General features: G+C 39.2%; 2 protein-coding genes and 2 pseudogenes across 2 annotated transcripts in view; 1 reads left to right on the forward strand and 3 right to left on the reverse strand.

Annotated features, from left to right (window-relative positions):
- Window positions 1-7,318: 7,318 nt before the first annotated feature.
- Window positions 7,319-9,633, reverse strand: LOC112608549 (annotated as a pseudogene).
- Window positions 9,634-28,598: 18,965 nt separating this feature from the next.
- On the reverse strand, window positions 28,599-29,672 carry LOC112608550 (annotated as a pseudogene).
- A 19,122-nt stretch (window positions 29,673-48,794) lies between these two features.
- LOC112608559 (olfactory receptor 1B1) lies at window positions 48,795-49,779 on the forward strand. The gene has a single exon (XM_025360489.1). It carries the CDS (start codon window positions 48,826-48,828, stop codon window positions 49,777-49,779), a length of 954 nt encoding a protein of 317 aa, XP_025216274.1. The 5' UTR covers window positions 48,795-48,825.
- A 21,436-nt stretch (window positions 49,780-71,215) lies between these two features.
- LOC112608560 (olfactory receptor 1Q1) overlaps window positions 71,216-72,089 on the reverse strand; it is a 1,084-nt gene continuing 210 nt past the window's right edge. The window contains exon 1 of the mRNA XM_025360490.1: window positions 71,216-72,089. This exon is cut by the window's right edge and continues 210 nt beyond it. Within this exon, the coding sequence (XP_025216275.1) occupies window positions 71,275-72,089 (815 nt within the window). The 3' untranslated portion in view covers window positions 71,216-71,274.

Below are 72,089 nucleotides of genomic sequence, written 5' to 3' on the forward strand. Positions count from 1 at the left end.
AGCTGGAAACCATCATTCTCAGCAAACTATTGCAAGAACAGAAAACCAAACAGCGCATGTTCTCACTCATAGGTGGGAACTGAACAATGAGATCACTTGGACTCGGGAAGGGGAACATCACACACCGGGGCCTATCATGGGGAGGGGGAAGGGGGGAGGGATTGCATTGGGAGTTATACTTGATGTAAATGACTAGTTGATGGGTGCTGACGAGTTGATGGGTGCAACACACCAACATGGCACAAGTATACATATGTAACAAACCTGCACGTTGTGCACATGTACCCTAGAACTTAAAGTATAATAATAATAATAAAATAAAGAAAGAAAGAAAACACTGATTACATAAACAAGCAAAAAGAAAAGTAATAAAGTCACTACATTTTAACTTTAAAAAAAAAAGAAATGCCTTTTCTGAAGGACAATTTTATAGTATCTAGCAACTTCTACTTTTATGTATGTATATAAGGCATAGAACACATTTGAACGATATATATGTAGAAGATGTTCACAGTAGCTTTGTAACAGAGAAAGAGAAACTATTGATATGTCCAATAACAAAGGAATGTTTAAATAAATTATAGTAGCTTCATATTATAAAATATTGTTAAAATCCTAAGGGCCAGTTAAAAACAATACTGTAGATTGTAGATACTAGTGACTTGGAACCATCTCCAAGACATCTCATTAGGTGAAAATTCAAGATGCAAAATAATATATTTATACTGTGTGATTTCAAGGCTGTTAATATTTATATTTGCATACATAAAGATATGTTTTTATATACAATGGGTTTGTGGGTGGGAATCAAGAAATACTTTTAAGTAATACTTTATAACTTCTGTTTGAATTATTTCACAACTAGACTGTATTCATGTGTTATCTGTGGACTTAGGGGAATAAAGGAAAATAGAAATGTTTAAGACCAGAAAAATTGAATTAAATTATTTTTAACAGAGTGCTTTCTTTATGTCCTTTCTCAGTATCAAGTAGTGATCCATAAAATCTACGAAAAAGCAAAAAGAAAACCCCCAAAACTTATGATAGATAAAAATAGACTCAGGAGATAAGGGAAGGAGGTCATTCATTTGCTTAACCCTAAACTCACAGCATTGGCTCTATCAAATTACACAAGCCAACAGGGACCCTCTAAAGAAACACCAACCTTGGCTGCACCTTGGAATCACCTGAGACCTTTGAAAATATTGATACCTGGGTTGCATCCTTAGAGATTCTGATTCAATTGGTCTAGGGTGTGGCTTGGGCATCGGAATCTTCTGTGAAGCTTCCTGGGTGGCTAAATGGGCAGAGGAGGCTGAAAATCCCTGCCTTAGATAAAGTAGACATCATTACCAGGGTTTTAAATTAGGAGATCAAAAGGAATAGGGGAATCAATTTGTATCCCTAAAAAATGATGTTATTCAAAGAAGACATGAAAAAATGGCTCTGACTAAAACTGGTTTAAATATGCTATCTCTCTCAAACTGGTTACTCAGTAGCTCTCTCCAATGCTGCCCTGGAGGACTGGCCTCAGATGGGAGCGGGCAAAGCCTCTGAGTTACGGCATCATCTTTCCCCTTTCTAAAACCAAAGTAGAATATGGCCCCTTGAGAGCAGCCCAAGGGAAAAGTCGGGAGGCCTCACTCATGATGCTGTGTCAGAAAAGTTTCTGAGACACTGTCATTGCAGAAGGTGCCTCTGAGGGACAGGTCCAATCTCAGCTTTCCTAACGAGGCTCTGGGGAGGACTTGCTATTGAAACTTTAGGCTCTTTTTCTTTGATGTTAATTAACCACTTGGGTTGGCTACTGATAGCCTAATTAAATGGAATCCAGAGGTAAACATTTGGCTTCTCCTTGGTGAATGGGTGCTTGGGAATTAAGCTTGGTATCTCTTAGCATATTAAGTCAGTCTGAAAGTAACCGTGGCCTCAGCTGATCCCAACACAGTTCCCTGGTACAGAGAAACCAAAATTACCCAGGCATACCCATCCCACTGTCTAGTCAGAGAAACATGTTCTCTCTTGAGAGCAAAGGTATTTATCTCCTGATTAGAACATTGGCATATCTGGTTTGGAACTCTACTGAAACAGAAGCAAAATGGGACTCTGGGGGAGGTCATGGCTGTCCTTGGTGACCTTAGCTTCACACAGGTTAAGGTTTGGCCACAAATATCTCTGCTTTTTCTCCAGGGTGTTTGTGTAGGCACCTGGGATTGAGAAATAGACATAGCAGTTATATTTCCTTTACCATGATGACCTAGTGAACATTGGTTGACATCTTTAAATTTGTTAAAATTATGTGATTAAAAAATATGTCCTAGTTCAGTAGGTGGTGAAAATTATTAGATGGTATTATGGCAAAGGAACTCAAGAAACTTTGAATTCCACTCTAAAATACAGGTACTTCTTCCCATGAAATTGCTAAGAGAAATGCTGCCCAAGGAATAATGGCAAACCAAATCAAAGTAACATTTTATTGTTATCTGGACTTTGGGCTCTCCAGAGAATTCAGTGAAGCTACAAGGTTTCTAAACTAGTTATATTTATTTTTAATTTTTATCTTCTTAACTTTTATATCTTTAGGGGATACAAGTGAAGATTTCTTACATGCACACTATTAATTTTTATCTTCTCAACTTTTATATCTTTAGGGGATACAAGTGAAGATTTCTTACATGTACACTATTACATAGCGGTGAAGCCCAGGCTTTTAGTGTACCTATCATCTGAATAGTGAACATTGTACCCAAAAGGTATTTTTTCAACCTGCACCCCACAGCATCCCCCCTTTTGAAGTTCCCAGTATCTATTGTTTCTATCTTTATATACACATGTACCCATTGTTTAGCTCCTACTTATAAGTGAGAACATGTGGTATTTGACTTTCTGAGTTATTTCACTTAGGATAATGATCTCTAGTTCTATCCATGTTGCTGCAGAAGACATGATTTTGTTCTTTTATTATGGTTGAGTAGGACTCCACAGTGTGTGTGTGTGTGTATACACATTATCTATCTATCTATCTATCTATCTATCTATCTATCTATCTATCTATCCATCCATCTCATATTTTCTTTATTCAATCCTCCACTGATGGACACTTAGGTGGGTTCTATATCCTTGCTATTGTGAATAGTTCTTCAATAAACATATGGATGCAGGTATCTTTTTGATACAATGGGCCCAGTTTCATTTGTCTGCATATGGCTATCCAATTTTTGCAGCACCATTTATTGAATAGGGTGTCCTTTCCTCAGTGTATATTTTTGTCAACTTTGCCAAAGATCTGTTGGTTGACTGTACGTGGCTTTATTTCTGGGTTTTCTATTCTGCTCCATTGATCTTTGTGGCTATTTTTATACCAGTACCATGCTGTTTTGGTCACTATAGTCTTGTAATATAATTTGAAGTCAGAAAATGTGATACCTTCAACTTTGTTCTTTTTATTTAGGATTCCTTCGGTTATTCAGGCTCTTTTTTGGCTCCATATACATTTTAGGATTTTTTTCCCTAATTAAAAAAATTACATTGGTAATTTGATAGAGATTGCATTGAGTCTGTAAATTGCTTTGGGAAATGTGGTCATTTTCACAATATTGATTGTTCCAATCCATGAGCATAGAATGTTTCTCCATTTGTTTGTGTCATCTACGATTTCTTTCATCAGTGTTTTGTAGTTCTACTTATAGAGATCTTTTACTTTCTTGGTTAAATATATTCCTAGGTATTTTACTTATTTTTTGTAGCTATTGTAAATGGGATTGCCTTCTTTATTTGTTCCTCAGCTAGATCATAATTGGTATATAGAAATGCTACTGATTTCTGAACATTAATTTTATATCCTGAAACTTTATTGAATTCATTAATAAAATCTAAGAGGTTTTTTGGTGGAGTCTTTAGGGTTTTCTAGATATTAAATCATATCATCAGCAAAAAGGGAAAATCTGACTACCTCTCTTCCAATATAAATGCCTTTTATTTTTCTCTCTTGCCTGATTGCTTTTGCTGAGACCTACAGTACTAATATTGAATAAGAGTGGTGAAAGTGGGAATCCTTGTCTTGTTCCAGTTCTTAAGGGGAATTATTTCAACTTTTTCCCCATTGATGTTGGCTGTGGGTTTTTTTTTGTATATTGCCTTTATTATGTTGAGGTATGTTACTTTGATGTCTAATTTGTTGAGGATTTTTATCATGAATGTTGCTAAATTTTACTGAATACTTTTTCTGCATATATTGAGACTATCATATGGCTTCGGTCTTTATTTCTATTTATGATGATGTATCACATTTATTGATTTGAGTATGTTGAACTACTGTTATATCCCTGGGATAAATCTCACCTGATCATGGTGTATTATCTTTTTAATGTGCTGTTGGATTTGAGCTGCTAGTATTTTGTTGAGAAATTTTGTATATATGTTCATCAGGTATATTCCTCTGTAGTTTTATTTTTCTCTTGTGTCCTTGTCTGGTTTTCGTATCAGTGTGATACTGGTCTTGTAGAATTAGGGAGCATTCCAGGCTCAGTTTTTTGAAATAGTTTCAGGAGGACTGGTATTAGTTCTTCTTTGTATGTTTGGTACGATTTGGCTATGAATTCACCTGGTCCTGGGCTTTTTGTTATTGTTGTTGTTAGGAAGTGTTTTGTTACTGATCCAATCTCACAGCTCATTATTGGACTGTTTAGGAGTTTTGTTTCTTCCTTGTTCATCTCAGGAGGTTGTATCTTTCCAGGAATTCATCCATTTCCTCTATGTTTCCTATGTTATAAGTGTATAGTTTTTCATAATAGTCTCTGATGATCTTTTGCATTTCTATGATGTCAATTGTAATGTTTCTTTTTTGTTTCTGATAGTGTTTGTTTGGACCTTCTTTTCTTGCTATTGGTCTATCAATTTTCTTTTATCTTTTTGAATAGTTTTTAGTTTTGTTGATCTTTTTTTTGGTTTTAGTTTCATTTAGTTCTGCTTTGCTCTTTATTATTTCTTTTTTTCTGCTAACTTTGGGTTTGGTTTGTTCTTGTTTTACTAGTTCCTTGAGGTGCAATGTTAGGTTGTTAATTTGTGATCTTTCTACTTTTTTGTTGTAGTCATTTAATGCTATGTAATTCCCTCTTAGCACCACTTTTACTGTACCCAACACGTTTTGGTATGTTGTTTTGATTTTCATTTGTTTCAAAAATATTTTAAAATTCTATCTGAATTTCTTTATTAGCCCAGTAATTGTTCAGGAGCATGCTGTTTAATTTTCATGTATTTGTGTAGTTTCCAAAGTTCCACTTGGTGTTGATTTCTAGCTTTTATCCACTGTAGTCTGAGAAAATACTTGATATGATTTCACATTTTAAAAATGTGCTGAGACTTGTTTTTTGGACCAATACGTGGTCTATCTTGGAGAATGTTCCATGTGGTAATCAAAAGAATGTATATTCTGTAGTTGTTGGGTAGAATGTTCATTAAATGTCAAGTAAATTTGGTCTAGAGTCCAATTTAAATCCAGTGTTTCTTTGTTAATTTTTTGTCTTGATGATCTGTCTAGTGCTGTGAGTGGGGTGCTGAAGTCTCCCATTATTATTTTATTGCTATGTATCTCTTTCTTTAGGTCTCATAATATTTGTTTTGTGAATTTGAGTGCTTCAACATTGGGTACATTTGTATTTAGGATTGTTATACCCTCTTGCTGAATGAATCCCTTTATCATCACATAATGTCCTTCTTTGTCCTTTATTGCTTTTTTTTTTTTTTTTTTTTTTTTTACATTTTAGCTGTCATTGTTTATTATTGTTTTGGCTATATTCTGTAAAATTTCAGCAGCAGTTTAAAGAGACAATGTGTCTATGTACAATGAAAAAACAAAATGGCTTGCAACATCAGAAATACAGTTTAACTGTACAACATTAAAGAGAATCCATGGTAAGTATAACCTCCTTTTTCTGCAACATGAACAACTTACATTAAGTATCAGCATTATTAATGTGACAATAAAGATAAAGTCCTTCCAGGAGTGAAATACAGCATCCTGAAAAATATTGGTTTCTACCCTACAAGGCAGTTAGAAAATGTTCACATTTTAACAAATTTGAAGAAACCACAAGAAACTTATTTATGGGATCATCTTGCTGATAAGAACTTTCTAGAAATGTAGAATAACCATGAACAATGTATAAATCTAGTATCTATGTGCTCCACAGCCCTAGAACCCACTAACTGATTTAAAGAACTCAATATGTCCAACATGGATCATTTTTACCTGTCGTGATTGTTAATGAATGTCTGCTAATGACAGACAACCTGCACCTTCTAGGGGGTCATTTACTTTTTTAGCAAAGAAGTGACATCATTTAGCAGTAATAAGAGCACCTTCAAGAAGACTTAAAAAATACAATACCCAATTAGAAAAGCCATATTTTAAACATTTGTACAAGAATAAGCTGCTGAAACTTAGTAATTGAAATCTGTACAGCAATTTACAATAGAGCTAGAAGGGATTTTATCATTATCCTGCATAGAACTGGTCTGCATTTGGTTACATACTGTCACCTGTTTTGATGAACAACGCCTGGTAACAAAAGAAATGTACCTGTTATCAATTCTAATGTGTTGAAAACACTGGCAATATTACAATTTAGTGAATTCAACTGATTTCAAAACAAGTAGCTCATTTTGTCAAAGGCGTAAAGAATTTAGAAATAATAGCTCTCCCTTTAATATAACAAGTGAAAGAAAATGGACATGTGATTTCGAGGTACAACTTGGTAAAAGTCAGAATAGGCAAATGACAAAGCCTAACTTTGTCCAAAGAGAACTCTTACATTCGATTACTATAAAACCCAACTGTCACTCTCATTCAGTTCTTACTTTGACTTCAGCAGATTAACTGCCAAATGCTGAAGAATGTATCCAGGCACTGTAGTTCATGTGTTAGAAATGAAAAACTAATATGAAAAACTACCTTTCATATTAGAACTCTGGTAACAACCAAATGTATTTAAGTATTATAAACATTATTTACGGTGTTCCTTCAAATAAAAGAACAAAAATGTTTTTCTTCTGTCTTAACATGGTATTCCTGTTTCTTTATAACACGCGGTCATCCTTCACTGCTCAAAGTTATAGTCAGAAGTGTGCATTTATTCATTGTCCATGATCCACTCTCAAAGAAATGACACTATGAGGAACTTCAGTTCACAAACAGTTCTTAACCATGTCCTGTGTAAAAAAAAAAGAAAACAAACACACAAAAAACACTCAAATGTTCTCAAACTTAAGTGTGCATCTGGAAGCAATCCAAAGACATCATGCCGGTCTTGGAGGAAAGTCAGTAAGTAATTATGCTTGAAGAAAGCAGTGTAGGAGATGCTGTCAGCCCAGCCATGTTGTAGGTTTCCTGAAGAATTTGATGTACTTTTGTGGGGGGAGGTATGGGTCATTTGCCAGCTGGTGCACATCAAATCAATCTTCTTTTCCATATGCTAAGCAGCGTCTTATAAAGGCCTAGGGTTCACTGCTTGCAATTGGTTTTACATGGAACTGGACTTCTGTGGCTTTTAATATTGTATTTTCTTGAAGAATGTCTTGTTGAGATTGATTGTGACCAAATGGCTTTCTACCACAAAGATGCTGAAAGAAGATGACTCTAATTGACCACACATTAACCTTGTTGGAAATCTTTGGTGCCACTTTTCCAACTATGTAACACTCAGGAGGTAGATTAGTTCCATCTATACCATAGCTATCATCATCTGTAATCTTGGACAGACAAAAATCAGTGATTTTGATTTCACCACATGCTGTTCTATCTACCAAAAGGATGTTTCCTGGCTTAAGGTCATAATGTGTAATGGGGGATTGATCTTATTGGGATATCTTAGTGCATTTACAATCTGCATTACAATAGACTCAGCTTCTTTCTCTGACATTGGCTTGTGTTGCTTCAGATAGAAATCCAAGTCATTGCCTTCACAGTATTCTAACACCGTACAAAGTGTATCTGTATCCAAGGAGAAATAATCATAGAGTTTAACTATTCTGGGGTGATTCAGTTCTTTGTGTATTCTATACTGCAGGCATACTTGTAGTAGTTTTCTTTTTTCTCATCTCTCCAGCCTTTATTAAGCTGATGTAGCTTCACAGCAGTATATCTTTGTTCATAAAGGTCAAAAGCCTTATACACTTTGCTAAAGCCACCTCTACCAAGCAGATGAAGTAATAAATATCTTTCGTTTAACATTGGGTGATCTTTGAATTGTGAATTATCTTCATTGTTTATTCTGCTCAGCTCATGTCATGTCAACATTCAAGTTCTGCTTGGATTTCTGTCTCTTCCTTTCTGAGATGTCCTAGTCTAAGTTTGAAAATGTCTTCCTGTTCATGATATTCTGCCAAAGTCAACAGTTGTAGTAAATTTGGTCTAACAAAGGGATCATTTTCTGCTGCACTGACTGCTTTGTTTTTCCTTTGTTTTGGTTCAGTATTGGTAGAGGGTGTCTGAGAATTATTAGCTGTGGGAGGTTTGCGTTTGGCTAAAATTTTCCTTTGCCTTTCAATATCTTCCCTTTGCTAATTCACCCATTCTTGTTGCTTCACAAGATTCTGAAATGCAAAACCGTCTGTCCATTATTCAGTAAATGAAACGCCATGTCTAACTGTTGTAAAGTGCCTGAGATGTAATCAATCTTGCAAACTCTTCTCTCTGTTTGACAGTTTTTCTTGTGTACTCTTTTCAAAAGAAGTTTCTTGCTCATTTATATACACTTATTTAATCATTCTTTGTATTTTTCAAGTAATTTTTGTTGTTCATCTATTTGCCATCTGAGATCACGGTTAGCCCTGAGCAAATAATCTATATATCCTTCCTTCTTTTCCAGCTCCTGGATTTTATTACTTTCTAATGCTGCTAATTTCAGGATCGTTAGAACAGTCTGAATAATTTTAAAGGGTAACTGCTTTGATTGTACAATAGGGTGGTCCCCAAATGCTAATGCAGTAGGAGAAGGGCCATTTGGTCAAAGAGATGAGGAAGGAGTGGAATGTGAATGTGAATTTTGAGGAGAACTGATTGCAGGAGGTATGCCTCTTACTGGACTTGAGCCATTTTCACCCTGGTATTCAAAATAGTCACTAATTTTGTGGCCACATCCCCCCAGTACTTTTTCCCTGACAATTTTCATTCTGGGTTTCTGCTTTTCTATATTTTCCCCTAGATGATTCTGATTGTTTCTTCTCTGGTTTCTCAAGGGAACCCACTGCAGATAAAGTCCGGTCACTTGCACAGTCCTTTCAGCTGCCTGCCAGTCATTTCTCTGATTCTTTGTCACTTAAAGATCCTAAGCTTCTAAAACTGTGATAAGAGCTTTCATTATTTGTTGAGGCTTTAGCTCCAACACTGCAATTGCTGGTACTCCCTGTGTTCCCACTTACAACCCAGTAAATCTAGCTTCCAATAACTCTTGCCTTCTTGGATTCAGACTATGAAGCTCATCCATTGCATCTTCCCTGGGCCTCCTGGATGGTGGTGTGTGATTTATCAGGGACCTGGCCGCTGCTTGCCACTGAGCCTGGGGTTGGAGATGTGGAGCACTGGTACCAAGATGGTGGCTCCTGCAAACTTCCACTGCTACTTTGGACACCCATCATGCTACTTTCTGGGAACATGACTCCCACTCTGCGATGGCAGCAGTGACAATGGCACTGGCACCTGCCTCCATCATGGGGGGTCCAGGCTGAGGGTGAGTGAGAGAGTAAGGGCAGGGAGGGGAGAGTCAAGGGGATGGGAGAGGAAACCAAGAAGAGGGGAAGTGGGGAGGAAAGAGGTGAGGGAAGGAGAGCAGATGGGGAAGAGGGAAAGGGGGAGAAGTGAGGGAGTGGGTGGGTGCACCAGAGAAGAGGCTGAGGGAAGGAGCCCAGTGGTGGAGGTGTGGTGGGGGCGCCTGCCAGGGCTGGGGTCTGAGTGTGGGCCTATTGCTGTTTTTGATTTAAAGTCTTTTTTATCTAGTAGAAATTTAGCTACACCTACTTGCTTTTGGTTTCCAATTGCATGGACTATCTTTTCCCACTCTTTTACTTTCAGTCTATGTGTATCTTTATGGGTAAAGTGAGTTTCTTGTTAGCAGCATATAGTTGGATCTTGATTTTATTTTATTAATTATGCCAATCTTTATCTTTTAAGTGGAACATTTAATTTGTTTACATTCAAGGTTATTATTGATATGTGAGGCTTTGTTTCTGTCATATTATTAATTTTTACAAATTGTTTTATTAATTTTTTCTTTTTTTTCTCTTTTTGTCTTTATGGTTTGAACAAATTATGTCATGTTGCCATTTGATTCCTTTCTCCTCCTCCTTTGTGTGATTGTTTTTATAAGAATTGTTAGTTTTATTTTTCCATGTGTTTTCATCATAATGAATACTGACCTTTCATTTCCATGTTTAAGACTCCTCTGAACATTTCCTGCATAGCCAGTCTAGAGGTGACAAATTTACTCAGCATTTGCTTGTCTGAGAATGACTTCATTTCTCCTTCATTTATGAAGCTTTTTCTGGTAGAATATAAAATTCTTGGCTGACAGTTTTTTTTTTCTTTCTAGTGTTTTGCAAATGCCATCCCATTCTCTTCTGACCTATAAGGTTTCTGCTGAAAAGTCTGCTGTTAATCTGATGAGATTTCCTTTATAGGTGACTAGCTGCTTTTCTCTTGCTAATTTTAAAATTCTTTCATTCACTTTGACTCTAGACATTCTGAATAATACATGTCATGTTGGTCTTTTTGCAATGTTCTTTCCTGGGGATAGCTGGACCTCCTATAACTGGATGTGTGACTCTCTTGCTAGGCTTGGGAAATTTTCATCAGTTATTTCCTCAAATAGATTTTCTAAACTTTTTGATCTCTCTTCCCCCTTGGAATACCAATAATTCAAAGGTTTGGTCATCTTATGTAGTCCCAGGTGTCTAGAAGTCTTTGCTCATTCTTTCTTTTTTTTTTTTTTTTTTTTTTTTTGAGATGGAGTCTAGCTCTGTGGCCCGGGCTGGAGTGCAGTGGCGCGATCTCGGCTCACTGCAAGCTCCGCCTCCCGGATTCACACCATTCTCTTGCCTTAGCCTCTCGAGTAGCTGGGACTACAGGTGCCCGCCACCGTACCTGGCTAATTTTTTGTATTTTTTAGTAGAGATGGGGTTTTACTGTCTTAGCCAGGATGGTCTCAATCTCCTGACCTCATGATCCGCCCACCTCAGCCTCCCAAACTACTGGGATTACAGGCATGAGCCACTGCGCCTGGCTGCTCATTCTTTCTTATTCTTTTTCTTTACTTTTGTCTAACTGTATTACTTCAAAAAGACTGATCTTCTATTTCTGAGATTCTTCTTTCTGCTTTCTAGTCTATTATTGAAGTTTTCAAATGTATGTTTTATTTCCTGCAATTTTTTTTTTGAGACAATATTGCTCTAAATTGCCCAGGCTGTAGTGCAGTGGTGCAATCATAGCTCACTGCAGCCTTGAACTCTTGGGCTCAAGTGATCTCCAGCCTCAGCCTCCCAAGTAACTGGGACTACAGGCATGCACCAGTATGCCTGGATTATTTTTGCATATTTTTTTGTAGGGAGGGGATCTTGTTATGTTGCCCAGGCTGGACTTGACCTCCTGACCTCAAGTGATCCTCCTACCTTCGCCTCCCCAAATGCTAGAATTCTAGGCATGAGCCACTGTACTCAACAGTGAATGAATTTTTCATTCCAGAATTTCTGCTTTTTTTCCCCTAAATATATCTATCTCCTTGGTTTTAGTCATATCCTAAGTTGATTTTTGGACTTCTTTGTATTAGTTTTTAGATTTCTCTTGCATCTCATTGAGCTCCTTTAAAAATCAATATTTTGAATCTTTTACTTGGCATTTTGAGGAATTTTTTGATTGGGATCTGTTGCAGGACAGTTGAGGTCCTTTGGTGGTGTTATATTTCCCCACTTTTTCATGTTTTCTGTGTCCTTCTTTTGATATCTGAGCATCTGGTGAAGCAGTTGCTGGTTCCAACTTTTTTTTTTGAAATTGCTTTGGTAGGCCGGGCGCGGTGGCTCAAGCCTGTAATCCCAGCACTTTGGGAGGCCGAGGCGGGTGGATCACGAGGTCAGGAGATCGAGACCATCCTGGCTAACATGGTGAAACCCCGTCTCTACTAAAAATACAAAAAACTAGCCGGGCGTGGTGGCGGGCGCCTGTAGTCCCAGCTACTCAGAGGCTGAGGCGGGAGAATGGCGTGAACCCGGGAGGTGGAGCTTGCAGTGAGCCGAGATCGTGCCACCGCACTCCAGCCTGGGTGACAGAGCGAGACTCCATCTCAAAAAAAAAAAAAAAAGAAAAAAAGAAATTGCTTTGGTAAGGGAATTTCTTTCTTGAAGATGTGTGTGTGTTGTTGCTTGAGTAGGATACTTTGGCTAGGATTATGGGTGCCTGCAATAGTGTGATCTTTGCATGAGCTCTTTAGTAGTACACAGAGTCAGTGGTATCTGTGATTTCCTCAGTGGCTTAGGGTACAGTTATTAGTTGAGGTTGTGGCAAGATTTTGTTGGGGACTTGGACACTGACTGATCCAGTCTCCAGGTCCCTGTGGTGGCAGCAGTGGGGTTAATGTGCCTGTTTTTAAGCCCAGAGCAACTTACAGTGACTTTGGTGTTAAAGGGTCCTGGAGGGCTGGTTCTTGGGCCTCCAAGTGGCTTGACTAGAAGCTAGTAGTGGGATTGGTAGGCCAGGTGTGTGTGTGGGGGGTTCTCATATCCTGTGGCAGCTGGTGTCATGTGGGTGATGGCAGTATCAGTGGTGGAGCAAACCCCAGGGACCTGGGTGGTCCATATTGGTGTTCTTGATAGCTGTGATGAGTTGGGCAGGCTAGTCCCCAGTCTGAGAGCCACTGTAGCAGGGTGGTGGGTATTACCCTTAGTGTGCTTAGGATAGCTTTGTCTCCCCTGTCTCTCTCCCAGCTGAGTGGCAGCTGCAGCTGTATTGCCTAATGAACTTGGGCCAAATATGGGGCACGGCTCAGTGTTAAACTCTTGAAATGAAGCTAGCTTTCAGTTTGTGACCAGAGAGGGCAGGACCACCTAAGGCAAGCAGTATGGGCAGGAAAATATGGGGAGTGTGGTCTGCTCAAGTCTTAGTCTCACAGCAGCCTGTAGCAGGGCAGTGAGTATTATCCTAGGTATGTGTAGGACAACTTGGTTTCCTTGTCCCTTTTTGACTGGCTGCTGGCTGCAGCCGTGGCAACTCAAACTTGGCCCAAGGGTGAGGCAAATCCCAGGATTAAACTCTTAAAATGGTGTCAGTTGTGGGCTTATTACCAGAGAGTGTGGATCCCCTCTCAGGTGGGCACCATGGGCAGGAAGCTGTGGGGAATGTGGTCTGCTCATATCTCAATCTCAACAGCATTCTACAGCACAGTGGTAGGGATCCTTCTTGGGGTGCATGGGAGCACCCAGTCTCTCCTATCTCTCTTTGAAGCAGCACAGTGGCAGCAGCTAAGTATGTAGATCGCCAGTATCTAGGCTCTCTAAATGGCACCTGGCTGAGGCTGGTCTAGGCTCGGATGCCTGTGAAATTCCGTGTGGGTTCCCTTTCTGGAGTGACATCTCTGTGCAATCTTTAGGCAGCTCTGTATGTCAGGTCCAAGGTCTGGAGGGTTAAAGGTTTCTCCCAAAGTCAAGAGAAACCTGGGGGTTTCTCTCTTACTGTTTCCCCATATCCAGGAGCCTCTTTCAGCTCTTTCAGTCCCTGGCTAGGCAAGGTGTCCTGAACCCTCTCTGTACTTATTTTTGGTGCTTCTTGTACTTTCTCTGGTGAATTCTAGCATTCTCTTCTATACAGTCTGTTTGAAATGTACCTACTTTCTATTCTGTTCCTCTCCATGGAGGAGGAACATACTACCTGCATGTAATCAGCCTTCTTAATCCCTTTCTTGTCTAAATTGTTCTGTTTTCAATTAAATTCATACTCTGGATGAAGCAACTTTAGTTCATCTTCTTAGGATGTTCAAATCCAGGTCTTCCCCCTTATCACATTAGGTATTATGAAAGGAACAGGTAAGAGAGTGACAGCATCAATAACAATATTGACTAAATGCTTACTATGAACCAGGCACTGGTCTAAGCATTTTATACACATAAAACATTTGATCTTCACAGTAATTCTTGTATATTGAAGCCATTTTATGCATAAAAAACAATGTAACATTTCTGTTACATTAGGATTAGAGACAAGTGTATTCTTGGGGCAAACAGGAAATGGGTTAAACAATACTGTATTGCTCACAGAAAATGGTCTGAGAGAATAGATTTTAGGTACTTTTTAGTACACTAGAAAAACTAACTATGTAAGATGATGGATATGTTCATTTGCTTGACTATAATAATAATTTCACCATGTATATGTATATCAAAACATCATGTTGTACACCTTCAATATATACGATACAAAATCTCAAGAAAATTTTTGTGAAACTGATTAACTGTTGTTAAATTTTCTCTAGAAAAGAAATTGTTTAAGAATGATCAAGAAAAAAATTAAAAATAACAGTGATGGAGAACTTGCCCTAAACAATTTTAAAATAGGCTCTTAAGTTGTAGCAATTAAAAAGACATAGGAACAAATGTACATATTGCTATAGTTTGAATGTGTCCCACAAAGTTTATTTGTTAAAAACCTAATCCCCAGTGCAACAGTATTGAGAAGTGGGAACTTTGAGAGGTGATTGAGTCATGAGGGCTCTGTCTTCATGAATGGTTCAATGCTGTTATCTCAGGAGTCAGTTAGTTATTGCAGGAGTGGGTTTCTGATAAAAGGATGAGTACAATCCCTTCCTTGCTCTCTTTCTCATGCTTTTGCCCTTCCACCTCATACCATGAGATGACACAGCAAGAGGACCCTCACCAGATGCAGGCCCCTTGACTTCCAGTCTCCAGAATGGTAATAAATAAATTTCTTTTCTTTATAAACTACCCAGTCATGGGTATACTGTTATAGCAACATAAAGCAGAATAAGACACGTATGGGGGGGTGGAGCAAGATGGCCGAATAGGAACAGCTTCAGTGTCCAACTCCCAGCAGGGGCGGCACAGAAGACCGGTGATTTCGGCATTTTCAACTGAGGTACTGGGCTTATCTCACTAGGGAGTGCTGGTCAATCAGTGCTGGTCAGCTGCTGCAGCCCAACCAGCGAGAGCTGAAGCAGGGTGAGGCATCGCCTCACCTGGGAAGCGCAAGGGGGAAGGGAATCCCTTTTCCTAGCCAGGGGAACTGAGACACACAACACCTGGAAAATCGAGTAACTCCCACCCCAATACTGTGCTTTAAGCAAACGGGCACAACAGGAGAGTATATCCCACACCTGGCCGGGAGGGTCCCACACCCACGGAGCCTCCCTCATTGCTAGCACAGCAGTCTGCCATCTAACCGCAAGGCAGCAGCGAGGCTGGGGGAGGGGCGCCCGCCATTGCTGAGGCTTAAGTAGGTAAACAAAGCTGCTGGGAAGCTGGAACTGGGTGGAGCTCACAGCAGCTCAAGGAAACCTGCCTGTCTCTGTAGACTCCACCTCTGGGGACAGGGCACAGATAAACAACAACAAAAGCAGCAGAAACCTCTGCAGACGCAAATAACTCTGTCTGACAGCTTTGAAGAGAGCAGTGGATCTCCCAACACAGAGGTTGAGATCTGAGAAGGGACAGACTGCCGGCTCAAGTGGGTCCCTGACCCCTGAGTAGCCTAACTGGGAGACATCCCCCACTAGGGGCAGTCTGACACCCCACACTTCACAGGGTGGAGTACACCCCTGAGAGGAAGCTTCCAAAGCAAGAATCAGACAGGTACACTCGCTGTTCAGCAATATTCTATCTTCTGCAGCCTCTGCTGCTGACACCCAGGCAAACAGGGTCTGGAGTGGACCTCAAGCAATCTCCAACAGACCTACAGCTGAGGGTCCTGACTGTTAGAAGGAAAACTATCAAACAGGAAGGACACCTACACCAAAACCCCATCAGTACGTCACCATCATCAAAGACCAGAGGCAGATAAAACCACAAAGATGGGGAAAAAGCAGGGCAGAAAAGCTGGAAATTCAAAAAATAAGAGCGCATCTCCCCCGGCAAAGGAGCGCAGCTCATCACCAGCAACGGATCAAAGCTTGACGGAGAATGACTTTGACAAGATGAGAGAAGAAGGCTTCAGTCCACTGAACTCTAGCCTGGGTGACAGAGCGAGACTCCATCTCAAAAAAAAAGAAAAAAAAAAAAAAATGGAAAAGGAAAAAAAAAAAAGAAAAAGAAAAAAAATTACCATAGTCTAGATGGCTTAAACATTTACTTTTCACAGTTTGGGAGGCTGGGAAGTCCAAGATCAAGTTGCTAGCAGATCCAGTGTCTGTGGAGAGCTTGTTTCTTGATTTTCATAGGGCTGTCTTCTCCTTGTAGTCTTGCATGGCAGAAAGCAGGGGGAGGAAACAAACTCTTCTTATAAGGGCATTAATCACATCAGGAGGCCCTCAACCCTCATGACTTAAATTACCTGTCAAATATCCATCTCAAATATGATCACATTGGGGATTAAGTGACTTCTGGGAGGACATAAACATTTAACCCATAGCAAGATCTATAGAGAACAGATAGAGAAAGAAAGAGATCAGGAGCAAATGGCTGATCGCTTTCTCCTCCTCCTTACTCTGTGGCTGATAATTACAGGAACCACAGATAAAGACTATGAATCAAGTTCAGGCCATCTTCTGATTAAGGATTACGAGTGGCTAAACCACATCTAGGTAACGAGATAGTTATCTCACGTAGCTTGTAGCTGATGAATAACCTTTAAGTCAAGACGTTTCTTTCCACATCATTTACAATGGAAGCAAGAAACTCACTTAAGGAACACTGACTTGAATGTAAACAGTTATTGGGAAAATAAACATGGGGGATGAGAGAGTGAGGGGGACAGAGTAAACTTGTGTGAGAAAATTCTCTCCCAAGCTTTCCTACTCTCTGGCTGATAATCCATATCCTGAGATCAGGGGAATGTATTTCTGGAGTAGACTAGGGTAAAGGAAGATCACACTTTAGAGTATAAATACAGATAATCTACATTTAGGGTAAACATGAATAAGCTCTCTTATTTAATGTCCAGTGACAACTATTTCCCAGAGATCAGGTATTTTCACTTTCTCACCAGGCACTCTCTAGGTTGATTTCTTACCTAGAAAGGATATTAATATCTTGCCTTATGTATTCATTTCTCTCATTTCTGCTCCATGAAATAATTAGTCAGAAAGAAGACAAATCTGTGCCAAGAAACTGCATACAAAAAGGTATCTAATTGTAAAAACTCTCCCAATGCTTCTTGATTCTGAATGCTCCCTTCCCTGGATTCTTACTCTCATTCACAAGTTGTAGATACTTATAGCCCCTGTTTTCCTCGTGGGAGTATCTTCTGAGACTGTGCCATTAGGTCTCTGGTGTTTGGTAGGGAAGACAGTAAGAAAACAACCATTCATTAACTTTGTGCAGAATTGTCTCCAGGGATCCAGAGAAATGGCACGTTTTCTCTGTTCACCCCAGCAAGTGGCCCCACATTCTCCTCTTGGAACCTTCAGAGGTAGTGCAAGATCTGCCTAGCTTGATGTGGGTATCTCAGATGGACAATAATTTTCTTTTCCCAGCTCTTCCAAGCTCTCTGAGGGCTTGCCTGGAAGATATCCCAAGTCGCACTGAGGACAGAGTAGCTGGCATTGATACCTGGGTCCAATTCCCCCCTTGAACCTATAAAATATCAATTTGGCCTCCTCCTTAGTGCCTCCATTTTTTAAAGGACAACTACCCCAAGTGTACCCCAACATCATTGGTGCCTTCTTTCCCAACCCTCCCAGGATTAGATACAGATTCTATTAGGCAGTCTCCAAGTCTGCTGCTTATATATCTGATTCCCTTTCTTTGCTATCCCTACTAGGGAAAGCCACCAGCTTCAGATCTTTTACTCTTCTTGATTCATGTAAGCACACAGAATCCATATTTCAGAGTCCCTAAATGCCCTGCCTTTTACACATTGTCCATTCTTGTCACTTATTGATTTCTGATTACATCTTACATTTCAAGAAACTCACTTTTTTCTTTCTTTTTCTTTTTTCTACTCTCCTAACTGTATTAAGGTATTGTTAACTTGAAAGATTATACATTTGGAAAAGGAGGGAGACTTTAATTTTTATGAGTTTACAGCTTGCAAGGTGGCTATACAGAGGCCGGGAAGCATACCTCCAGCCAAAACCAGAGATAGGCACTTTGAAGGAGAAGGAGCTGAGATAGGAGCTTTATGCTGAATAGGTTAGCTAAACACATATTCAACAGGTTACAGAAAGAGCTATGAATATTCAGGAAGACAGTCCTGACATATGCGTATTGAACCAACATGCATGTAATATATGACTCATGTTCACTTTGGGATGGAGACTTAACATTTAAATGTATTACAATTAGGGCCTATACATCAAAAGATCTTTTCAGGAAAAGAAAGCACATAAGTGCACAGTCTGTGTAAACCGGACAGAACCAGTTCATGATCAGTGATCTTTTTATTAGGAGAAATTTACTAAAGTCAGTCTCTTGTCCAATCAAAGCTGTAGTTATGGCTGGTGGAACAAGGGCTGGGGTTCAATTATTCAGCATCTGGTGGAGCTGAAAATTGTTTTCATATTGCTTATCTTGAGGCCAAGTTTGGGTTAGCTGCTAGAGAAAGAGAAAAGCCTTGTGGCAGTTAGAACACAGTTTATTCTTTAAGTGAAGGAAGGTGTGACTTAACCCTTTCCTGGCATGGCTGTAGGTCCCATTTATAATTTGGTATCCTATTGCCACAAAGAGTCTGTTCTGTTCATCTTACGATGTCTATTTTAACAATAATGCTGATCAGTTGTTGTGTCTACATCATAAAAGAGAGGGTATATAGTGAAGCCTGTCTAACCTACCATCCTGACATGGCCAGGAACTCAGTTTTAAGGTTGTTCTGGAGTCCCGTTGGCTACCTAGGCATTCATTTAGTTGGTGGGATAGGGGATGGTTAGGATTTTATTTTAAGTTTACATTATAATTGGCAAATAAAAATTGTATACACTCAAGGTATACAATTGATGATTTGATATATGCATGCATTGTGAAATGATTACCACAGTCAAATTAATTAACACATCCATCACCACACATAGTGTGTGTGTATTTGGTGAAAACACTTGTGATCTACTGTCTCAGTAAATTTTAAGTAAAGAATATGATAATGATATTATTAATTATATTAGGCATGCTTTACTTCAGATCCCTAGAGTTTATTCATTTTATAACTGAAAGTTCATAACCTTTGACCAATCTCTTCCCCTTTCCTCCATCCTAGTCCCTGGCAATCACCACTGTGCTCTCTGCTTTTATAAATTCAACTTTTTAAGATTTTACAGATAAGTGAGATTATAAGGTATTTGTCTCTTGTATCTGGTTTATTGCACTTAGCATAATGTCTTACAAGTTCATCCACGTTGTTGCAAATGTCAGGATTTCCTTCTTTTCTGTGGTTGAATAATATTACACACACACACACACACACACACACACGGAATATGCCAAATTTCCTTCTCTCTCTCTCTGCTTGCTTTCTTCTCTTCCTTCCTTCCTTCCTTCCTTCCTTCCTTCCTTCCTTCCTTCCTTCCTTCCTTCCTTTCTTTCTTTCTTTTCTTTCTTTTCTTTCTTTCTTTCTTTCATTCGTTTCTTTCTTTCTTTCTCTTTCTTTCTTTCTTTCTTTCTTTCTTTCTTTCTTTCTTTCTTTCTTTCTTTCTTTCTTTCTTTCTCTCTCTCTCTCTTTCTTTCTTTCTTTCTTTCTTTCTTTCTTTCTTTCTTTCTTTCTTTCTTTCTTTCTTTCTTTCTTTCTTCCTTTCCCTTCCCCTCCCTTCCCCTCCCTTCCCCTCCTTTCCCTTCCCCTCCCTTCCCCTCCCCTCCCCTCCCCTCTCTTCCCCTCCCCTCCCCTCCCCTCCCCTNGAGGAAAGGAGTCAGAGACAGGGCAGGTAGATGACTTTTTCTTTCCTCCCCTCCCCTCCCCTCCCCTCCCCTTCCTTTTTTCTCCCCCTGTTGCCCAGCCTGGAGTGCAGTGGTGCAATCATGACTCACTGCAGCCTTGAACTCCTGGGCTCAAGCAATCCTCCCACCTCAACCTCTCAAGTAGCTAGACCTACAGTCATGTGCTACCACATCTAACTAATTAAAAAAAACAAACAAACCTTTTTTTAATAGAGATGGTATCTTGCTATGTGGCCCAGGCTACTTACAAACTCCTGGCCTCAAGTAATCCTCTGGCCTTGGCTTCCTAAAGTTGGGGGATTACCTGTGTGATTCAACGTGCCTAGCCACCACATTTTCATTATCCATTCATCTGTTGATAGGTACTTAGGTTGATTCTATATCTTGGCTACTGTGAATAATATTGCAATGGACATGGGGTGCAGATATCTCTTTGAGAGACTGATTTAAATTCTTCTGGATATAAACCCAGAAATGAGATTGCTGAATTCTATGGTTGTTATATTGCAGGGGCTTCATTGTCTGGGGAAATACCCGATGTTTGTTGTCTCACACTAAGGAGAACAAAGACATGGACGCACAAACACGTGGAGTGGAAAGTTCAATAGGCATAAGAAAGAAGAGAGAGAGAGAAAGAGAGCTTCCTCATGCAGAGGAAGGGGGCGTCCAAGTGGATTTCCAGGTTTGGGGCAAGATGTGGTTGATTTTATAGAGGTGCTTGAGGAGTCAGTATTTGATTTACATAGGGCTCAGGGGATTTATTTGACCAGATGTGCCATTTACATAGCCTGTGAAAAAATAGGCTGTCCCACTTAAATCTTTATTATGCAAATGGAGCCTTTACCTGACCAGCACCATGACACCCATACACGTGGCAACACGGAAAAGGGAAGAAGGAATTGCCATGTTGGATATACCTGGCGTCTGGCATAGCTGCTGGCATTTACCTATGCAAGCTTCCAGCTTGCTTATCTATGCTTGCAACTTGATTTTTCAGGCTGCTTTTTATTAGAAAAGAAATGATTTCGGGGCTGTTTTTTATTAAAGGAAAATTCCCACTGAGAATTCTTTCACCCTCACTAACTGCCTAAATAATTTATTTTTAACCTGTGTATCAATTGTAAGATACAATGAATTTCTCTGAGTTTCTCTTCAAAGATTTAGCCTGCTAACTTCCTTGTCCTTTGTTTTCAAACTCAACTTTCTTGTTCCTCCTTGCCCCTAGTTACTGCCTACCCACATCCCCTCAGCTCTAATCAATAACTCACATCTGTTCCCTTAGTTACCTGAATCCTTTATTCTTTGAAACTGCACATCTCACATGCTTTATCACTGTACCTCACGTTCCCCTTCCCTTCCATATTTAGAAAAATATTTGGAAGTAGCTAGTTGGGTCAGCTCAGATTGTGCGGCCTGACCCCAGCCCATGGGGGAGTGACACAGAGGTAAGTACTACTGTCAGAAATAAAAACTCGCTGCTCTCCTTTGTTCCCTGTGCTGTTGCCATCTTGATTGGCACAAGTGGCACCCTTCTGCAGGAGTGTATTGCCTTGCTGAGACAACTTTTGCCTGAGCGCTGGTTTCGCTTTGCAGCAATGAGCATTTTTTCCTAGAGCATTTTTTTTTTTTTTTTGAGACGGAGTCTTGCTCTGTCGCCCAGGCTGGGGTGCAGTGGCCGGATCTCAGCTCACTGCAAGCTCCGCCTCCCGGGTTTACGCCATTCTCCTGCCTCAGCCTCCCGAGTAGCTGGGACTACAGGCGCCCGCCACCTCGCCGGGCTAGTTTTTTGTATTTTTTAGTAGAACGGGGTTTCACCGTGTTAGCCAGGATGGTCTCGATCTCCTGACCTCGTGATCCGCCCGTCTCGGCCTCCCAAAGTGCTGGGATTACAGGCTTGAGCCACCGCGCCCGGCCTTCCTAGAGCATTTTTATATCCAACACAATAATTTCAGTTTTTTGGCCAGGTGCAGTGGCTCATGCCTGTAATTTCAGCACTTTGGGAGGCCGAGGCGGGTGGATCATGAGGTCAGGAGTTAGAGACCAGCCTGGCCAATATGGTGAAACCCTGCCTCTACTAAAAGTACAAAAATTAGCCGGGTGTGGTGGCGGGTACCTGTAGTCCCAGCTACTTGGGAGGCTGAGGCAGAAGAATTGCTTGAACCGGTGAGGCAGATGATGCAGTGAGCTGAGACTGCACCACTGCACTCCAGCCTGGGTGACAGAGTGAGACTCTGTCTCAAAACAAACAAACAAACAACAATAATAATAATAATTTCAGTTTTTTGAGGAGCCCCCATACTGTTGTCTATAAAGGCCGTGTTAATTTACATTCTCACAAACAGTGTGTAACTGTTCCCTTTTCTTTACATCTTTGCAATAGTTATCTTTACACTTTTTGCTAACAGCCATTCTAACAGGTGTGAGGTAATATCTCATTACGGTTTTAATTTACGTTTCTCTGATAATTAGTAATGTTGGGCATTTTAAAATATATCTGTTGGCCATTTGTATGTCTTCTTTTGAGAAATGTCTATTCACCTTAAAACCAAATTATTTGCCTTCATACTATTGAACTGTTTGAGTTCCTTATATATTTTGGATATTAATATTAACTGCTTATCAGATATATCATTTGCAAACATTTTCTCTCATTCTGTGGGTTGTCTCTTCACTTTGCTGATTGTATCCTTTCCTGTGTGGAAACTTTTTAACTTGATGTGATCCCATTTGTCCACGTTTGCTTTGGTTGCCTGTGCTTGTGGGATATTGCTCAAGAAATTTTTGCTCAGAGCAATGTCCTGGACATTTTCCCCAATATTTTCTTGAGGTCTTAGATTTAACTCTTTAATCCACTTTGATTTGATGTTTGTATATGGTGAGAAATAGGGGTCTAGTATCATTGTTCTGTGTCTTCAATTGGTAATTCTTTTGTTGTTGTTGTTGTTGTAGTATGTTTTGATTCCTTACTTTTTTCATTTTTTGCATTTACTATATGTTTCTATTTTGTGGTTACCATGAAGCTTACTTAAAACATTCTGTACTTATAACAAACTATATTAAGCCGATAACAACTTAAGTTTAATGCCACAAAAAAACTACACTTCGATGCTCCTGTCACTTCTATTTTATATTTCAGATGTCACAATTTACATCTTTTTAAATTGTGTATCCTTTAACAAATTATTGTAGCTGTTATTATTTTTAATAGTTTTGTCTTTAAACATTTATAGTAAAGTTATGACTGGTTTACACAAACATTACAGAATTAGACTATTCTGAATTTGACAATGTACTTACTTTTACCTGTGAGTTTTATATTTTCATGTTTTTATGTTACTATTTAGTATCATTTTTTTCCAGCTTGAAGAGCTCTTCTTAGCATTTCCTTTGGCAGCTCTGGGGATGATTAACTCCATTAGCTTTTACCTTTCTGGGAAAGTATTTATATCTTCTTCATTCTAAAATATAGCTTTGCTGGTCATGATATTCTTAGTTGACAGTTTTTTTTCTCACTTTGAGTATGTCATCCCACTCTCTCTTGGCCTGCACATTTTCTGCTGAGAAGTGTGCTGCTAACCTTATGGGAAATCAGTAAAATGTGATATGCTTCTTTTTCCTTGCTGCTTTTAGGATCCTCTCTTTGTTGGTTTGTTTTATAATTTGATTTCGTGTCTTGTGGTAGTCTTATTTGGATTGAATCTAATTAAAGAACTTGGATTCCCATGCACTTGCATATTTATATCTTTTCCCAGATTTGGAAGTTTTAAGCTATTATTCTTTATATAACCTTTCTATCCCTTTTTCTTTCTCTACACGTTATTTAAATTCTATAATGCTGAGGAAAGTTATCATTATGTTGTCCTATAAATCCCATACACTTCCTTCATTTCTTTTCATTTTTTCCTCCTTTGAGTGTATATTTTCAAATAACCTGTTTTCAATTTTAGAGGTTTTTATTGTTTGATTAATTCTGCCATTGACACTATTTCATTTTTATTCCATTCACTGTATTCTCCATTGTGTTTTTATTTCATTCATGTATTCTTCAGTTCTAGAATATCTTATTGATTTTTTAGGATTTCAATCTGTAGCTTTTTCATTTTTTATTTATTGTTTTCCTGATTTTGTAAAAAAATTTTTTCTTTGTCTTCTTTTGAGCTTTGCTGAGATTCCTTAAAAACAAATATTTTGAATTCTTTGGCCATTCAGAAATTTGTACGTTTGGGGTCAGCTACTGGGAAATTATTATATTCTTTTTGTGATGATATGTTTCCCTTGTTTTTCATGTTTCTTGTGGCCTTCTGTTAATGCTTGAATTTGCTTGCAAACCAGACTATACACTCAAAGTTTTCAAGGCTGTGAAATAATCCCCTCTGTCAGTCTGATTTCTGGGATGGTTTTGGTGGGGAAGGATCTTCTTTTATGGGAACATGCAAGGGTGCTGGCTATGCAGGGTGCAGCAATTCTGACTCTGCTGAGGGTGCAGCAGCATAGTCTCTGTACAGCTATGTCAGCTGCAGTCAGTGTTGGTAAAGTTCACAGGGCAATGATCAATGATGTGAGTGCCTGCAGCAGCAGTGAGGGCTTTTGATATATTTGGTGTTTATGGCTGCTAAAAGTTCTCCTGAGATCTTTTTATTCCACTTGGGAAACCATGACCAAAGGGATGTCTCTTGCCACTGGGTTTGACTCATGGGCCTGCTCACACTGGCAGCAATACCGGTGCCTGATGAGCCACACCTGTAGAGTAGCCAGTGAGCCAAGGCTTAGAGCACTGGCATGTGTGGGAAGACCATGGCTCCGAGGTTCAGGGCAGCAAACGCACTGGTGCCCAGGGTGCAGGTACCCCTGCTGTTGTGTTGGTAATGATGTACAAGGCATGGGTGCTTATGAAGCAGGCAGGGAGCCATGGACCTGTGCAGAGCTATAGTAGCTCCAGGCTCCAGGTCATGCACTAGTTCTCTATGGTGGCTGGGCTGATATCTGGTATGTGAAGACATGCATACAGACCTTAATTCTGGGGTGCAGAGTGTAAACTAACTTGCTATGGTGGTGGCTCTGATATCTGAGGCATGGGTACATGTAGCACAGCCACAGAGCCAAGGTCTGGAATGCAGGCACTCATGGAGAAGCTGTAGTTTAGTGGTCAGGAACATATGTCAGGTTGAGAAGAGTGGTGGCTCTGGTTCTGGAGTGGCACAACGTTGGCTACTTCTTGAGGGTGTGTATGTGTGAAGCCAAGTCTTCCTATCTGGGGTTCCCTGGCAGGAATGGCTTTTGGTTACCTTAGTGTCAAAATGCCAAAGTTTTCTGCAGAGCAGGTCACTGGGACTGCGGTGTCTCCCATGATGTGCCTGATACCAGTGACCTTGGCTTTTCTCTTTGTATCTAGCCATTTCTAGGTGTTTCAGATACACTGGTCTCACAAGTCATCCTGATGTGCGTACATTCCTCTTCTTTTTATTCTTCTTCTTGCAACTGTGTTGCTGCAGATTCTTAAATGAGCCCTTGAGCACTCTCTGGGTTATTTTGGTTTGTGGATTGCTGTCTATATGTGTTTTTTTGGGTGGTGGGGTGGGGAGAAAAAGGCTGGCATCTCCTATTCTGCCATATTAATTATGTCATAGCTGGGAAAGTCTTTTAACCCCTCTGAAACTTGGCTACCTTATCTGTAAAGTGGCCATGATTATAGTGTTACTATCAGATGATAATATTATATCATAGTATTATTCTGGTAATTAAAACATGTCTTAATTCTGGCACATAAAAACTCTCAACAATATAGCTATCATTGAGGGATTTTCTGCCCCTTGAGTTCTAAGTAAATGTGACTCAATGTTCCCATTTCACAACACACAGAAGTTCAACTTATTATGGATAATTTTGCACAGTTTTAGGAAGTTTATGTCATTGTGGTCATCTGTGCCTCTGGGTTTCCGTTTTTAAGAATGAAAATAAAGTTCACCTCACTGACCTAGACTTGTTTTTTTTTTTAAAGAAAATAGTAAGTTGAAGAAATTTGTCTTTATGGACACATAGGTACCTTTAGGGAGGTAGGATAGAGGATAAGAGCCAAAAATATAATTTTCAGAACATGTTTAAGTTCTCAGATTAGATGTTAAGAGTTGTTTGATATTCAACAAGTTATTTGTACTTTCCGATTCTTATTTATCACATCTGCTATATGGACATAATAAATTTGTACTTTCACCAAAAACTTAGTAGAAAGTTAGTATGGTAATGTATGTAAAGTGCTGCATTTGAGTGCCTTTTACAGCTCAATGCTTGGTGGCTTTATTACATAGGGTAAGGATCAGCAGCATCCCTCTGCTGAACGTTCAGGTAAGATTGAATTCAGGAATCTATCAATTGCCTGGTTGGTGGAAGTTTAAGTTCTTTGCCAGTGTTTCTGCAAATCCCAGAGGCTTGTAATCTTTTATGACCAATGCTTGCAAGCTTTTAATTCTGTTATTCTCCACATTGACCCATATGTGCAACTGAGTCCTTCTCCAGTTACTTACATAAGGCAGTCCCTGTGTGGTGTATGGTTTACTAAGGATGTTTGGAGTATGTTTGGCTGTTTATTTTGGGGGGAGTTTATACTTGCATGAAGGGCACATTTGTAACTGTTATACATATCCGCTGACCAACGTGTCTCTGGGAAGTTTCCGTGTTTACTTTAGCACTATGTAATCTCCAATTCACTCTAGCTGATTGACTCTTCTCTCCCATAAGTCCTCATTAGAGGGTACTGGAGAGGGTATTGGAGAGAAGCTTCTTATCTTCTGTGCGATTCTCATGACCGTGGCCTTCTTTTTTGAACTTAATGTGGAAGGGCATCAAAATGACATGTTCATGAATCTTGTGTTTTCCCCTGAATAGCCTTTCAGAGCCTGAATTACCTTCCAACTCTGTGGGGTCCAACCATGCTTTAATTTTTATTCTTCTCTGAGATCTGGCTGTGCAGCTGAGATTTATGTCTTCTTTTTACCTTGTGAATTCTTACAGCAAATCCCTGTGCCAATGTTGAATTTTACCTGAGCCCCGTGCTCCTGGAAAACAGTGGCAGTTCAAGAAATCCCTCCACTCTTTTGTGTTCTGGAAAAGAAAGCACTTTGACCTACCCTCAATCTGAGTTGGCATATAACCCCTCCTTAATGACCCCGCTGGAACGTCAACTAATAAAATACCTTCTTTGACCAACTCTTCAGTCCTGCTACTGTTACTAGCTCATCCCACTTCTGCACATCTGTTTCTTTCTAGCCTCATTCTTGTTCACTTCTCTTTATGAAAGAAAATTCCTTTTCTGTCTGACATTTGACACTTTTGTTGGTCTCACAATTGAGACATTCTCCCTAGTGCAATAGTTCCCTTGCATTATTGCTATAGACCATTTCCCCCCTTTTGCAGTAATATCTCTCCTTACCTAAGACCAGATTGGATTTTTATTTGACACTTGTTACTTAAAAGTATGTGTGTTTCTCTGTACCTTGCAAACCTAAAACAATCTAATTAACAGGAAATTGCCCTCCAAATACTTGTATTGCCTGTGTTATTTTGTTTCCTTAGACCCTGCTGATCTTTGGCCTTCACATTGTTGACTTAAATCATGTAGCACATTATCTTTGTTTTTAAGTCCAGTAGGCTGGTGCATGGTGTATCAGAAGTAAAAATTTGTTGAAAGAGCAAATGAATTCACAAATCTCTGAGTTGCAAGATAATTCACGGACTAGCAGTGACTAATATTTCTCAGAACTCACAAATGAGCAAAAGTGTTTCTTTCCTACACAATTGGTTTTTCTGGTTAGAAGACTGTCTTAAGTCTGTTAAGGAAGAGAACTGACCCAGGAGTTGGAGGCATCTGCTACTAAGGTTACTGGAACTTAACACATACTACCTGGGAAAACAGTGCAGTTGAGTTTGGGTCAAATGAAATTAATGAGAGACTTAAGGTACAGTCAGCTTTGCCAGGTGGGAAGCAGGAAGAATACTGAGATGCCATACTCTTAGGAACCTGACCTGACACTGATTCACTAAGAGTTATCTAATGGGATGATTTTATTTGTTGAGACTATGACAACAATAGAAGCCAGGCTTTAATCTTTGAGGAAATGCAGAAGAAGGAGTCACAGTTCTGACATTTATAATGGGAGAGAGAGACCTCGTTACTGAGGAGCCCCTGGGCTAATATGATGAAGCCACACACACACACACACACACACACACACACACACAGTGGCTCAAAGACATTCAAGCAGCTTTACATTACTATACAAGAAAACCCAGCTGCATGAATAGGGATACTCAGGAGATTACAGTGATCTAACTTAGTTTGTAGGCATTATATTGAGGAGTAGCTTCAACACGTGCAATAAACATTCTTATATAAGGAATGAAAGGTCCTATCCTTTCATCATTGAAGGTCCTATCCTTTCAGAATCTAATAATCATTTCAGAATCACATACCCATTAATAACCTATAGTCCAGGGCAAGAGATCTGTGGTATTTTCCTAAGATTTCAGGTCTTTTATTGACATTTCATCCCGTGCATCAACTTTGCCAAACCCTGCTTCATGTCTTTGTCCCTCAGACAAATGGATAAATGGATAAATGGATTTAGCACTGTAGTCAGTATGGTGTAGATAATTGTTGCTATTAGATCCTTGACAGTATAGTTGGACAGGGGCTGAAAATACACATAGCTAATGCTTCCATAAAACAGGGTCACCACTGTGAGATGAGAGCCACAGGTAGAAAATGCTTTCAGCTTTCCAGCAACTGAAGGAATCTTTAGAACAGTCATGAGGATTCTTAAATAAGAGATGATGATACATGAAAAGGGGGTCATTATGACAGCCAAGCCTTCTGTCATTACAATGATTTCTTTGACAAAATGGGAGGAACAGGACAATTTTAGCACTGGTTGGTCATTGCAGAAAAAGTGCTGGATGACACTGGAGGCACTGAAGATGAGTTGATTAGTCAGAAGAATGCGCAGGAGGGAGTGAAAATGTGGAATGCAGAAGGAGGGAACCAGAAGCAGGACACAGCGTCTGTGACTCACAATGGTGATGTAGTGGCCATGTAGCGGTCAACAGCCATGGCTCTAGCAGGTAACTGTCTGTGTTTCCAAAGGCTATGAAAAAGTACATCTGGGTCAGACACTCACCATAAGATATGATCTTTGTCTCTGACGAGAAGTTCACCGGCATCTTAGGGATAATGACTGTCACATAGCAAACGTCAACAAAAGACAGGACACTTAGAAAGAAATACATGGGTGTCTGGAGACGAGTGTCTGACTGGATGGCCAGGATGATGAGCAAGTTTCCTATCACTGTGACAAGGTAGATGGGGAGAAACACAGCAAAGAGAGGCTTCTGATCCTAGGTCAAGAGGAGAGTCCAAGAAGGATGAATTCAGGGGGTCTTGTTAGTTTATTTCTTCCCATAGTTGTGGGTTCACCTAAAGATAAACTAACACCGTATCAGATTCTTCCAACATCTGATACAATCTGTACAAAATTTTTCCTTTTGTTCTTCTTATCAGCAATTACAAAATTTAAAATGTTATAATTACCTGGATTGTGGTTTCTTTCCATTAATGTAGGGTATTTAGAAATTAATATATATTTTAATCTCCTTTCAGTCGCCTGCTCTAAAGAAAAAAATTACAGGGAAACAGAAATGGGAAAGGGAGAAAAGAAGAGATATAGGGCAAGAGGAAGAAATGAGTGAAAGAGAATTCTCAGAAGGAGAGGAGGGGAATCCTGGAGAAATTATTCTCTTCTTTTTCTATATATATTTATTGTATTCAGGGTTTTCAGTAGTTAATATGTGGTAGGATAAAAAGTTTCATCTCTCACTTAATTTCCAGCTGATGGAATAATGATTTCCCTTAGCGAATATTTCTCTCTGCATCAATTATTCTGGAGGCTGGCAATCATGTAAAAAGACATCGAAATACGAGATTACCCAACAGTTACTCTGTTTCCCTCATTTTTTAGTGAAACCTTATTTGAGTGAAAGGATAGGTACGAAGAGGCAAAAGATAGACAGAAATAACAGGATAGTAAAAACATTTCTTTCTTTCTTTCTTTTTTTTTTTTCTTGAGAAAGGTCTTGCTCTGTTGCCCAGGCTAGAGTGCAGTGGCACAATCTCAGCTCTGCAACCTCTGCCTCCCGGATGCAAGCGATTCTCCCGCCTTAGCCTCCTGAGTAGCTGGGATTACAGGCTTGTGCTACCACGCCTGGCTAATTTTTGTATTTTTAGTAGAGACGGGGTTTCACCATGTTGGCCAGGTTGGTCACAAACTCCTGACCTCAAGTGATCCGCCCACCTCGGCCTCCCAAGGTGCTGGGATTACAGACATGAACCACTGTGCCCAGCCAACATTTCTTTTAATGTAACATAAATCTCTTTTTTTGTTACCCAGCCCCTAAATGCTAAAATTGTCATTGTTAGTGCATGCTTGTCTGTGTTGGTGTAATTCTTTTCCCAATTCTAGTCTCAGTTATATATATGCTTCCCCAAAAAACCACACAGAGAAGGCACCTGATTTTAGACAAACTTTCAGCCATCATGAAGCTGAAGATTTTCCTCTCTGCCTTCTCTGGGCCTCCCACATGCTGAGGAGATTGAAGACACTCATAGACCCCACCTTCTGTCAAGGGAGCATCCTTTGAGATCATCAAGAAGTCCCTGGAGTTCAGGTGGAGAAGACAGCAGAAAACAAGCCAAGAATTATTACAGTTTTGGAGTTTCTTCCCCAAGGAGTCTGGGGAGTGTCAGTGCCTTCTCTTTCTCTCAGAAATCACCCTCCTGACCTAACTTCTTTTGGTGGAAAAGACTCCACCTGTGTGAGGCTGGCTCACATGACAGTGATGCAGAGTGATGGGTTCTCTCAAACTTCCCGAGCCCTGTCCTCACAGCCGTACTGCTTACATTGAAAGACAGCATATGGGGTTGGAGAACGTTTTCTCAGAATTCATTGATCATCAAGCTAAAACAACTAGAACATCTTATGCCACCAGTTGCTTTCCTGTCTCCCTGCGTTAGAAGCAGCCCCTTGCTAGACACTGTTCTTAGAACTTTGAAATATAATAAGTAATAGGGTTAAGACTTTAGATTCCAGGATGTGAATCTTTACTCTTCTGTCTAAAGCATCCTCAAGTCTACTTATGTATGGCCCTTGCTTCTCACCCAGGAAAGCCACCAGGGCACATATATATATATATATATATATATGTATTTTTTGTTAGCTATTAATTTTATTACAGTTGTAACATACAAACATTAAACAAATCAGATTGATATTTTTATTGTTAAAGCAACTTTCAAAAAAAATGGTTGGCCACTCTAGTTTATTGTGTGGATCTCTTTCAAAGTAAGAAAGTAATCCTCACCGGAACCATTCTAGAACTCAGATTGTCATGTATTTGAAATGGCTCTTGCTCTCATTACTTGAAATTTAAGGTGATGTTTGTTTTCCTCCTAGAGACAGATGGCTGTAAGCAGGTGGAAGTGATGGGGGAGGGATTCTGATAGATGACTGAATGGATGAGAAGGATACGGCTTCTACTCTCTTATTTCTTCTCTTTTTTCTTTCATTGTGGTAAGAAAACTTAACATGAGATCTACCCTGTTTACAAACTTTTAGGGCACAGTATCTTTAATAATAGGAGAAATGTTGCATAGCAGATTTCTAGGACTTATTCATCTTGTATAACTGAAAATATATTCTCCTTGAACATCAATTCTCCATTCCTCCCTCCCTCCAGCCATTACGGGCATATATTTTATATTTTATGGCAATCCGTATTTCTGGTCATTTGGGACATCTCACTTTGCGTGTAAGATGTAATTCTCAAATTAGGACTTAAACTTCCCCATATCCCTGTACAACCACCATCCAAGGATATCTGATTCCTTCTCACTCATTGCCCCTCACCCATTTAGACTATTGTGTCTTTGCTTATCCTTTCCTTCATCTATTAAACCTAACCTGCAAGGCTCGAATTCAGCCTCTTCCAGGACACTTTGCTTGATGACTACCAGTTGAAATGGCTTTGTCTCTGTCCCCACTTAACACTTTGAACCTCCATTCCATGCAATATCTCAATCTGTTTGTGTTACTGCCTAAACATTAATTTTTAAAAATCCCAGACAGCAACAATTTAATGAGTGCTTGCTATGTGCTAGGCACTCAGCTAAACAAATCAGATGTAATATCTCATTTATTTATCTCAATACCTTAATGAGGTAGGCGGTCTGATTTTCTTTACTTTAGAGTTGAGGAATCTGAGCTCAGAGAGGCAAAGTGAGCTATGCAATGTAGCCTAGCAAGTAAGCGACAGAATCAGTTTTGAAACATCTCATGAGATTGTTTAACTCCTGTTTGACTCAGTGCTCTTAACCTGCCACTGTATTGCTTTTTTATGATGCTAGCAAAAAGATTTGGATATTATATGCTGAGTAACAATTCCCAAATAAAGCATATTGCCAAAAATATAAACTATTTCTTGTTAATTCAAAAAAACATATTAGTTTAAGCTGTCCCTCCAGACTGCATACTCCTTGAGATCAATAACTATGCCTATTAATATCTGACTGTTCTGATCAGTTTATTAGTTCATAGACACTTATTAAAGGCTTATGATATGCTAGGAATTTTGGTGGGTACTGGAGATACAGTGGAATATTAAATAAAGTCAGTTTCCACTCATGAGTGACTGATCAATGCTTTGTTCAAGGTAGTGGTTACTCAACAGATGAAATATTTTCTCATTTTTCTATTTGTGGAAATTTGAAATAAAAAATGTAGAAAGGTACAAAGAGGAAAATAGTAATCATTCATGTTACCATCACCTAGAAAGGTTAGCAACAATAGCATTCTGCCCATTTTCTCCAGCCTTCAAAAAATTCATTTATTCACAAACCTTTATAAAGTACTTGTTATGGGCCATGAACTCTTCTATGTGCTTTGTAAGTATTGAGTCACTTTTATTGTCCTCATAACCCTATTAGGTAGGCATTATTCTTATATTTTATTTGCAAATGGGAAATCCAAGGCACAAAAAATTGAGTAACCTTCTCAAAGTCATCCAGTTAGTAAGTGGATGAGCCAGGATTCAACCAGGCAACCTCACTTCAGAGCACATGGTCTGACTATGTATGCTATGCTTTATGTCTTCCCTCCAAAATAATACATAATTATAGGTGAATATGTTGCCCTTTAAAATGGAACACTATAAATAGAGATAAGATTGTCCTTTGATTTCTATCCCAGGTCTGGAGGTTTGCTATGTTTTTGTGTTCTGTGAGTGCAAATATCAATCTGCTCTCAAGACTACTATTGCTGGTAAAGCAGAATGGACATTGCAGTAAGTATAGTTTCACTTTCTGTAATCTGTTCTAAAAGCCCTTGATCTACTTCCAGCCAGTCCTTAGCTGGGAAGCATTACAGCATAGGCAGGAACAACATGGACTGAGGTGTCAGATATCTTGTCTTGAATTCTAGGTCTGCTAATAACCAGTTGTAGGATCTTAGGGTGAGTTACCTAACCTTTCTTTGCCTCATTTGACTTTATGTAAAAAATAGATAATAGTAGCTGCCTCATAATTGTGGTAAAGATTTAATTATTTAATATGTATAAAGACACTTTTGGTAAGTTCTATATAACAATTTTCTATTATTTGTATTTTTATTATTCACAGTCTGTGTTGGCCAGAAAGTCTCTGATTTCTCCAAAATGATAAACCTCATACTAAAAGTCTCTTTTGTAGCCGAAAGGCCCAGGAGATTGAGAATGCCCCAGACCCTTGGAATACCCCGAGAAAGATCTTCAAACATATTGGTGGTCAAAATCTACATAAAAATGAAAATAAATTAGACTAGAAATATGTATTGAATCATTTAATGCATTATATTGATAACTTTTAAAGAAAAAAAATCAGTTGGCTCCCTCAGTTGATTTAAACTACTTTCAATGATGCTACTTAATTAAAAAAATGCAATATAATGCCAATGCTTATAGCTTTCACATAATCATCTAACTAAAATACATTATAAATTAAATAAAAGTACCCATTCAATAGAATTTATGTTGTAATTTTTGATTTAGTACTGTTTGGGTTTAGGAATAGAAAGTCATGCCTCAAGTTCTGGTTTTAAATTTAACTTTAGTTTGTAGACTGTGAAATGATACTGTTTTCATCCATTTTCTGCTGCTGTAATGGAATACCACAGATGGGGTAATTTATAAAGAACGAAAGTTTCTTTGGCTCATGATTCTGGAGGCTAGGAAGTCTGAGAGCACAACGCTAGAATTTGGTGAGGATTATTCCATTGTGGAAGGTGTCACATGGTAAGGAAGTGCATATATAAGATACAGAGAGGAAGTTGGGCCAGACTCATCTTTTTTTTTTTTTTTTTTGAGACGGAGTCTCGCTCTGCCGCCCAGGCTGTAATGCAGTGGCCGGATCTCAGCTCACTGCAAGCTCCGCCTCATCTTTTTTTTTATTTTTATTTTTTTTAATCAGGAACCCACTCCCATGACAATTCCTGCAATAACAGCATTAATCTATTCATAAGAAAGCGCCCTCCAAGGGTTCATGAGAAAAGATACCTAATCACCTCTTAAAGGCCTATCTCCCAATACTGTTGTATTGGGTATTAAGCTCCTAACACATGAACTTTGGGGGACATTTTAAAACCATAGCAGATAATAATGAGAAAATTGTCCTTGTCTATGTATAATATCTGAAATCAACAAAACTTCAAGGATTTGTTTCCTATATTTAGATTAATAAATTTTTCAAAGACACATGTTGCCAGAATTGTGCCCTGTGCCAACTTCTCCATCAAATAACAACAACAACAAAATGGATACAACCTATTGAACACAGAGTACCTTTCAGGCATGTAGTAGCTACATAAATTCTTAGAGACAGATCCTATTAGTATGCCCATTTTGGAAATAAGGAAACTGAGTCTTACTCATAGAGGTAAATGATATTTCCCCATGTAATATTATTGGTAAATGTCAGGGCCAGAATTCAATGCATGTTCTTGACCATTACCCTAGGCTACCACTTCAAGGAAGACAGGTAAAATTCTGTCATTCTATATGTAAAAGCAGAAGAAATTTCACAAAATAGGACTTTTTTAAAAAAAATAATTTTAAGTTCTGGAGTACATGTGCAGGATGTGCAGTTTTGTTACATAGGTAAATGTGTGCCATGGTGGTTTGCTGTGCCTATCACTTAGGTATTAAGCCCAGTATGCATTAGCTATTTTTTCTAATGCTCTCCCTCCCCCCACTCCAACCCCCGACTGGCCCCAGTATGTGTCATTCCCCTCCCTGTTTCCATGTGTTCTCATTGTTCAGCTCCCACTTATAAGTGAGAACATGTGGTGTTTGGTTTTCTGTTCCCGTGTTAGTTTGCTGAGGATAATGGCTTCCAGCTCCATCCATGTCCCTGCAAAGGACATGATCTCATTCCTTTTTATGGCTGCATAGCATTCCATGGTGTGTATGTACCACATTTTCTTTATCCAACCTATCACTGATAGGCATTTGGGTTGATTTAGGTATGACTCTGTCATTTTATGTGTAAAAGTAGGAGAAATTTCACAGAATAGGACTTTCAAGGAGCCAGTAATAGGAGGACTTTGGTCAGGAACAGTCTGGACCCCACTAAGTAGAGTGGACTTGAAGCACTAGATCTCTGGGGAAAATTTAACTCCCAAGCTAGTTGAAGTTGGATGCTGCATTTTCCTTTGTTCCTTTCTCTTTGATCCCTTATCACATATTCTTTCTTTTGATATTAAAAAGTTGTTTTAGTGCTTTGAAAATAATGTGCCTGGGGGAGCAGGGTGAATGGTGCAGTGGACGACCTGGAATGATGGAGAATTTTTCTTAAATGTTTATTTTTAGTTGACAAATAATAACTGTGTAATTTATGGAGTACAATGTGATATTTTGATGTATGTTCGTAATACTGGATGATTAAATCAGGCTAATTAACAAATCCATCACCACAAGTAATTTTCAGTTTCTGGTGAAAACATTTAAAGTCTTTTAGTAATTTTGAAATATACAATGCATAATTATTTATTATAGTCACCATTCTGTGCTATATTATTTAGCCTTACAAAGGGGGGAAATCCTGTTATTTGTGACAATATGGATAAATCTAGAGGACATCATGCTGTGTGAGATAAGTCAGGCACAGAAAGACAAATACTGATTGTGAAAACAAAGGACATAAGGAGATAAAAAGGATTTATTTCATAAATATTTACTCGATATATAAACACTGTTGGAGAATGATAGGAAAACAGAGCATTTCATTTCGTTAGGGAATTAGGGTTAATGAAATAAAGGTTGTCACCCACTGGCCATTTATTCAGCCATTCTTTCTTGAGTGCTTGCTTGGGGCACCATGCTAGTCAGTGGATACACATGTGAATTAATCACAGCCTCTTCTCTCCTGTAGCACAGAATCAAATATGGGAATTGGGCTACACACAGTGCATCATAGCAACAGTTGAAAAACCTGGATTGGATTCACTTTGACTGTGTAATATCTATAATTACTATATCAGTAACAGTGGTAGCAAGAAAAATAATTATTTGTTTCATTGATCTTTTGTATGATTTTCTTTTTTTAAAAATTTATTTATTATTATTATTATACTTTAAGTTCTAGGGTTCATGTGCATAACGTGCAGGTTTGTTACATATGTATACTTGTGCCATGTTGCTGTGCTGCACCCATCAACTCGTCAGCACCCATCAACTCATCATTTACATCAGGTATAACTCCCAATGCAATCCCTCCCCCCGACCCCCTCCCCATGATAGGCCCCGGTGTGTGATGTTCCCCTTCCCGAGTCCAAGTGATCTCATTGTTCAGTTCCCACCTATGAGTGAGAACATGCGGTGTTTGGTTTTCTGTTCTTGTGATAGTTTGCTAAGAATGATGGATTGCAGCTGCATCCATGTCCCTACAAAGGACACAAACTCATCCTTTTTTATGGCTGCATAGTATTCCATGGTGTATATGTGCCACATTTTCTTAATCCAGTCTGTCACTGATGGACATTTGGGTTGATTCCAAGTCTTTGATATTGTGAATAGTGCTGCAATAAACATACGTGTGCATGTGTCTTTATGGCAGCATGATTTATAATCCTTTGGGTATATACCCAGTAATGGGATGGCTGGGTCATATGGTACATCTAGTTCTAGAACCTTTAGGAATCACCATACTATTTTCCATAATGGTTGAACTAGTTTACAATCCCACCAACAGTGTAAAAGTGTTCCTATTTCTCCACATCCTCTCCAGCACCTGTTGTTTCCTGACTTTTTAATGATTGCCATTCTAACTGGTGCTCCTGTATTGGGTGCATACATATTTAGGATAGTTAGCTCTTTCTGTTGAATTGATCCCTTTACCATTATGTAATGGCCTTCTTTGTCTCTTTTGATCTTTGATGGTTTAAAGTCTGTTTTATCAGAGACTAGTATTACAACCCCTGCTTTTTTTTGTTCTCCATTTGCTTGGTAAATCTTCCTCCATCCCTTTATTTTGAGCCTATGTATGTCTCTGCGTGTGAGATGGGTCTCCTGAATACAGCAGACTGATGGGTCTTGAGTCTTTATCCAGTTTGCCAGTCTATGTCTTTTAATTGGAGCATTTAGTCCATTTACATTTAAGGTTAATATTGTTACGTGTGAACTTGATCCTGCCATTATGATATTAACTGGTTATTTTGCTCGTTAGTTGATACAGTTTCTTCCTAGCCTCGATGGTCTTTACATTTTGGCATGTTTTTGCAATGGCTGGTACCTGTTGTTCCTTTCCATGTTGAGTGCTTCCTTCAGGGTCTCTTGTAAGGCAGGCCTAGTGGTGACAAAATCTCTAAGCATTTGCTTATCTGTAAAGAATTTTATTTCTCTTTCAGTTATGAAACTTAGTTTGGCTGGATATGAAATTCTGGGTTGAAAATTCTTTTCTTTAAGAATGTTGAATATTGGCCCCCACTCTCTTCTGGCTTGTAGAGTTTCTGCCGAGAGATCTGCTGTTAGTCTGATGGGCTTCCCTTTGTGGGTAACCTGACCTTTCTCTCTGGCTCCCCTTAAGATTTTTTCCTTCATTTCAACTTTGGTGAATCTGGCAATTATGTGTCTTGGAGTTGCTCTTCTCGAGGAGTATCTTTGTGGCGTTCTCTGTATTTCCTGGATTTGAATGTTGGCCTGCCCTACTAGGTTGGGGAAGTTCTCCTGGATGATATCCTGAAGAGTGTTTTCCAACTTGGTTCCATTTTCCCCCTCACTTTCAGGCACCCCAATCAGATGTAGATTTGGTCTTTTTACATAATCCCATACTTCTTGCAGGCTTTGTTCATTTCTTTTTCTTCTTTTTTCTTTTGGTTTCTCTTCTCGCTTCATTCGTTCATTTGATCCTCAATCGCTGATACTCTTTCTTCCAGTTGATCAAGTCGGTTACTGAAGCTTGTGCATTTGTCACGTATTTCTCGTGTCATGGTTTTCATCTCTTTCATTTCCTTTATGACCTTCTCTGCATTAATTACTCTAGCCATCAATTCTTCCACTTTTTTTTTTCAAGATTTTTAGTTTCTTTGCGCTGGGTACGTAATTCCTCCTTTAGCTCTGAGAAGTTTGATGGACTGAAGCCTTCTTCTCTCATCTCGTCAAAGTCATTCTCCATCAAGCTTTGATCCGTTGCTGGCGATGAGCTGCGCTCCTTTGCCTGGGGAGATGCGCTCTTATTTTTTGAATTTCCAGTTTTTCTGCCCTGCTTTTTCCCCATCTTTGTGGTTTTATCTGCCTCTCGTCTTTGATGATGATGGTGATGTACTGATGAGGTTTTGTTGTAGCTGTCCTTCCTGTTTGATAGTTTTCCTTCTAACAGTCAGGACCCTCAGCTGTAGGTCTGTTGGAGATTGCTTGAGGTCCACTCCAGACCCTGTTTGCCTGGGTGTCAGCAGCAGAGGCTGCAGAAGATAGAATATTGCTGAACAGCGAGTGTCCCTTTCTGATTCTTGCTTTGGAGGCTTCCTCTCAGGGGTGTACTCCACCCTGTGAGGTGTGGGGTGTCAGACTGCCCCTAGTGGGGGATGTCTCCCAGTTAGGCTACTCAGGGGTCAGGGACCCACTTGAGCCGGCAGTCTGTCCCTTCTCAGATCTCAGCCTCCATGTTGGGAGATCTACTGCTCTCTTCAAAGCTGTCAGACAGAGTCGTTTGCGTCTGCAGAGGTTTCTGCTGCTTTTGTTGTTGTTTTCTAGGTAAGGAAAATATATAGAAAAGAGGTAACCACTTGGAGGGAGGAGGATAAAATTAATCATTTTATAGTATTGTAGAGATTAGACAAAAGCAAATATCTAGAAGATAGGGTATAGTGGGTAATAACAGTAAAGAAGGAAAATGAAGAAGGGTTTGCGAGAAGCAGTGATCAAGATTTCCAATTCTTTGTGTTAAAATTCCAGTTCTGTCACTGACTAGTTCTACAGTGGTAAGCAAGTTGCTTAATTTCTGTGTGCTTCAGTTTCCCGATTTGTAAAATGAGAAATGGTACCTGCTCATAGAACTGCAGGCTTCATGAAATCATGCATGTGGAGTGCTTCGTACAGTGTGTGGCACATAAAAAGGGCTCAAAAAATGTTAGCTTCTTATTCTACTACTCCTGTTGTTATAGGTTATTGTGTATGGTGAAGCCTGTTCATTTATAACCTTGGAAGCAAAAATGGACTAAATTACTTTATACTGAAACTATACTTAATTTGTTGATAGATTACAAAGTATAAATTATAATTTTTAAAACAATAATAGGCATTTTGTTTAATTCTTCCAACACCTTTGTGATAGTAGTTCCCATGTCCACTTTATGGTTGAGGAATCTGAGATTAAAAGACATCTCAAAAAACTTCCTCACATATGAGAGTTAGTAACTTAGAGCACAGAAACATACACTCATACAAGCTTAGACCCATGCTTTGTATAATGGAAATCAGTAAACAACCCAAATACATATCACAGAGAATGTATAAATACATTGTGATATGTTCATGCAAAGGGCTATTATATAGCAGTGAAAAATAAGTGAACCAAACCTAAATCCAATAATATCAGTGAAGTAATATGATGCTGAAATCTAAAGACAAGTCCACCTCAAGTTACTTAAAACTTGTTATCCTTTAATACATTTAAGATCATCTCAAACTTGACAATATTCTTTTTGGAATATCTATAGGTATATCAAAATCATAGATGTATATAATATATAAACATATTAAGAAGAGTAAGAGGATGATTAACTCAAGATTCTAGAGGTTGGTTAACTTAAGCAGGAGGTAACAGAGACAGGTGATGTAAAAGGTCTATCTAAGTAGATATGAATTATCATCAATGTTCTTTTTTCTTTGTTGGACAATAAGTTGATGTGTGTTTGTAATAATATTTAAAACCAAGTGAGTAAACAGGCAAGCAGGTTATAATCCAACCAATGTAGTGTAGCATAAACCAAAGCTTATGATTAAATTTTGGGCTTCTGAGACTGGGGGAATATAGTCAGTTATGAGCCTTCCATCTCTTCGTCTTGCTGAAGATTTCTCCCTTCTATTCCAGAGCTCTGTGTAAACTTTTCTCCAGCTCTAGATCCCTTCAATCGGCTCAAACGAAAAGCTGCCATGAGAAGCTCACTGTAGAACTTCCTATAGTGAGACAGAGAACCAGAAATGATAACTGGAAACATGGGTTCTACCTGGGGTCAGGGAAAGACCATCTAGGGGAACTTCATGGCTCAAGTGCACAGGCCTGATGATTATAATTCACATGTATTGTGACCTTTTCTTTTTCCATAAGGTCTTGGAAAATTGGTTTGGAGATAAATCTCTGATTATCTTAGTTCTCAGATAGATATTACCTAATTCTGGGTTCTCCATAATGTACTAACTTGAGTATCCTGGTGCTAAATGTGTGATGTGGATGTTATTTTGAGTTAGAAAGGTATGCTTAATCTTAAAAGGCATCAATAATAAAAACTACTAAAAATAAAAGGTCTTATATCTCCATTGCTACCCTTGACATTATTGTTTATAATTTTAATAGGAAAAGCTTCACAGTATAGAAAAATGCATTGGAACCCAAACAATGAACTACATGTACTAAACACCCAACTTTAACAAAACCTAAATTTTTGCCCTTTTTGGTTTCAGTTCTTACCTTGAAAATATTGACTGCTATAGATACAATTAAAGCCTAAACTGCTACTCTTTCCTCTTTTCCTAAAGAAACCTATTATCCCAAATAAACTATTCATTATTTTCATGCATGTTTCTAGAATTTCCCTATATATGTTTTATAAAAATGACACAATTCTCTTGCATGTTTTAAAACTTTATATCTGTTGTTGTACTTTTCTATCATTTTGCAACTGGCCTTTCCCAGTTAACATTGTATCTTGGAGTTTTATACTCCATGCATGTTGTTTTGATTACAAATGCTGTATAGTGTGAATAAAACACAAGTTAAAGTATGTATGTACAGTTATAGCACAATATTTAACTGAATTACCTATTCTTCATCACTGAAGAATGCCATACTATTATATACCACAATTTCTACAAATTGTGAGTTTGTTTTTGGGACTGTCCATTTCTGTCCCTGTATATCCATTTTTTAGCCACATATTAGGACACAAAATGAATCTTAAAAAACTTCAAAGAACTAACCTCATAGAGATTAAATTCTCTGGCCAGAATGCTATTAAATTAGAAACTGGTAACAAAAAGATAGTTTAAGAAAACATGCTTGTAAACTAAGAATGCACTGCAAAATATTACTTAAGACCTTGAAAAAAGCTTGAGAGAAGGTCCAGGTGCAACTCCTGCCAGTGCATGGAGAAAAAGAAGACTGCATTTACAAAATTTGTTGGGATAAAAATGTATGAGTTTTCCTTAGACTAACTTTCCTTGGACCCAAGGATGGTACATGAGCTGTGTCGTCTTGAAAATCATTCCACCTCAGAGAATTTCTTGCTTGAGTAAGGCAATTCTAGAAGAAGCTTAGAAGGGTGCAGTCAGATGTCCAGCATAAGGGAGGGGCTCTAAGGGATCCGACAGGGTATGAAATAGTCTTGTCTGGGAAGAATGCAGTAATGGTTACCTGTAGGTGGTCTCAAATGGACCAACATGATGCTCCGCAAGAGAAAAGAGTCAGTATTTGTAACTTCTACCAGCTTGATCATTCAAAAAGACCTTACCTTTCCATTTCCCTTCTTCAAATTAACACTGCAATAGCCAGAGACAGGAAAGGAAGGAGACAATGGTGCAATTATGAAGAGAGTCACATCCCCCTTTCCCTAATGCAGGTTTCTGGATGAAAACATAAATCCATAAATCCTGCCTGGGAAGAAAGCACAGTTTAAATTGCTTGAGAATTAAAATGTTTATATTCTAATGTGTTAGAATTTTAGTACCTAAAAATGAGACTTTTCAAAAAGCAGTCGTGTGAAAAAAGTTACTTTTTGCTTTGTCTCTGCAAAGTTCAGCTTCTTCCAAAAATACTCTCTTAACAGAAGATGTTCTCCTTTAATCTTCTCTACCCTATAAGAAATTTTGTTACTATTTGACATATGAAAAAGCATAACTTGCTTAAGATCACGTAGTTAATAAATGGCAGATATGGAGTGAAGCTCCAGGTAAGTCTGACTCCAAAACCTTTGTATTAACTTCTAGACTACTGCACTTTAGTAGAAAATCTCTTTTTCTAGTTAACAAATGTTTAACGAGCACCCACTCATTTCCCAGCTCTGTGTTAGGTATTAGGAAGTCAGTGATGAATGCAGGAAGTCAGTGATGAATGTTTGTTTGTTTGTTTATTTATTTTTAAGACAGAATTTCATTCTCGTTGCCCAGGCTGGAGTGCAATGGCATGATCTCGGATCCCACTGCAACTTCCGCCTTCTGGGTTCAAGCAATTTTCCTGCCTCAGCCTCCGAAGTAGTTGGGATTACAGGCACCTGCCACCATGCCTGGCTAATTTTTTGTATTTTTGGTAGAGACCAGGTTTCACCGTGTTGGCCAGGCGGGTCTTAAACTCCTGACCTCAGGTGATCCACCCACCTTGGCCTCCCAAAGTGTTGGGATTACAGATGTGAGCCACTGCTCCTGGCCAGTATATATGTGTACGTATGCGTGTATGTGTATATACAGAGGTTCATATGAATATATGTGTGTGTGTATACACACACATTAACAGTGTACATTGGGAGATAGGCAAGTCAATATTTACAAAGTTACTTGAAAAGTGAAAAGTGCTGTACTGTGCAGGGACTTGGTGAAGTATCCAAGTAGAAATGAAACCATCATGTAGCTTTTCACTTGTTAGCATGTGGCGCTAAGTTTGGGCCCTAAGAGGATGGGAGGACATTCCATGAAAGAGAAAATATCATGTGTAAAAATGCTTTTTATTTTTTCAATAGTTTAAAGGGATATAGAATTTGAGTTTGGTCATTATTTTCTCTCAGCACTTTGGAAATATTATTTCCTAATTTTCTAGAATCTCTTGCTGCTGATAAATCTTTTGTCAGTCTGTTTGTCTTTCTTTCTTGTTGCTTTTAATATAACCTCTTTGTATTTTCTATTCAGTGGTTTCCCTAACAGTGTCTATGTATGGAATTTAAAAAATTTATCTTGTTTGGGAGTTGTGATTCTTCAATCTGAGGATTCATTTCCTTCATTAAGTCTGGCAAATTCTTAGTTTGTGTCTCTTCAATATTGCCTCTCCTCTGTTTTCCCATATATTTAATCTTGGACTTATTTTTTATTATGTATATTTAATGTGTACAACATAAGATTTTAATGTACACATACATAGTGAAATGGTTACAACAGTCAAGAAAATTAACATATCCATTACCTCACATAGCTACCTATTTTTTTTTGTGGTAAGAACACCGTAAATCTACTTTCTTGGCAAATTTCCACGATAGAAGTATACAATGCAATATTATTAATATGTCATCTTGCTGTATAGCATACCTGTAGACATCCATCCTACAAAACTGTAACTTTGTATCTTTTGACCTCATTTCTTCCCCTCCCCTACTCCCGCTAATCACCCTTCTAGTCACTGTTTCTATGTATTTAGCTTTTAAAAAATAAGATTCTATGTAAAAGTAAAATTATGCAGTATTTTTTTCCTGTGCCTGGCTTATTTCACTTAACATAATATCCTCCAGGTTCATCCATGTTATCACAAAAAAAGAGCAGAACCCCTTCTTTTTTAAAGACTAAATAATATTCCACAATTTCTTCAGCCATTCATTCATTAAAAGACACTGAGGTCATTTCCATATTTTAGCTATTGTGAATAAGGCTGCAGTGAACATGGGAGTGCAGATACTCTCTGAGGCACTGATTTATTTTCCTTTGGGTATATGCCCAGGAGAGGGGTTGCTGGGTTACCTGGTCATTCTATTTTTAAGTTTTTGAAGACCCTCTGTACTGTTTTCCATAATGGATGTACCAATTTACATTCCTACCAACAATGTGCACATGTTCCCTTTCCTTCACATCCTTGCCAATGCTTGTCATTTCTTCTTGTTATTCTGCATAATAACCATCCTAGCAGGCGTGAGGTGCTATCTCATTGTGATTTTGATTTTCATTTCCCTGATGATTAGTGATGTTGAGCACACTTTCATGTACCTATGGCCATTTGTATATCTTTGGAGGAATATTTATTCAGGTTCGGGTATGGTTTGGCCCTGTGTCCCCACCCAAATCTCATCTCCAATTGTAATCCCCACATGTCAAGGGAGGGACCTGGTGGAAGGTGATTGGATCATGGGGGTGGTTTCCCCCATGCTGTTCTCATGAGAGTGCATTCTCAAGAGATCTTATGGTTTTATAAGTGGCAGTTCCCCCTGCATTTTCTCTCTCCTGCTGCCTTGTGAAGAAGGTACTTGCTTCTCCTTTGCCCTCTGCCATGATTGCAAGCTTCCTGAGGGCTCCCCAGCTGTGTGGAACTGTGAGTCAATTAAACCTCTTTCCTTTATAAATTACCCAGTCTTGGGTATTTTTTGTTTCTTTTTTTCTTTTTTCTTTTTTTTTGAGGTGGAGTTCGCTCTTGTTGCCCAGGCTGGAGTGCAATGGTGTGATCTCTGCTCACCACAACCTCCGCATCCTGGGTTGAAGTGATTCTCCTGCCTCAGCCTCCTGAGTAGCTGGGATTACAGGCATGTGCCACCATGCCTGGCTAATTTTGTATTTCTAGTAGGGACAGGGTTTCTCCATGTTGGTCAGGCTGTCATGTATTTCTTTATAGCAGCATGAAAATGGACTAATACAGGTTCTTTTTGCCCCCACCCCTACCCTTTTTTTGAGACATAGTCTCGCGCTGTCACCCAAGCTGGAGTGCATTGGTGTGATCTCGGCTCACAGCAACCTCACAGGGACCACAGACATGTTCCACCACACCTGGCTAATTTTTGTATTTTTAGGAGAGACGAGGTTTTGCCATATTGGCCAGACTGGTCTCGAACTCCTGACCTCAAGTGATCTGCCTGCCTTGGCCTCCCAAAATTCCGGGATTACAGGCATGAGCCACCATGCCTGGCCTCTTTGCCCATTTTTAAACTTGGTTATTATTATTATTGTTTTGCTATTGAGTATAAGTTTTTAAGCATATTTCAGATATTAACCCCTTATCAGATATATTGTTTGCAAATATTATCTCCCAGTCTGTCGGCTGCCTTTTCATTCTGTTGATTACGTCATTTGCTGTGCAGAAGCTTTTTAGTTTGATGTAGTCTCACTTGTTTACCACTGCTTTTGTTGCCTGAGCATTTGATGTAGTATCCAGAAAATCACTGCCAAAACTAATGTCAATGAGTCTCCCCCTTTTATTTTCTTCTCGGAATTTTATGGTTTCAGGACTTGTGTTTAGGTCTTTAGTCCATTTTGAGGTGATTTTAGTAAATGGTATAAGATAAGGGTCCAATTCCATTTTTTTTGGTATGTAGTGTCCATATTTTTTCCTTGGACTTATTTGATATATAGTGGGTTTTCTTATTTTGTTTCCTGAGATTCTTAACTCTTGATATGGTTTGGCTGTGTCCCCACCCAAATCTCATCTTGAATTCCTATGTGTTGAGGGAGGGAGTCAGTGGGAGGTAATTGAATCGTGGGGGCAGTCTGTCCTGTGCTGTTCTCATGATTTTAAATAAGTCTCACGAGATCTGATTTTTTTTTTTTTTTTTTGAGACGGAGTCTCGCTCTGTCACCCAGCCTGGAGTGCAGTGGCTCAATCTTGGCTCACTGCAAGCTCTGCCTCCCGGGTTTACGCCATTCTCCTGCCTCAGCCTCCTGAGTAGCTGGGACTACAGGCACCCGCCACCTCGCCCGGCTAGTTTTTCGTATTTTTTAGTACAGACGGGGTTTCACCGTGTTAGCCAGGATGATTTCGATCTCCTGACCTCGTGATCCGCCCGTCTCGGCCTCCCAAAGTGATCTGATGGTTTTATAGACTCTGTCTAGAGTCTGTAAGTCACTGAGGAGAAGTTTTATGTTCCCTTCTATAAGGTACTCCAATGCTTTTACCTGTATGAGGATAATTTTTATGTTACTTTTTTATTTTGATGGTTCTAGAAAAATGTATATATTTTGTAAATTAGCATTATCCACTCCTTATGTGGTACAGATCCATAACTGAATTTTCATTAGTTCTCACATACCCTGTGTGGGTATAGGTGTGTGTGTGTGTTTTCCTGTTTGTGTATACCCTTTCGCTGAAAGTTTAGCCTTTTGAATGTCCTGAATTTATGTGGTGATCTCTACCTCCTGCCTCGTACAGGTTTGAGCTCTCATCTGTTCTACATGGATGTTAATAATCAAGCCTGTGAACTATGAAGACTGATGTGATGCCCTTGAACCTACCTGCCACCTCTCACCTGCCTTCACTATCTCCACCATCACAGATAGTTTTAAGATATTAATTTTTCATATTCCTCTTTGATTACAGACTCTTATATTTCCCTTACATTCTTGAAAGCTCAGTTATGATTTTAAAAGTATGATTATTATATTTTCTCTAAATTTCTATTTGTGTTGAGTGGGTGTGTGTGGATGATTGTATTATGTACCTCATATTTCAGAAAGCCCAAATTCTCAAAATAATGGGAAGATGTGCAGGGGTGTGAGAGCTTACCATGTTTGAGAATTAAGAAAAAATGTCTAGTTTAAAACACTGGGGCCGAGCATGGTGGCTCATGCCTGTAATCCCAGCATTTTGGGAGGCCAAGATGGTTGGATCATGAGATTCAGAGTTCAAGACCAACCTGGCCAACATGGTGAAACCCTGTCTCTTCTAAAAATACAAAAATGAGCTGGGTATGGTGATGTGTGCCTGTACTCCCAGCTACTTGGAAGGCTAAGGCTGGAGAATCACTTAACCCTGGGAGGTGGAGGTTGCAGTGAGCCAAGATCGAGCCACTGCACTCCAGCCTGGGTGACAGAGCGAGATTCTGTCTAAAAAAAAATTGAAACAAACAAAACAAAACACTGGATATGTGACTCAGTATAATCCTAAGAGAAGTTATGTACTAATAATGAAAGTTCCATACAAGACAGATTAAGCCATTTGGATTTTATTCTGAAGTCCCTGACTATTTAAACACAGAGTCACATGTTGAAAGTTTTATTCTGGTATCAGTATGGAAAACCTATCAGGAGAGATAAGTAGAGAAACCAGTAATGAGGTTATAGAAATTAGTATTGGTTAGAGATGCTAAAACTTAAACAGTCATAGTAGACTAACAGCAAAGAATGGATATAAGGGAAAACATAGAAGTTAATGAGTGATTGGATGTGGGAGATGATGGAGTAATTCCTTCAGTTTTTTGTTTGTGCATCAGGCAGATGATAATGATAATGCCATTAACTAACATAGGGAACAAAGAGAAAGAACAGGTAATTTCATGACATTCTAAAGCAGTATCTCATGTAGGAGTTCTTTGATGGGGTCTTTAGGTTTTTCTAAATATAAGATCATGTTGTCGGCAAACATGGATAATTTGGCTTCCTCTTTCCTAATTTGGGTGGCTTTTCTTTCTTTCATTGGCCTGGTTGCTCTGGCTAGAACTTCTAGTACTATGTTGAATAGGAGTGGTAAAAGTGGACATCCTTGTCTTGTTCCAGATCTTAGAGGAAACATAAAAATGTCAGCTTTGTCAGAAGAATTGTTTCTTTATATGGTATGTGTTTTAATGGTATGTTATTTTCCATACAGGTTCAGCGAGAAGAAATCATGAGGATTGCAGTTGGCTGAGGTATGAATGGAAGGTAAGGAATCAGAGACAGTGAATATAGATAATTCTTTCATGCAGTCAGCCCCTGGAAAAAGATAAGAAATAGTTGGATGAACAGACAAGTATGAATGAAGAGTTTTTCACTGTAGGTGGAACTTTAGTAGGGCTTGTGAAGTAGACGGAACAAGTCACTACGGTGGGTGAAAAGGAAGAAATAAAGGAGAAAATAAATACATTAAGGAAGCGAAATCCTACACCTTAGAGAGGGAGCATAGATGGTCAAGGTTGAATCTAGGTCTTTAATGATATTGAGTAACATAATATAATTAAATAGAAATGTTATGATCCCTAACCTCAGATCCATGAGTTTCTTTTTGACTTAAATTGTCTTTCAGGCAGACTGTCACTCATCATGAGCTGTGCCTCTAATGCTTCACACTCTCCAGTTTTCTTGCTCCTCGGGTTCTCAAGAACTAATATCTCCCACACTCTCCTCTTCTTCCTGTTCCTGGCTGTTTACCTGGCCACCATATTGGGGAATGTGACACTAGTGCTGCTCATCTCCTGGGACTCCAGACTCCACTCACCCATGTATTATCTGCTTCGTGGCCTCTCTGTGATAGCCATGGGGCTATCCACAGTCACATTGCCCCAGTTGCTGGCCCATCTGGTCTCTGATTACCCAACCATTCCTGCTGCCCACTGCTTGGCTCAGTTCTTTTTTTTCTATGCATTTGGGGTTACAGATACGCTTGTCATTGCTGTCATGGCTCTGGATCGCTATGTGGCCATTTGCGACTCCCTGCACTATATTTTGGTAATGAATCACCAACGGTGTGCCTGCTTACTAGCATTGAGCTGGGTAGTGTCCATACTGCACACCATGTTGCATGTGGGACTCATCCTGCCTCTTTGCTGGACTCGGGATGCTGGGAGCAATGTTAACCTTCCTCACTTCTTTTGTGACCACCGGCCACTTCTGCGAGCCTCTTGTTCTGACACACATTCTAATGAGCTGGCCATATTCTTTGAGGGTGGCTTCCTTATGCTGGGCCCCTGTGCCCTCATTGTACCGTCTTATGTCCGAATTGGGGCCACTATTCTACGTTTGCCTTCAGCTGCTGGTCGCCACCAAGCAGTCTCCACCTGTGGATCCCACCTCACCATGGTTGGTTTCCTCTATGGCACCATCATTTCGGTCTACTTCCAACCTCCCTCCCAGAACTCTCAGCATCAGGATATGGTGGCTTCAGTAATGTATACTGCTATTACACCTTTGGCCAACCCTTTTGTGTATAGCCTCCGCAATAAGGATGTCAAGGGTGCATTCCACAGGCTGCTTGAATGGGGGAAGGTAGACCCCTGATTAGCCTGCTGTGGGCCATATTGAATAGGCGAGAAAAGTTATGGGCATATTATAAGCAGAGTTGGTTTTGGGGAGATCAGAGGGAGGAATATCAGAGGGAGGGAGGGCCTAGATAACTTAAGGAACTCTAGATTTGCTTCTTGTCAATGTTTTGCTTTGATAGAGCCATAAACATTGTATATTCATAGACACATAACATCAGGGCTTCTTTATCAGCATACCTCTGGACACCCTCCATCAGGCCTTTTATTTTATCAAAATGGATGAAAATGAATTACCAAGTCTGGGTGGTTTTAATTTTAGAGTTCTGAGGGAATATGAGGATAGGATTGTGAAACTATGAACTAAAGGAAGGGCAGTAGAGTTAATCATCGTCACATTTAGGTTGGTGTGCGTTCTTGTGGGAGTGTGTTTGTGTATATCAGAAAGTAAGGGAAGACAGCAGTTTAGACAAATAGGGCTGTCAAGTTCACTACCTATTCCATTCAATGAGCAAAAATATGTCCCAGAGTGAGTATGAAATGATAATCACAATTCTACTATTCCGTAAGTTAGCCCTAATTTCCATGGGTTTCTTATAGTGTGAGCATCTAACTCTGATGCATATGAGTTCTATTTTATATATTTTTAATTAATTTTTTATGTGCATTAAAAATAAAATATAGATAGAAAAATGCAAGCTAACTACTTTGTTGCATAAAAGAAGGAAGAGTGAACTATCTTAACACTGATTAAAGCATTGGGACTTTTCTTAGCTTTTTGGCAGCTGGAAAATTGGTCTCTATTTTGGTGCTTCTTAAAAGATTAAAATGGTAATTTTGAGGGCACTCAATTTTCACTTTTATGCATTGACTTTTGCCCTCCACCCCACTTGTGATGCAGCTTCACTCAAATAGATTGTAATGTAATTGTAAGCAGCGTTTTCTGTGTTGAGGATTTCCAGGACATCTACAGCTTCTAGAGTTATAAGAACTCTAGAAGGCACCTTGACAATCACAGAACACTCTTTTTGGGACATCTTCAGCATTATTGGTCATTATTCGTCCAGCCAAGATGTGGTCTTCTCTGCTGCTTCTCCTTACTGAGTTTGCTGACCTCTGTCTCTATTCCTCTATAAGTCCCTCTACCCCCATCCCAAGGTACTACTTCAGTCCCTGGGATCTCCCCATTTCAGATACAATTTCTATATTCCCCTGACTACTTCCACACTGTCTTCTCACCAGCATCTTCTGTTCACTCAATACATGCTACTTTTCTCAAAGCATTGGAAACATGTAGTGGTCTCATCTCAATGCTTAATCTACATTGTCTGCTGGTGAGTTTTGACATAGTTTGTTGGGAACCATCACTTCACCCATATGCCTGGCTCCCTTGACATTGTACCATTGGTGGCCTCTAATGTCTCTCCATCTTTTCTGTACCCTGTGTGACATCTCTTCCCTCTACTTCAAGTCTTAGGCACCTTGCCTATGCTTGTCTCATCCTGTTACAGAACTCATTCACTCTAAATATGTCACTTCTCTTTTCAAATTAATACCACCTTACAATGAAAATCTAGGAAACTAAATCCTCACAGTAGATTCATTTCCACAGCTCTTCATTTATTGCCATTATCACCACTGATATCTAAGGTTACAATAAGTCAAGCCTAATTCTTCCTCTGTCTATATCAGTACTTTTCAACTTTCACCGTACATTAGAATCACCTGGGAGTTTTAAGAAATTCAGTTTCCTGGGCCCCCACTCTAGAGATTTGGATCCACTTGCTGTGAGGTAAAGCTTAAGCATCAGTATTTTTAAGTGTTCCCCAAATGATTCTAATATGTAGCTACAGTCAAGACCATTGGCTTAATGTGATATGTTTTGAAGCTTATCAATTAATCCTCCTAAAACCTCTTGCATCTGAACAGCAGCAATAGCTTTTATATAGCACTTACTATGTGTCAGACACTGTTTTAGGATCTCTCCACATATTAACTCACTATGTCACTATGTCACTCAGCAACCTGATGAAGTAATTGCTGTAATTGCCCCCATGAGGCACAGAGAGAATAAATTACTTGCTTGGAGTCAAACTTTGGTCATCTGTCTCCAACTATCCTGCGGCTTGTATTCCATATTTCCTCTCCAAATTGAACTATACCTAGTTCTCATAATTTTTACCTCATCTAGATCTTTATCACATCCTATGCAAATTACAATGGGCCTCCTTGCTATCAATCTCTTCCATTGTTGATGGTGTTAATCTTACAGAGTGCACTGCATAAATCAGCACATATGCCACCCATGTGCATTGGATTTGAAGTCATCAGGCTTCATCCAGTTTTGTTCAACTCAATCCCATCACTTCCTCACTGTGTCATCTTAATTGAAGTCTTGCATCTGTGAGCCTTGGTTTTCCCAGAGATGATAATACCTGCATTACTTTCCTCACGAGTTAATTATGCTTCTAACATTGTGCATGCGATTTTGCTTTGTAAACTGTTAAGAACAGAAAACCAAATACCGCATGTTCTCACTCCTAGGTGGGAATTGAACAATGAGATCACTTGGACACAGGAAGGGAGCATCACACACTGGGTCCTATTGTGGGAGGGGGTAGGGGGAAGGGATAGCATTAGGAGATATACCTAATGTAAATGACGAGTTAATGGGTGCAGCACACCAACATGGCACATGTATACATATGTAACAAACCTGCACATTGTGCACATGTACCCAAGAACTTAAAGTATAATAATAAAAAAAGAAAAGTTATGATGATTATGGTACATTTTTCAAGTTCATCAGCATCATTTTTGAAATTGGATTATACTGTTGAAGAGAGAAAAGGCTATATTATATATTTATTAATTATTTCCCAAAGTAGCTGGTCACGAAACAGGTGCAAATATTCATAAGCACCCATTGACAACTATGTTCTTTGTTCTTTTTTTGCTGGAAATGCTCACAGTTTCTACAGCAGTGGAGTACAAATGATGAGAAATTTTAATTTCTCATCAAATTATACATTTTCCTGGAATCCTGTCCCAGCCCCCTCTATTCTCTTCTCTATTGTTCTCTGTCTTTCCTTTTCTTCCTCTACCTCTTCTGTTTCTTCTGCTTCTGCTTCTTTTGACAATTTCCTAGTACAGTGCTTTTCAAACTTTACATGGAACTTTTATTTCTAATAATAGATTTTCATGTAATGCCAATGTTGCTGCTCAGTGGACCACACGTTGAGTAAGTAGCAGGGTCCTAGTGTGTTTTATTTGATTAAAAAATTATCCTACCAGTAGAACATAGGAATTTTATTCGTATGCATATTTTCATAATAACAATTTACATAAAATTTTGCAAAAATGTTTAAAATAATGTCAAAATAATTTTCATGGTGTTACAGTGTCATTGTTATAAGAATTTTCATGGCTGCTAAATACCTGGTGGTAGGAACCATTTAATTCTTCACCCTCAAGTGTCCATCAAAGAGAACCAATCTTACTTCAAAGTGCAGAAGTAAAACAACTGGCAAGAAAATTTCTGTAACCCTCATCTACCACTTATACACAGGAAGAGGAGGAATTTTTCTAATTAGTAATCTTTACATTTATTCTGGCTAGCCCTGAGCTTCAATCTTCTGTGTCAGTGGCACAGAACAACCCCACAGCATATCAGAAACATGTGATAGCTCTAAAAGTATACTGATGCCCAGGTCATACCACAGACCAATTAATGCAGAATCACAGAGGTGGGCCAAGACAGTGATATTTTTACGATTTTCTCCAGGTGCAAAGTCAGTATTGTGAATCATGGCTGTATGAACTAATGTGACTATAAATAGTCACACTTCTGCTCTCTCTGTCCAGGTAAAGGGAAGGTTAAGGAGAAATTATCCTCAATTGGGAGGAGGAAGAAAAGAATCACTCTGTTATGAATTGAATGTTTGGGTCCCCCAAAGATCTGTATGTTGAAATGCTAACCTCCTAGGTGATAGTGTTAGGAGGTGGGAGACTTTGGGAGATAATCAGGTTGTGAGGGTGGAGCCCTCATGAATAGAATTAGTGCCTGTACAAGAAGAAGTTGGAGAGAGCTTCTTTATCCTGTCTTTCTGGCTGTCCACCATGTGAGGATACAATGAGAAGATGGCTATCTGAAAACCAGGAAGTATGCCCTCACCAGACACTAGATCTGCCTGCACCTTGATCTTGGATCTTCCAGCTTCCAGAACTGCAAGGAATATTGTTTAAGCCACCCAGTCTGTGTTACTTTGTTATAGCAGCCCTAACTGACAGACAGATTTACTGTTAATAAAACTTTGATCCTGATGTGACCCTTTTTGTCTGCTCCATTGGTTAGAAGCTGAGTGAAGCAGGGATGTGATCTCTTAACTTCCTACAATAAACACTGAGTGGGTACACCACTATTTATTTTCTTCTGTAAATTAATGTTGTCTCCTTTTTGTTGCAGTTAATATATGCACTTACTCCATATTTTGAATTACTTCCAGATGTGGGATTACTCAGAGATAGTGTATGATCTTATTTTAGCTCATATATTCTCATAATTTGTATTGCATTTCACATTTTTTGTTATCTTTTCCCCCACTAGATATCTAGAGGCTTATATGTCTTACTTTTATTTAACTGCTGGTCATATTTACATTTTTCAAAATTGTACTGAAGTTTATATTTCACTGACAATATCAAAAACATATCTTTGGATGCCTTCTCATATACACTGTGAGGTTTACCATGATTTTTCTGCTATTGCGCAAAATGCATTTGGTTTTTATTTTATTTCCTAAAAATAAGATTAATATTTGAAAGTAGCTTTAGGGCTGGGCATGGTGGTTCATTCCTGTAATTCCAGTACTTTCAGAGCCCAAAACAGGAGAATCACTTGAGGCCAGGAGTTGAAGATCAGCCTGGGCAACATAGTGAGACCTCATCTCTACAAAAATTAAAAAAAAAATTAGCCATGCGTGGTGGTGGGCATCTGTGGTCCCAGCTACTTGGGAAATTGAGATATGAGGATGGCTTGACCTGGGAGATTGAGGCTGCAGTGAGCTATGATTGTGCCACTGTACTCCAGCCTGGGGGACTGAGTGAGACCCTATCTCAAAAAATAATAAATGAAATAGCTTTAGGTTCACAGCAAAATTGAGAAAAAAACACAGAGAGCTGCCATTTACTTCTTTCTCTCATGTACATAGTCTATTCCACTATTAACATTCCACACCAGAGTAGTAGTATATTTCTTAACATTGATGACCCTACATTGACATACTGTCTCCCTGAATCCATACTTTACATTGGGATTCACTCTGGGTTTAGTACATTCTATGGGTTTGGACAAATGCATAGCAGCATTACAGAATCATACAGAAGAGTTTGACTGCCTTAAAGATCCTCTGTGCTCCTCCTATTCATCTCTTTCTTCCCCCTAACCTAGAAGCAGATTATGTAGTTGTTCTGTGTATGAGTTTTTGAGGAACCTCCATACTGTTTTCCACAATGGCTGTACCAATTTACATTCCCACCAACAGTGAACAAGAGTTCTCTACTTTTCGCTCTTGCACTTAGGTCTTTGGTAAATTTTGAGTTAATTTTTGTGTATGGTATGAGGAAAGAAAGGGTCTAAATTCATTCTTTTACATAAAAATAGCCAGTTATTCCAGCACAATTTTTTGAAGCATTGAATGTTTGGGTCCCCCAAAGATCCATATGTTGAAATGCTAACCTCCTAGGTGATAGGAGGTTCTTTCCTCCTTGAATGTTCTTTACACCATTGTAAAAAAATCAATTGACTTTAGATAGATGGACTTATTTCTAGACTCTCAATTCTATTTCAGTGACCTATATTTCTATATTTTTGCCAGTGCCACATGGCTTTTATTGTTGGGAACAGGCCCACAACTCTGGCCATAAACTGGCCCCAAAACTGACCATAAACAAAATCTCTGCAGCTCTGTGACATGTTGATGATGGCCATGATGCCCATGCTGGAAGGTTGTGGGTTTACCAGAATGGAGAGCAAGGAACACCTGGCCCACCCAGGGCGGAACACTGCTTAAAGACGTTCTTAAACCACAAACAATAGCATGAGTGATCTGTGCCTTAAGGACATGTTTCTGCTGCAGATAACTAGCCAGACCCATCGTTTTGGCCCATCAATTTGTTTCCTGTAAGGAATACTTTTAGTTAATCTATAATCTATAGAAACAATGTTTATCACTGGCTTGCTGTCAATAAATATGTGGGTAAATCTCTGTTTGAGGCTCTCAGCTCTGAGGGCTGTGAGACCCCTGATTTCCCACTCCAAACATGATATTTCTGTGTGTGTGTCTTTAATTCCTCTAGTGCCACTGGGTTAGGGTCTCCATGACCAAGCTGGTCTCAGCAAGCGGCACCCAACGTGTAGGCTCGAATCCAGGTTGAAGTGTCGGTGGAGCGACAGTTGAAGAACGTGGAACTAAGCTGGAGGACACCAGAGTACTCTTAAAGCAATCCCTGTGATGAATAAGGGGAACTTGGAAGCATCAGAGTAACAATGGGACAAGTGTGGGCTCTGGTTCATTCCACCTTGGAACCTTTTCACACTAATGATAAGGAAAAAAGGAGAGTATAATGAAGTAACAGAACAGGTGACAGAGCAGGTTTGTTTACCAGCTAAAGCTAAAGCGGCAAAGGAGGAAGAAGTTCATCCTTACCATTCTGTACCCACTCCTTATTTTGAAGAAAAAAGAGTGGCCTGACCCCCCAGATTTTTCTTTTCTGGAGGACCCTGGGCGAAAAGTAGTTGCCCCAGTGACTGATTGAGCAGCACCTCGAGAAACTGCTCTGAGTTCTATTCAGGCAGGAATTCAGCAAGTTAGAAGAGAGGGTGATTTAGAGGTTTGACAGTTGCCTGTTAGAATACACCCCTCAGATCAACAGGGAAATATAGCTACATTTGAGCCTTTTCCTTTTAAATTCAGGAAAGCATATTTAGTTGACTATATCAAGGCCTGTGATGATATCAGAGGTAATGTGCATAAGGCTACTCTGCTAGCCCAGGCAATGGCAGGACTGAGAGTGGATAAAGGAAATACTCCATTTCCTGGAGCTTGTTTTAAAAAACAAAGCATACTAAACATACTAAAGGAAAAAACATACTAAAAAAGAATGTAGAAAAAGTCAGCGAGGCAGGCTGCCAGATAGGGAAAAAAGAAAACTGCTGAGCCTGAAATATGTCCAAAATTTAAAAAAGGAAAACATTGGGCTAATCAGTGTCACTCTAAATTTGATAACGATGGGAGCCTAATTTCAGGAAATGCCATGAGGGCCTGTCCCATGCCCTGTTCCAAACCAGGGCATTTCAGGCTCAGGCCATTCCCTCACCCCTGTACAATGTCTGTATGCTACCACAGCTGGTAGTGCCACAGTAGATTTATGCTACACAAAAGCTGTGAGACTTTTGCCTAGGGAACTCCTGCAAAAAGTTCCAACAGGAATCTGTGGACCCTTGCCAGCTGCGATGATAGGATTACTTCTAGGAAGGTCTAGTTTAAATTTAAAAGGGGTACAAGTACAAACAGGAGTCATTGATTCAGATTACAATGGGGAAATTCAAATTTTTGTATCTACTTCTGTTCCCCAGAAAACAGAGCCAGGAGAGTGCATAGCACAGCTCCTGATTGTGCCATATGTGGAAATGGGGAAAAGTGAAATTAAATGAACAGGAGGATTTGGAAGCACAAACAAGGCAAAAGAGCTTATTGGGTGAATCAAATTACTGATAAACATCCTACCTGTGAAAGAACTATTCAGGGAAAGAAATTTAAAGGTTTGGTAGATACAGGAGTGGATACTTCAATCATTTCTCTACAGCACTGGCTGTCTGTGTGGTCAATTCAATTTAACACAGTTGGAGTTGGTAAAGCTGTATGTCACAGTAGTTATATTTTGCATTGTGAAGGGCCTGAAGGACAACCTGGGACTATTGAACTAATTATAACTTCTGTACCTATAAATTTATGAGGAAGAGCTTTATTACAACAATGAGGAGCACAAGTTCTAATTCCAAAGCAATTCTATAGCCCTCAAAGTCAACATATGATGCATGAAATGGGGTATGTCCCTGGTATGGGACTAGGAAAAAAATTGCAAGGTTTGAAGGAACTGCTTCAAGCAGAAAGACAAAGTTCCTGCCAAGGTTTAGGATATCATTTTTGATGGTGGCCATTTTAAGCCTCCAGAACCTATACCTTTAAAATGGTTAACAGGTAAGCCAATTTGGATAGAACAATGGCTGCTGAGTAAAGAGAAACTGGAGCCTTTAGAGGACTTAGTTACTGAACAATTCTTGATAATCATTTTTCTAAAATGAAACTGTTTCAATTTTTGAAATTAACTAATTGGATTCTCCCTAAAATAACTAAATTTAAACCAACTGAAGGTCCTGAAAATGTTTTTACAGATGGGTCTAGTAATGGTAAAGCTTCTTATTCTGACTCAAAAAGTAAAGTGTTCCAGACGCCCTATACTTCAGCTCAAAAAGTAGAGTTTGTAGCTGTAATTGAGGTATTGACTGCTTTTAATATGCTTACTAATGTGATTCCGTGTTTTGCGGTGATGGGCATTACAGCTTCTTTTAAAACAGATAATGTCCCAGGCTATACTAGCCAAGCTCTAGCTACATTTTTCTCTACATGGAATATTAAACACATTACTGGCATCCCATATAATTCTCAAGGACAGGCCATAGTAGAAAGAATGAATCTCTCCCTGAAACAGCAATTGCAAAAGCAAAAAGTGGGGAAATAGGGATTATGGGACACCCCATATATAATTGAATCTAGCAATATTAACTTTAAATTTTTTGAGCCTGCCTAAAGACCAGATGTCAACAGCAGCTGAACAGCACCTACAGAAACCAACTGCAAAGACAGAAGCAGAACAACTGGTTTGGTGGAGAGATCTGATAACAGAAAGTTGGGAAATAGGTTAAATAATAATTTGGGGTGGAGGTTATACTTGTGTTTCTCCAGGACCAAATCAACAGCTGATTTGGATACCATCGAGATACCTGAAACCTTATCATGAGCCAGATGCTGAGAAAGAGATTCCAGGAGGATCCTGAGAACTCCCCGGTTGCAGCCATGTCGAGACTGATGCTGAGGAGGACCCCAACTGTCATGAGCAACACCCATCGAACACAGTCACCTGCTGGGGGAGCAGATCAAGAAACTGTTGCAGATGGATGAAGAAAACCTGAGGAAAGCGGGACAACCAGTCACAGTGAGTAATTTACTGGTAGCTATGATAGTGGTGATCACCATTGCCATGAGTATTCTTTCAACAAGGGCTGACAGAGAGAACAATTATACTGATTGGGCGTATTTATTGATCTTGGCTGGCAATAATGCCTGGATGTAATCACTATATGACACAGTTACACATGCTTTCTGGTCTCAGTATTTATCATAATGAATGTGTTCCTATAATTAAGGCATAACACCCTCAAAAACCTATTTGTAAACAGGATTGGACCCAGTTAGAAAAAATGAACATACTTGTTTAGGAAGATTGCTTTGCAGAACAGGCAGAGTTGCTGCGCAACAATTCCTATGGAATCATTATTGATTGGTCCCCTAAGGGGATGTTTAGCTTGCAGTACAACTCTCAGTCTGTGTGCCATGGCCACACTATGTTCAGCTGATCTGAACAAAATTGTCAGATGGTAGAAATGGTAAGAAGTAGAGCAAGAGTTCCTATTATCTGGAAACATGGTAGTGTAGTGGCACATCAACCTCAAATGATATGGCCTGCTCTAGGAGCTAAACATAAGGATTTGTGGAAACTATTAACAGCTCTTAATCAGATCAAAATTTGAGAAAGAATAAAAAAATCTAGAAGGATACTCTACAAACTTGTCTTTGGATATTGCAAAATTAAAAGAACAAATATTTGAAGCATCCCAGGCACACCTGACCTTAATGCCAGGAACTGGAGTGCTTGAAGGAGCTGCTGACAGATTAGCTGCTAGTAACCCATTAAAATGGATAAAAAACACTTGGAAGCTCTGTGATTTCAATGATTATTGTGCTTTTAATCTGTGTTGTCTGTCTTTGTATAGTCTGCAGATACAGATCCCAACTCCTGTGAGAAGTAGCTCACTGCGACAAAGATGCCTTTGCTTTTATCGTTTTGCAATACAAACAAGGGGGACATGTTGGAAACAGGTCCCCAAATCTGACCATAAACTGGCCCCAAAACTGGCCATAAACAAAATCTCTGCAGCACTATGACATATTCATGATGGCCATGACACCCATGCTGGAAGGTTGTGGGTTTACCAGAATGAGGGCAAGGAACACCTGGCTCACCCAGGGTGGATAACCACTTAAAGACATTCTTAAACCACAGACAACAGCAAGAATGATCTGTGCCTTAAGGACATGCTCCTGCTGCAGATAACTAGCCAGACCCATCCCTTTGTTTTGGCCCATCAATTTGTTTCCTGTAAGGAATACTTTTAGTTAATCTATAATCTATAGAAACAATGTTTATCACTGGCTTGCTGTCAATAAATATGTGGTGGGTAAATCTCTGTTTGAGGCTCTCAGCTCTGAAGGTTGTGAGACCCCTGATTTCCCACTCCACACATGATATTTCTGTGTGTGTGTGTCTCTAATTCCTCTAGCGCCACTGGGTTAGGGTCTCCATGATCGAGCTGGTCTTGGCATTTTATGACTCTAACTTTGCAAAAATTTTGGAACTAGGAAAGTGTGGATTCTACAAATTTGCTCATTTTTTTTTCCAGATAGTTTTGGCTACTCATTGTTTCTGGCAATTTCATGTGAATTTCAGGATTGGCTTTTCCATTTCTACAAAATAGTCAATAAGGCTTTTTATAGGAATTGCACTGAATCTGTAGATCAATTTATGGATTATTGCCTTTTTAAGAATATTAAGTCTTCCAGTCCATTTCATGGATGTCTTTCTATTTATTTAGGTCTTTTAAATTCATTTCAGCAATGTTTTTCAGTTTTCAGCATACAAGTATTGCATATCCATGGCTGAATTTTTTCCTGTTTCATTCTTTTTGATACTATTGTAAATTAAATTTTATTTCTTTTGAAGGTTATTCATTGCTAGTATACAGAAATACAGTTGATTATTCATGTTCATGTTTTATGCTGAAACTTTGCTGGTTTATTAGCTCTATTCATTTATTAGCTGCAACAGTTTATTTTATTTTGTGTGGGTGGATTTTTGAAGATTTCCATTTGGTTCCTTTTTATAATTTCTATCTCTTTGTATATATTTTCTCTTTCGTGAGACATTCTTTTTTGGTTTACTTTTGTATTTTATTAGTAGTTTATTTATATTTTATGTTCAAAAAGTTTGCAGTTGGTCAGTCCAGGGCCACAGAGGCACTCCATGGCATCAGGAATCCAGGCATCTTTAAACTTTTTTTTGGTGTTTATGTTTATTTTATTTTAGAAATTATTATTTTGATTGATACATAATAGTTGTATGTATATATGGAGTACAGTGTGATATCTTGATATATGTACATGATATATTATGATCAAATCAGGATAAATAATATATTCATCACCTCAAACATTCATCATTTCTTGGTGTTGGAGATATTAAAAAATCCTCTCTTCCAGCTTTTGAAAATATACAATAAAGAGCAGTGGTTCTCCCAGCGTGGTGTTCAAGCTCTGAGAACAGACAGACTGCCTCCTCAAGAGGGTTCCTGACCCCGTGTAGCCTGACTGTGAGACACCTCCCAGTAGGGGCTGACAGACACCTCATACAGGCAGGTGCCCCTCTGGGATGAAGCTTCCAGAGGAAGGAACAGGCAGCAATATTTGCTGTTCTGCAATATTTGCTGTTCTGCAGCTTGTGCTGGTGACACCCAGGCAAACAGGGTCTGGAGTGGGCCTCTACTCCAGCAAACTCCAACAGACCTGCAGCTGAGGGGTGTGAGTGGTAGAAGGAAAACTAACCAACAGGAATAGCATCAACATCAACAAAAAGGACATCTACACCAAAACCCCATCTGTAGGTCACCAACATCAAAGACCAAAGTTTGATAAAACCACAAAGATGGGGAGAAACCAGAGAAGAGAAGCTGAAAATTCCAAACACCAGAGTGCCTCTTCTCCTCCAAAGGATCACAGCTCCTCGCCAGCAAGGGAACAAAACTGGATGGAGAATGAGTTTGACAAGATGACAGAAGTAGGCTTCAGAAGGTTGGTAATAACAAACTTCTCTGAGCTAAAGGAGCATGTTCTAACCCATCACAAGGAAGCTAAAAACCTTGAAAAAAGGTTAGATAAATGGCTAACTAGAATAAACAGCGTAGAGAAGAGCATAAGTGACCTGATGGAGCTGAAAACCATAGCACGAGAACTTCGTGATGCATGCACAAGCTTCAATAGCTAATTCAATCAAGTGGAAGAAAGGACATCAGTGATTGAAGATCAAATTAATGAAATAAAGTGAGAAGACAAGATTAGAGAAAAAAGAGTAAAAGGAAATGAACAACGCCTCCAAGAAATATGGGACTATGTGAAAAGACCAAATCTACGTTTGATTGGTGTACCTAAAAGTGATGGGGAGAATGGAACCAAGTTGGAAAACACTCTTCAGGATATTATCCAGGAGAACTTCCCTAACCTAGCAAGGCAGGTCAACCTTCAAATTCAGGAAATAAAGAGAACACCACAAAGATACTCCTCAAGAACAGCAATCCCAAGACACATAATTGTCAGATTCACCAAGGTTGAAATGAATTTTAAAATGTTTAGGGAAGTGAGAGAGAAAGGTCAGATTACCCACAAAGGGAAGCCCATCAGACTAACAGTGAATCTCTCTGCAGAAACCCTACAAGCCAGAAGAGAGTAGGGGCCAATATTCAACTTTCTTAAAGAAAAGAATTTTCAACCTAGAATTCCATATGCACCCAAACTAAGCTTCATAAACGAAGGAGAAATAAAATCCTTTACAGACAAGCAAATGCTGAGAGATTTTGTCACCACCAGGCCTGCCTTACAACCTCCTGAAGGAAGCACTGAACATGAAAAGGAACAACTGGTACCAGCCACTGCAAAAACATGCCAAATTGTAACGACCATCAATGCTACGAAGAAACTGCATCAATTAATGGGCAACATAACCAGCTAACATCATAATGACAGAATCAAATTCACACATAACAATACTAACCTTAAATGTAAATGAGCTAAATGCCCCAATTAAAAGACACAGACTAGCAAATTGGATAAAGAGTCAAGACCTATCAATGTGCTGTATTCATGGAGACCCATCTCACATGCACAGACACACATAGGCTGAAAAGGATGGAGGAAGATCTACCAACAAATGGGAAGCAAAAAAAAAAAAAAAAAAAAAAAAAAAAGCAGGGGCTGCAATCCTAGTCTCTGATAAAAAAGACTTTAAACCAACAAAGATCAAAATAGACAAGGCCATTACATAATGGTAAAGGGATCAATTCAGTTAACAAGAAGAGTTAACTATCCTAAATATATATGCATGCAATAAGGCAGCACCCAGATTCATACAGCAAGTCCTTAGAAACCTATGAAGAGACTTAGACTCCCACACAATAATAATGGGAGGCTCTAATACCCCACTGTCAGTATTAGACAGATCAATGAGACAGAAGGCTAACAAAGATATCCAGGACTTGAACTCAGCTCTGCACCAAGTGGACCTAATAGACATCTACAGAACTCTCCACCACAAATCAACAGAACATACATTCTTCTCAGCACCGCATCGCACTTATTCTAAACTTGACCACATAATTGGAAATTAAACACTCTTTAGCAAATGTAAAAGAATGGAAATCACAACAAACTGTCTCTTAGACCACAGTGTCATCAAATTAGAACTCAGGAGTAAGAAACTCAATCAAAACCACACAACTACATGAAAACTGAGCAACCTGCTCCTGAATGACTACTGGGTAAATAACGAAATGAAGGCAGAAATAAAGATGTTCTTTGAAACCAATGAGAACAAAGACATAACATACCAGAATCTCTGGGACATATTTAAAGCAGTGTGTAGAGGGAAATGTATAGCACTAAATGCCCACAAGAGAAAGCAGGAAAGATCTAAAATCAACACCCTAACATCACAATTAAAGAAACTAGAGAAGCAAGAGCAAACACATTCAAAAGCTAGCAGAAGGCAAGAAATAACTATGATCAGAGCAGAACTGAAGGAGACAGAGGCACAAAAATCCCTTCAAAAAATCAATGAATCTAGTAGCTGGTTGTTTGAAAAGATCAACAAAGTTGATAGACTGCTAGAAAGACTAATAAAGAAGAAAAGAGAGAAGAATCAAATAGACGCAATAAAAAAAGATAAAGGGGATATCACCACTGACCCCACAGAAATACAAACAACTGTCAGAGAATACTATAAACACCTCTATGCAAATAAACTAGAAAATCTAGACAAAATGGATAAATTCCTGGACACATACACACTCCCAAGAATAAACCAGGAAGAATTCGAATTCCTGAATAGACTAATAACAAGTTCTGAAATTGAGGCAGTAATTAGTAGCATACCAACCAAAAAAGAGCCCAGGACCAGATGAATTCACAGCCAACTTCTACCAGAGGTACAAAGAGGAGCTGGTGCCATTCCTCCCTGATGAACATCAACGTGAAAATCCTCAATAAAATACTGGCAAACTGAATCCAGCAGCACATCAGAAAACCTGTCCACCACGATCAAGTCGGCTGCATCCTTGGGATGCAAGGCTGGTTCAACATACACAAGTCAATGAATGTAATCCATCACATAAACAGAACCAAAGACAAAAAACACATGATTATCTCAATAGATGGAGAAAAGACCTTCGACAAAATTCAACAGCCCTTCATGCCAAAAACTGTCAATAAACTAGGTATTGATGAAATGTACCTCAAAGTAATAAGAGCTGTTTATGACAAACTCACAGGCAATATCATGCTGAATGGGCAAAAACTGGAAGCATTCCCTTTGAAAAGTGGCACAAGACAAGAATGCCCTCTCTCACCACTTCTATTCAACATAGTGTTGGAAGTTCTGGCCAGGGCAATCAGGCAAGAGAAAGAAATAAAGGGTATTCAATTAGAAAAAGAGGAAGTCAAATTGTCCCTGTTTGCAGATGACAGGATTGCATATTTAGAAAACCCCATCATCTCAGTCCAAAATCTCCTTAAGCTGATAAGCAACTTCAGCAAAGTCTCAGGATACAAAATCAATGTGCAAAAATCACAAGAATTCCTATCCATAGGCCGGGTGCGGTGGCTCAAGCCTGTAATCCCAGCACTTTGGGAGGCCGAGAAGGGCAGATCACGAGGTCAGGAGATTGAGACCATCCTGGCTAACATGGTGAAACCCCATCTCTACTAAAAAAATACAAAAAACTAGCCAGGCAAGGTGGCGGGCGCCTGTAGTCCCAGCTACTCGGGAGGCTGAGGCAGGAGAATGGCGTAAACCCGGGAGGTGGAGCTTGCAGTGAGCTGAGATCCGGCCACTGCATTCCAGCCTGGGCGACAGAGTGAGACTCCATCTCAAAAAAAAAAAAAAAAAAAAACCAAAAAAACAAAACAAAACAAAACAAAACAAAAAAAAGAATTCCTATACATCAATAATAGACAAACAGAGAGCCAAATCATCAGTGAACTCCCATTCACAATTGCTACAAAGAGAATAAAACACCTAGGAATCCCACTTACAAGGGATGTGAAGGAACTCTTCAAGGAGAATTACAAACCACTGCTCAACGAAATAAAAGAGGATGCAAACAAATGGAAGAACATTCCATGTTCATGGATAGGAAGAATCAATATCATGAAAATGGCCATATTGCCCAAGGTAGTTTATAGATTCAATGCCATCCCCATCAATCTACCAATGACTTTTTTCACAGAATTGGAAAAAGTACTTTAAAGTTCATATGGAACCAAAAAAGAGCCCACATAGCCAACACAATTCTGAGTTAAAAGAACAAAGCTGGAAGCATCATGTTACTTGACTTCAAACTATACTACAAGGCTACAGTAAGAAAAACAGCATGGTACTGGTACCAAAACACAGATATAGACCAATGGAACAGAACAGAGGCCTCAGAGAGAACACCACACATCTACAACCACGTGATGTTTGACAAACCTGAGAAAACTGAGCAATAGGGAAGGAATTTCCTATTTAATAAATGGTGTTGGGAAAACTGGCTAGCCATATAGAGAAAGCTGAGACTGGATCCCTTCCTTACACCTTATACAAATATTAATTCAAGATGGATTAAAGACTTAAATGTTAGACCTAAAACCATAAAAACCCTAGATAAAACCTAGGCAATAGCATTCAGGACAGAGGCATGGGCACAGACTTCATGACTAAAACACCAAAAGCAATGGCAACAACAACCAAAATAGACCAATGGGATCTAATTAAACTAAAGAGCATCTGCACAGCAAAAGAAACTACCATCAGAGTGACCAGGCAACCTACAGAATGAGAGAAAACTTTTGCAATCTACCCATCTGACAAAGGGCTAATACCCAGAATCTACAAAGAATTTAAAGAAATTTACAAGAAAAAAAACATCAAAAAATGGGCAAAGGATATGAGCAGACATTTCTCAAAAGGAGACATTTGTGCAGCCAACAGACATGAAAAAATGCTCATCATCATTGGTCATCAGAGAAATGCAAATCAAAACCACAATGAGATACCATCTCTGACCAGTTAGAATGGTGATCATTGAAAAGTCAGGAAATAACAGGTGCTGGAGAGGATGTGGGGAAATAGGAATGCTTTTACACTGTTGGTGGGAGTGTAAATTAGTTCAACCATTGTGGAAGTCAGTGTGGCAATTCCTCAAGGATCTAGAACCAGAAATACCATTTGACCCAGTGATCCCATTTCTGGGTATATACCTAAAGGATTATAAATCATTCTACTATAAAGACACATGCACATGTATGTTTATTGTGGCACTATTCAGAATAGCAAAGACTTGGAATCAACCCAAATGTCCATCAATGATAGACTGGATTAAGAAAATGTGGCACATATATACCACGGAATACTATGCAGCCATAAAAAAGGATGAGTTCATGTCCTTTGTAGGGACATGGATGCAGCCAGAAACCATCATTCTCAGCAAACTATCACAAGAACAGAAAACCAAATGTCGCATGTTCTCACTCATAGATGGGAATTGAACAATGAGATCCCTTGGACACAGGGAGGGGAACATCACACACCAGGTCCTATTGTGGGGGGCACGAAGGAGGGATAGCATTAGGAGATATACCTAATGTAAATGACGAGTTAATGGGTGCAGCACACCAACATGGCACAAGTATGCATATGTAACAAACCTGCACGTTGTGCACATGTACCCTAGAACTTAAGGTATAATAAAAATAAATAAATAAATAAAAAATAAAAAATAAAAACATTGGCATGTACGTTTTAAAAAATTGAATTAATAAAAAAGTCAGGAAATAACAGGTGCTGGAGAGGATGTGGAGAAATAGGAATGCTTTAACACTGTTGGTGGGAGTGTAAATTAGTTCAACCATTGTGGAAGTCAGTGTGGCAATTCCTCAAGGATCTAGAACCAGAAATACCATTTGACCCAGTGATCCCATCTCTTGGTATATACCCAAAGGATTATAAATCATTCTACTATAAAGACACATGCACATGTATGTTTAGTGAGGCACTATTCAGAATAGCAAAGACTTGGAACCAACCCAAATGTCCATCAATGATAGACTGGATTAAGAAAATGTAGCACATATACACCATGGAATACTATGTAGCCATAAAAATGATGAGTTCATGTCCTTTGCAGGGACATGGATGAAGCTGGAAACCATCATTCTCAGCAAACTATCACAAGGACAGAAAACCAAACACTGCGTGTTCTCACTCATAAGTGGGAATTGAACAACGAGAACACATGGACACAGGGCAGGGAACATCACACACTGGGGCCTGTTGTGGGGGTGAGGGACTAGAGGAGGGATAGCATTAAGAGAAACACCTAATGTAAATGACAAGTTGATGGGTGCAGCAAACCAACATGGCCCATGTATGCCTATGTAAGAAACCTGCATGTTGTACACATGTTCCCTCGAACTTAAAGTCTAAAATTTTTTTTTTCTGCCAAGTGTGAAGAACCAGAGTCAACTAATCAAAAGTTGGTATTAATTCTTTGTTTTCATTTTATAAGAGCCAAGGCTCCCTTTACCTTGGAAGAATTTATTCTACAGGTGCGACGAAAACTTAGGGAATGTGACTTCTCAAGTCTACTTCAGTGGTACAAATTTTGAGTAAGACTTATATACAAGCTATATGAAATCCTTCTATCATGTTACAAAAAAATGCCACAATGTTAGCTCCATCTCAACTCAGTGTCATAACCACTCATATCCTACAAGAGAAAGTTTATCTAAACAGGTGGGCTAAATTAGTCAGCACTTGCAACTCTGACCCATGTCCTGGGGTGCCCCTCTCACATTTTCCATTTGATCCTTCACCCATAAGACTGAACAATCAACATTTTATTTTATTTATTTTAGGTTCAGGGGGGTATATGTGCAGGTTTGTCACATGGGTAAATTGCGTGTCATGAGGGCTTGGTGTGCAGATTATTTCATACCTAATGAGCATAGTACCAAACAGCTAGTTTTTCAACCCACCTTCCACACTTCAACCTCAAGTTTGTCCCAGTCTCTATTTTTTTTTCCTTCTCCGTGTTCCTGTGTATTCAATGTTTAGCTCCCACTTACAAGTGAGAGCATGCTGTATTTGGTTTTCTTTTCCTGCATTAATTTGTTTAGAATAATGACCTCCAGCTCCATCCATGTTGCTGCAAAGGAAATGATTTCATTCTTTTTAATAGCTACATAGTATTCCATAGTGGATATATACCAGTCCACTGTTAATCGGCATCTAGGTTGATTCCATGTCTTTGCTATTGTGAATAGTTCTGTGATGAACATAAATGGGCGTGTGTCTTTATGGTAGAATGATTTCTATTCCTTTGGGTATATATTCAACAATAGGGATTGCTGGGTTGAATGGTACTTCTGTTTTAAGTTTTTTGAGAAACTGCCACACCACTTTCCACCATGGCTGAATTAATTTATGTTCCCACCAGCATTGTATAAGCATTCCTTTCCTCTGCAACTCCACCAGCACCAGTTACTTTTTTTAAACTTTTATTTATTTATTTTGAGATGGAGTCTTGCTCTGTCACCCAGGCTGGAGTGCAGTGGTATGATCTCAGCTCAGTGCAAACTTGCCCCCTGGATTCAAGCGATTCTCCTGCTTCAGCCTCCTGAGTAGCTGGGATTACAGGCACCTGCCACCACACCAGGCTAATTTTTATATTTTTAGTAGAAATGGAGTTTCCCCATGTTGGCAGGCTGGTCTCAAACTCCTGACCTCAGATGACCCATCCGCCTCAGCCTCCCAAAGTGCTAGCATTACAGGCATAAGCCACTGCACTCGGCCATTTTTTGACTTGTAAATGATATCCATTCTGACTGGTGTGATATGGTATCTCACTGTGGTTTTGATTTGCATTTCTCTGATGTTTAGTGATGATGAGTGCTTTTCCATATATTTGCTGCCTGCTTGTATTTCTTCTTTTGAGACATGTCTGTACGTATCTTTTGATGCTTTTAAGTGGGGTTGTTTTTTATTTGTTGAATTGTTTAAGCTCTTTATGGATTTGAATAGTTTTTGAATATTTTCTCCCATATTATAGGTTGTCTGTTTACTCTGTTGATAGTTGCTTTTGCTGTGCATAGATCTTTAGTTTAATTAGGTTCTAATAGTCAGTTTTTGTTTTTATTGCAATTGCTTTTGAGGACTTAGTCATAAATTATTTCCCAAGTCCCATGTCCAGGATGGTGTTTCCAAAGTGTTTTCCTAGGGTTCTTATAGTTGCAGGTATTACATTTAAATCTTTAATCCATCTTGAGTTAATTTTTGTATATGGTGAAAAGTAGGGATCCAGTTTCAGTCTTCTGCATATGGCTAGCCAGCTAGCCCAGCACCATTTATTGAACAGGGCGTCTTTTCCCCATTGCCTGTTATTGTTGACTTTGTCAAAGATCACATTGTAGTTGCTTACTTCTGGGTTCTCTATTTTGTTCCTTTGCTCTATGTGTCTGTTTTGGTACCAGTACCATGCTGTTTTGGTTGCAGTAGAGTTTGAATTTTGATAGCGTGATGCTTCTGGCTTTGTCCTTGTTGCTTAGGATGCTTTGGCCATTTGGGCTCCTTTTTGGTTCCATGTGAATTTTAGAATAGTTTTTTCTAATTATGTGACAAATGTCATTGGTAGTTTCATAGGAATAGCATTGAATCTACAAATTTTTTTGGGCAGTATGATCTTTTAATAATATTGAGGAATCAACATTTTAACAGACTCTTGGTGCTTGAACCTGTTCTTCATGCCCAGTATCAATTGGTCAGAAGACAATTTTCACCCACTATTAGACCAGTCCCACATATCAACTACAGAAGAGATCAGGAACATGCTGAGGCAAAAGGAGTTTGATTTATCCCTGAGTAGTGCAGGTAAAGCAGGTTAAGAAAAATGCAAATTGGCAAGCATCACAGTGCTTCATTGTGGAGCATCTATAATTTCTGACTCCAAAGAGTAGACATTATCATTATGTTCCTCTTCTTATATTGGAGTAGTTACCCCATTTCACCTGACTTCTATAAACTTATAGAAAATAAAAGCACCAATATTGCTCTCCCAGTTTTCCTGGCAGCTAGGGGATGTGTTGGTGACAAAATTCTTGACCAGTCAGATGCAACACGTTATTTTGAATCTAGACATATTAGTGAAAAGAATAAGAAGTGGACAGTTCTTTCTGGATGTGGTAATAACTAGTTTATAGACCTTCAAGGACTATGCCCAGTGACTACTGCAGGTAGTATAGGAGGAGGTACAAGCTGCAGTGAATACAGTTTGGTGGCAATAGTAGTGTCCTCATCAGACTGGTTCTGAGATTTGATTTTCACTGTGGTTCTTATGATATGACCTTTATTATTCTTGTCATTTTTCTTGAGTGTAGTTCCCTAGCCTTGGAAATGCATGAACTCCACATATCTTTTCAAGAAACTCATTTCCTGCATGCATAAGCCAGAATCAGTTTCTATTGCCTACATCTAAGAACTCTGAGAGTTACAGCCCTAGTGTTTAGTTGCAGAGAACACTGTTAATTATAGTTAAAGAAATGCTTGTGTTTTACACTAAGTACATGGTGGCTCTTTTTTGTTTTATGTACTTTGGATTTAATAGATTTCTCTGGGTAATATCCAATGAGAAAATACATGATATATAGCTAACTTAGATATTTCTTCACACACAGAAAGTTCTAAAGAAAGCAGATCTGTGAGGCACAACATTATTTCTCCAGAATCATAGGTAAATCTCTGAACTGTGTTTGGGGTTTTATCTGAAGAAAAATGTCTGCATTCTGCTCATCCATTTCATGAAGGCTCCCTTGACATCCCCATTCCTCAGGCTATAGATGAAGGGGTTCAGCATGGGAGTCACCACTGTGTACACAACTGTTACAATGCGACCCTTGGTCACTGAATAGCTGGAAAGGGGCCGGAAGTAGACCCAACTGAGGGTGCCATAGAATATGGCTACCACAGTGAGGTGGGAGCCACAGGTAGAAAAGGCTTTCCACTTGCCCTTGGCTGAGGGGATCCGGAGGACCACCAAAATGATGCAGGCATAGGAGGCAGTAATGAAGGCCAGAGCTCCACTGATTACAACAGCACCTTCTGTGTGAATCATCAGGGTGTTGAGGTAGGTACTGGTGCAGGAGATCTTCATCAGAGCATAGAGGTCACAGAAGAAGTGAGGGATTCTCTTATCTGCACAGAAGATTAGTCGGCCCATGAAAAAGGTGTGCAGCAGTGCATGAAGGTGGGAGAGGGCATGGCACATCATCACCATCTTCACACACAGCATCCTAGTCAGGATCATAGGGTAGTGGAAAGGGTTGCAGATGGCAATGTACCTGTCATAGGCCATCACAGCCAGGATGAAGTTTTCCATGGCTGCGAAACAAATGAAGAAATAAGTTTGGGCTAAACAGCCTGTGTAGGAAATTACCTTTGTAGGGGAGAAAATATTCTGCAGCATCTTGGGGACCATGGTGGAGGTGAAGCAGATGTCTGTCAAGGCCAAATTACTGAGGAAGATGTACATAGGGATGTGGAGGCGTGGAGCAGAGAGAATCAGTGTGATGATGG

Source organism: Theropithecus gelada, chromosome 15, assembly GCF_003255815.1.
Source record: "Theropithecus gelada isolate Dixy chromosome 15, Tgel_1.0, whole genome shotgun sequence".
NCBI lineage: Eukaryota > Metazoa > Chordata > Mammalia > Primates > Cercopithecidae > Theropithecus > Theropithecus gelada.

Excerpts from the sequence above, each read along its gene's own strand:
- LOC112608559 (XM_025360489.1), top strand. The coding sequence starts at position 48,826 with ATGAGCTGTGCCTCTAATGCTTCACACTCTCCAGTTTTCTTGCTCCTC.